General features: G+C 35.4%; 1 pseudogene; it reads left to right on the forward strand.

Annotated features, from left to right (window-relative positions):
• Positions 1-29,250: 29,250 nt before the first annotated feature.
• On the forward strand, positions 29,251-41,718 carry LOC105809919 (annotated as a pseudogene).
• The last annotated feature ends 30,371 nt before the right edge of the window (positions 41,719-72,089 follow it).

A 72,089-nucleotide genomic window follows, 5' to 3' on the forward strand; every position in this document is an offset into this window, starting at 1 on the left:
AAGAAAAACAGAGAGAACAAATTAGTAATACCAAATATGATTAGAGGAGCCATTATTACTGATCCCACGACTATTAAGGATAATAAGAAAACACTGCAAACAACTCTAGTCCTGTAAATTTGATAATCTAGATGAAATAGACAAATTTCTTGAAAAACACAAACTATCAAAACACACCCCCAAATAAATAAATGACTAGTATAACCCTATATCTATCAAGTAAATTGAGTCAATAATTAAAACTTACCAAAAAAGAAAGAATCATACTCGGATGGTTTTATTGGTGAATGTTACCAAACACAGAGAAATAATACCAATCCTCTACAATCTCTCCAGATTGTAGAAATGGAAGGAACACTTCTCATCTCATTTTATTAGACCAATATTACCTTAATATCAAAATAAGGCATTGCAAAAAAATAAACCTGCAAATATTTCTTAGAAACAAAGATGCCAAAATCATTAACCAAATGTTAGCAAATTGAATCCAGCAATATGCAAAAGACTTAATATGCCACAACCAAGTGGTTCATTCCAAGAATGCAATGTTGGTTCCAACTTTCACAAATTGATAAATATAATTTATCATATTAACATAATAAATAAGAAAAACCATGTGATAATATCAATACAGATAACAAAATTCAGGACATTGGTACTTTAAGAGGGGAGTCTGCCAACCTCCTCATTTGCTGGCAAATTAATAAACTTCTCTTTCCTTCTCCTCAAAAAACAACAACAAAATTCAACACCTGTATATGATAAAACTGTCAAAATCATAGGGATAGAAGAGAAATTCCTTAACCTAATAAAGGGAATACATGAAAAACCTAACATGAACATCATACTTAATGGTGAGAGACTGAATTCATCCTCTCTAAGATTAGGAAACAGACAAGGATGCCCTTACTCATCATCTCTATTTATCATCATTTTGTGAGTCTCAGCAAGTATAATAAGACAAAAAACAAAAAGAAATAAAATATATAAATATTGTAAAGGAAAAAAAATCCTGTGCTTATTTGCAAATGACATGATTATCAGGGTAGAAAACTCTAAATACAAATGTTTAAAACAACTTACTTAAGGCTGTAGGGAAAAGGATGCTAACCTAAGCAAGTCTGGAAATAAATGATGACTGCAAGACCAAGAGCAAAAGGAGATGAACAGAAGAACTGTACTCTATTTGGTAAAGTTGTCTCCCAGATTAACAATTCCCAAACCCCTACACATGTATAATAAACTGGAACAAGTAACAATGGTGGGAGGCTGGTGGGAACCAGATTTCTCACTGTTGGAATGGGAGATTATGGACAAGCAAGCGGAAAGTCTAGGATAATTCATGCAGTACTAAATTATGGTTGGAGCCGTTAGTATGAACTCATGTGTAGCTTTCTGTACACAGAAGATACATATATAAATATTTATAGATAGGTGTATACATGTGAGTTAGTGCATACACGTGTTCTCTCAGCTGAGAAGGTTCAGAAGCAAAGCCATTTCAGTGACAATGACTATACCCCATTCACAAATAGATTTTTAAATACCATTCTCCAGTGAAAGAAACCAGAGCTCCCTGGTTGATTCTAGGGTTGGAAAGAAATACACAAATGAGTCTGGATCATCTCGTAGCAAAGAAAATAAGGGAGTACTCAAAAACACTCGAATGGAGTGTGTCAAAGGGACACAGGGGTCATTTGAAAGAGCGTTCAATGGTCACAGCTGGAACATATTTAGGCAACAAAATAAATAAAGTAGCATTGGATTATAACCCAAATATGAAATAAATATCCATGGGTCCATACTGATATAAACCATATATTGAATAAGTAAATAATGGAAGAGAATAGACAGACACATTTCCTGGGTAGGAGACTTCCAGATATATCATGTGGATATTCCTCCCTCAAAGAGGTGGCACATAACTCTCCACTCCTTAAATGTGGGCTGGACTGTTTTCCAAATAGAATAAGAGGAGGAAAGAGTAACTTTACGGTGGAGAGACATATTAAACACCAGGCGATTAATACTGATAAGTCACGCAGATAACAAGTACCCTTGATGTGATGTGATGAGAACAGCACTTTGCTGTGGTCCTATTCCCCAAATCCCACAACCCCCGAAAAACATCAGAAAAATTCAATCTAGATTGGATCCTGGAACAGGAAAAGAACATTAGGTAGAAAACTAAACAAATCTGAATAAAGTATAAACTTTAGTTAATAATAATAGTGTATCAATATTGGTTTATTATTTGCGACCCACACGCCATACTCATATAAGACGTTAACAACAAAGGAAGCTGCATGTGAGCTACATGGGAACTCTCTACTATCTTTGCAACTTTTCTGTAAACCTAAAATTTCCAAAATACAAAATTTATCTATTATTATTTTATGTATAATATATACAAAATCATTCTATAATTATTTCTATTGCTGCTATAAGCAAATTACTACAAAATTTGGAGCTTAAACAACACAGATTTTATATTTTCTGACATAGGTCTCACTGTGTTAAAATCAAGACATCAGCAGGACTGTGTTCTTTTCTGTAGATGCAAGGGTAGAATTTGTCTCCTTGTTCTTCTAAGTTGTTGGCAGAATTCAGTTCCTTTTAACTGTAGGACTGAGATTCTTGTTTCTTTGGCTAATGTCAGCTGAGCGCTATTCCCGGCCTTTGAGGCTTCCCACATTCCTTGGCTCATGTGTCTTCTCTCATCTTCAAAGCCAGTAATTGTGGGTCCCGTCACACTCACTCTTCAAAACTTTTCTTTGTTCTCCTCTCCCATCTGTGACTTTAGCCAGGAAGCTGTCCTTGGATTTTAAGGGCTCCTATGATTAGATTGGACCCAGCTAGATAATCCAAGGTAATCTCCCTGTCTTCCAAATATGTAACTTTAATCACATCTGAAAAGTACCATAACATACTGGAAGATTCTGGAGATTAGGACAGGCACACAATTGGGGGCCAATATTTTGCCTATCATGTTTATTTTTAAAAACCTACTTATGGCCAGAACCAATTCCAAATTAATTAGAACCTCATCTCTTGGAGTGAGACCCAGACCTTGGTAATTTCTAAAAAGAACTAGAAAAGTTCTAATATGCACATGGGATTGAGAACCTCTATTCTAGAAGTCAGCCCAAGTGTCTTTCTCGTGGGCACTAGCAATGGACCTAACCACTCAAGTATTTTTACCTCTTCCCTCTCTTCAATTGTAAAACCGGTTTAAGTAGCACAGTCTCTGCATAGATAGTGAACATTCTAAGTCATCAATAAATATTTCTGATTACTGAATGTAAGGATATCTTTGGCGAAAAGCCAGCTAGAAATATTATCTCTACAATTCTTACCTTAAAATGTTATAATCATTTTTGTTTCTAAAAGGGTAAAGGGGGCCCTGTGTATATTACAGTCATAATATAGTAGTGTTTTTGAAAAACTTGTATACACAGGAGCTAAAAGCTTCTACAACCACAGACTCATTAAACCTCAGCCATCCTCTGGGGAGAGAGCTGGCTCATTTCTTCTGGTTTCTTGCATACAAAATAATGGAGATTCTGAAATACTGTTCTGGGCCGGTGCACTGAGACCCATGGATATGGCTGTTTTGACAAACTCTTTTACTATAGTGGTGCTCGAGAGACTGAAATTTGAAGCCATAATGCTTTTTCTCTCTCACAGGATCTCTTAGAGGTGAAAGGAGCCATTTTTCTCTGGTATAACCTATTGCTTCCAGACACAAGCCAGATTTAATTAAAGGGTGCAATTAAATGCAGTTGAGTCTTACATTCAAAAACTGCTCCCCCTTTTTTCTTGGTTGAGTATAAAAAAAAGGGAATTATAACACACAGTGAATTTTCAGAGTGAGAAGAAAAGAAATTAACTTTATATCCTAAATTTTCACTGCTCCTTTCTTAGTCTTTAGTCACCCAAAATTTAAAAATCCTCTGAAAATGACTAAATTCTATCACCATGACAGACCTCTTCACTATGAGACTCTAAAGAAAAAATACCTCCTCCAAATAAGAATTATAATTTCATATAATATGAATGAAAGGTAACTAACATTTGTTTAGCATCTACTAATGCTACGTGCATATCTTATTCATCACCACATCCTGCTGTGTCTGCCTTCAAAATATATAAAAATATCTGACTACATCTCATCACTATCACACTAGTCTAAGCTACCATCATCTCTCTCCTATACTACTGCATAAGCCTCCTAACTTTTTCACTGCCTGTATTCTTGTGGTCCAGCAGTAAATTCTCTAGAGTAGCAGGAGTAATCCTTTTAAAAATTAAAGTTAATTATTATCACCCTCTTGCTCAAAATATTTTAATGACTTCCCATTGTTCTAATATAAAATCTAATGTCCTTACCTTGGTTTGGTGGGCAAAATACTAGGATGGTTTTCAAGATACCCACCCCTGTTGTACTCACATAATTCCCTCCCCTTAAAAGTGGTAGGATCCATGAATATGGTATGATGGGCTGTCACTCTTTTGATTGTTATGTTATATTGCAAAGGTGACAAGATTTTACAAATATATTTAGGATCCCAGATAAGTTGATTTTGAGTTAATCAAAGGGAAATTACCCCAGGGTGCCTGACTTAATCAGGTGAAATCCATTAGGAGAGAGACCAAATGCTTCCTGGAGATAGATTCTTGTGCCAGCCTTAAAGAAAGAGACATTTTGTAAATTGGTTATTAAGGAAGCAGCCTGGAAAAGGCCTGAGAGCAACCTCTAGGAGCTAAGAACTAACAAGAAAATGCACCTTCAGGGAAATGAATTCTGCCAATAACTTGAATGAACTTGGAATTGGACACTCCACCAATCAAGTCTCCAGATGAGAATGCAGCCCGGCCAATGCCTTCATTGCAGCCTCCTGAGGTCCTGAGTGGAGGACTCAGTTAAGCTGTGCCTAGACTTCTCATGCATGGATATTGTAAGATGATAAATCTTTGTCATTTTAAACCACTCAGTCTGAGATAACTTGTTACATAATAATAGAACTCTATTAATATGATACACTTGGCCTGCATATGCCCCACAATCCTATCTACATTATCAGTCTCCACCACTCAGTATGCTTCAACCACATTGGCTTTCTTATCGATGCATGAACAAACCAACATGATTCTACCTCAGGGACTTGGCAGTAGCTCCTCCCTCTGCCTCACCCCCTTAGGGAAGTTCTTCTCGACCACCTTATCTGAAATAATGCTTCAATCACTCTCTATCCCTCTTCTTTGACTTTATTTTTCTTCCTAGATCTTATTACTACTGAGTATTAAACATTAATTTGTCTGTTGAATTCTGTATTCATGCACCAGAATGTAAGCCCCATGAGGACAGGAACTTTGTCTCTTTATAACCAAATTTTATCTTAGAACAGGCCCAGAACTAGGCCTAGAACAGTGGCCGGTGCAGAGAAGGCACTCAAAAATAATGGTTGAATGAATAATTTTAAAGGCCAAGCAATTTGTCCAAAGTCAATTATCAGAACATGGTAGGGCAGTATGTGGTAGCAATTTGAACAATGACCTCTCTCACTTGAAAACCTACAACAATAAAATTCAGGAGCTCAAGAAATAAAATGGGGTCTTATACTTATTGCAGCACTATTCACAATAGCCAAGATTGGGAATCAACCTAAATGTGTATTGATGGATAAATGAATAAGGAAAATGTGGTACATATACACAATAGAATATCATTCAGTCATAGATAAATGAAATGCTGTCATTTGCAACCTTATATATTTTTCTCGATGATTCCAACATCAAAATGCTGATGCATTTCCTAGATTTATCATTTCGATTTGACATTTATTTGAAAATATATTAATTTAGCTGAGAGAGTCCTTAAAATCCTCTTCTCTTATTCTAAATTCTTAACGAATAAATAAATGAAAATCTAGAAGTATTTAGTTACTTGCCCAATATTATATTGTTGGATAGAGGAATCATGGAAATTAGAGAGATGTCTATCTTAAAAACAATCTGTGCTATAAAACAAACTATTCACAAAAAATTAGTATATTTTGCTCACTGGTACAATGATACAAGATTCATGTACTTTAGGCCCCAAAGTCAAGCAGTTGGGGAGTGAGGAGGAGGAGTCTTCAATGTGATTAAATCATATTCTCCAGATCATGTAGTTTTACTTTGCCTTTTTGGGATAACTTAAAAGCAAAATAATACTCTACTTCCTTTTTCAGAAAAAAAAGAATTTTATCACATCTAGTAAAATACAACTGCAAATCAGAGTAATATTTATTTGCAACATTGATTAAAATAAGATATTTCTTCCAGTTGAGAGAATTGCAGGCAGATTCTGTTCCAAAATTTCTTTGCCATGAAAAAGATAAAGGCTCCATGCCCTATGCAGCTCCCTGGAAACAGAGCCCACTCAACAGAAATCCAGAACTCGCCAAATGAAGCATGGCACCTTTGTTTAAGCCCCAAGCTGTAATTAAAAAAAAAAAAAACTATCAAACAAAACTTCTGTCTCTGCATGGGTGCTTACATGTAAGCAGAACACCTGGAGATTTGTCAGCACCATGGATAGCAGCCGGCGATTGAAGGGTGGGTGGTTTTTGCCGTTGATTGCCCTGACCTTGGCAATGACAGTCAGAGTAGAAAAATAATAACTGAATCATGGCCATACAGAACACATGGTCTTTTTTTAATGACCAGGAGATGTTATAAAGTAAATGCCAAGACCCTCGAGAGTGCAATAATTTGAATGTGTCCCCCAAAAAGCATGTGTTGGAAACAATCCCTAAGAAAGCAGGGTTAGAGGGGTGGGCCTAATGGGAGGTGTTTAGGCCACGAGGGTTCCATCCTCAGGAATGGATTAATGTTGATTGTAGAAGGGCTTGAAGCTACAAGCTCAACCTCTTGTGCTTGCTTTCTCTCACTTTCTCTTTTTCTTTCTGGCATATACTCTCTTACACTTCTGCCTGACTCCATGTGATGACGCAGCAAGAAGACCCTCACCAGAAGTGGCCCTTCCACCTTGGACTTCCCAGTCTCCAGAACTGTGAGCCAAATAAATTTCTGTTCGTTGTAAATTACTCAGTCTCAGGCACAAAACAGGGAGTGTCTGAGGGTTTGCCTGATGTGGTGACCCCACCTAATAATTAATTTTCTTCAGAGCCGGCATTCAGCAAGCATTTGTTAGATGGACTAAATTCCTCAACTAAAAACCTTTAAGAATTCAAAATATAAATTTTTTTCTGAAAGATGGTGTGTTTTAATGCTTCATTATAATTGTGAAATCATACCAAAAATAGGTCACAAAGATTTTTTTCATAAAATCTACTTAATCTACTATATTGCTTCTGTAAGTATGGTGTGCACTCAATTAATATGGATAGTAAAATGGATATATGATGGAAGGAATTTTCGCGTGTTTCATCATGATTATGGTATTATCCTCCATCCAGTTTGGAAAAATTCAATGAAGTAATCCATTTTCCTGTTAATGTAAATTTTCTAAAGCTCATTAATATTGATTATGTTTCCATAATTTTCAATGCAAAATTTTGGTAGTATTGTCACATTAATTATAGAAAGACATACTCTCTAATTTCAGAATTCTTTCGTTGTTTCCCTGATCTAGAGTAAAGGGCTACCATATAAAAAAGTCCAAGTTTAAGCAATGGAAGCCTTCCCCAACTTGTATATGTACTGTGATGGTTAATTTTATGTGTTAACTTGGGTAGGCTATGATTCTCAGTTGCTTGGTTAAGCACCAGTCTAGATATTGCTGTGAAGGTGTTTTTTAGATGTGAACAAAATTTAAATCAGTAGCCTTCAAATAAAACAGATTACTTTCCACCACATTGGTGAGCCTCATCCAATCAGTTGAAGGCCTTAAGAGAAAAGACTGAGGGCCCCCCAAGAGGAAGGAATTCTGCCTTCCAGACTACTTTCGGACTTAAGACTGCAACATCAGCTCTTGCTGGAATTTTCAGCCTGTCAGGTTGCCCCGTGAATTTTGGACTTGCCAGTCTCCACCATTATATAAGCCAATTCTTTAAAATAAATCTTTAACTCTGTGTACATCCTGTTGGCTCTGTTTCTCTGGACATCCCTAATATAACCTCCAACTCTTACAACATAAAAATGAAAAGCAATTCTGCATTATTGCTTTTCCCTCTGTTTCTTATGATTCTAAAAGTCTTATTGGTCACACTTCCAGCCCCTCTGACCATAGGTGTAGGCCTGTGACCTCGGTGAGATAATCACGCTTTCTTTCAGGGGAATCTGAGTTGCGAGTTTCAGGACTGAAGCGGTGGAAACAGTCATTTTCCAACAGCAGCTACCTACAAAGACTGACATTCTTTTAGCTGGGCTTTTGGAAACTGTTCTCTGTCTTGTCCTTCCTAAGGCTAGCTATTAAGTTTTTCTTTTTTCATTCTGTGAAATATTCAGGATTTCATATGAAATGAAATCTTTTTACTTTTACTTTTATTCCAGTTAGCCAGAAGTTGGCTTCTATAGATTACAAACAAAAAAGTTTATATGGAAATTGATATGAGGATGTTTGGAAGCCAGACCATCATAATCAGACTGTTCTAAATTTTCATCTCATGGTCAGTAGGACTCTAAGCATTGTATTATTCTTCGATTGCTGCATAACAAATTATCACAAACTTAGTGACTTAAGACAGCACCCACTTATTATCTCACAGTGTCTAGATGTCATTTGTGCAGGTGCTGGTTAGCTGAGTCCTAATCTTAGAGTCTTACTGGGGTGAAATCAAGGTGGTTTCTGGGGCCTCCATTCCCAGCTAGGGCTTGGGGTTTTCTTCCAAGCCCACTGGTTGTAGGCAGAATTCATTTCCTTGCAATTGTATGACTGAGGTCCCTTCTGCTTTTCAAGCTGCCAGACGGAACTGATTCTTATTTGCTAGAGGCAGCTCTCAGGTCCTTGGTGTGTGGCCCTCACCCATGGGCCCTCCCATAGTTTCAGACTCTCTGTGTTTAGGAAATGGCCAGACCCAGACTCAGGGCTCATTGAGTAGGTCAAGCCCACCCCGACATTCTTCCTTTTCATTAACTCAAAACCAGCTAACTGGTAACCTAATCCCAGGAGTGATTCACGTTCACAGGTTCTGCCCACGCGTAAGGGGAGGGGAATTGTGCACACCATAAGGGGCAGAAAGTGTGCATATAACAGGGTAGGATCCTTAGGGTCCCCTTAAGATTCTACCTACTACAAGCACATTTCTCTGGGTGTCTGCTTTTTTGTGTGTGTGTGTGAAATGAGGAAAATAATTTCCACTTTTACTGGCGTTATTATATAAATATCAAATAAAATAATGTATGTAAACTGATGAGTAAGACCTCAGTCCATAGTAAGCATTCAGTAAATAGAAAGTACAATTAATCAATGATGTTCATTGAATTGAATAAAATATCTATATTGTATGTTAAAATTTCTCCATTCTATTGAAAGTTCAAATGAGTTCTGGGAAAATAAATTTTAAAAAACATTTTATATATTACAATTTTTTGTGAAAATTCCTTCCTAATACATGAAAATTCCAGTTAGTCTGTAAATTGTGTTTCCTTCTATGATTAGATCACCAGTATAGTCTTTTTAAAAAGTGTACAAGTATGATTTATTCCTTTACTCTCATTTCCTAACACATTGACTGTTAGATTGTAATAGATCATAATATAATAAAAAAACAGTGAATTATTTTCTCATAAAAAATAATTTTTCTTGCTTGATATTTTTGTTTGGCTACAAATGTCATTCTCCTCTGTATGTTGAATTTATGATCAAAAATCTCATAAAACTGTGTTTTGCAATTTTTCTCAATACCTATTAACTTCTCTCCTGATTTTTTTCAAGTTACACTGATTTTCCCCCATTCATTGTCATTGTCAAGACCGTATTATTTCAATCTGTTTTATATTTCTGTTGCTAAGAAACAAAGTTGCCTCATTATGTAGGGTCCCCATATGTCAGCTTTGCTAATCAGTTAGAAATATGTTTTCTTAGGGGATTATTTTCTAGAGAATAACATTTTCTCCTTATTTTGGTCGACCATTGATATGATGACAGCGTTTTTGTTATTTGTTACTAAGCTACAATACAATGAGCTACAAATTTACCAGGTTAGCTTTAGCAAAGAAAACCAATGACTTCACTGCTCCGCTAAGCCCAACCATTTACATAGGATTTATACTTTAAAAATTTTCCAAGTAATGACTATTTTGATAGATTCTTTCGTCAAAGCATTTCATTTAATTCAACACAAAGAAATGAAATAAGCATTGCCTTTTCATTGAAGATGTGAATGTGGTCCTGGGGGTATTCTCTTTCCTGGAAATGTTTATTCCTTTCAGGCAATACAAAGATTCTCTGACAATAGAGAATTTACAATAAATGAACATTTCCCCCAGGGTCAGAGGTGTTTTCCATTCCACCCATGTTAGTGAGGTCGAGTGGAATTAGGCTGGAATGTGGAGAATGACTCTGAAACTATTCCTGATTCCACATCATACCTGTCACGTTCCTTCGCCTCTAGGAGTACTGGTTTCTTCTAAATGAAAATAAAAACAGATTTCTATGAAATAATATACTTGAAATCCCTTTGCAAATAGATGTCCCATGCAAATATAAACAAAATTATGACAGTAGTACTTGGGCTGGAGGAGGAAATAATTCCAAGATTACTCTTAGTTTTCCTTTCTAAGGAAAATAACAAAACACATGCCTTGATGGAAAGTAAGCAGCTAGTGATTTAAATGTTTGGAAACATATCTCTGTAACTCTATTTGTGCTAGCAGGCACTGAGTAATTAGAAGTGCATCTGCTAGGAGTTGTGAGATTTGTGCTTGTGAAATATGTTGGGGTCTCTACAGTGTCTGTAAAGGTTGATCATAAGGCCTCAATTCTGTCACTGGAATTTTATATTCTCAGGTGACTAAACCTCCAAAACCTTCTGGTATTTCTTGTTTTCCCAAGCATATAGAGTTAAGAACATGCAGCTTATATATCCTAGGTATTAGGAATCACACAGGTATTAGGTAACCTAATGTGTTCATGTTTGCAAAGTACTGGAGCTTTGGGGATAAAAGGTAGTTTAAGGGCAATGCTTCATTGCCCTTGTGGCCTGAAAACAAGCAAGATTAATTAATCTATTGAAATTTGCTTTAAGCAATTATTTCCTACATCCTTATTAAAGCCAGAAATTCTGTTTGAAAATGGCTCATTTAAAAGAACATTTTAGTGTCCATAAGAATTCATTGTGCATGACAGGTGATGTTAAATGTTTATTGAATAAAAGAACAATTAAATATAGATACCTGATTTGGAATTCAACTGAGAGAAGGAAAAAAATAGCAGTTTTGTATGATTAAAAAAGTGAACACAATCAGACTCTGAGAAAAAGATACCAGGGCAATTAGTTTGTTTGAGTCGTGATTCCCTCTGGAAGCCAGAGGGGAGCAGACACGGGAGACAAGGGAGGAAGACACCCAGTGTGCAGGGGGCCACCTGGGGCTCAGTTCTGCTGGGGGATTCTGGGAGACGAAGGGACGAAGATGCTGGGCTACTTATCTAACAACTCCATGTTATTATTTGCTGCTCCCAGGAACATGAACTCCCTGGCACTTCTAGACACTTCTGCACATAGGTTACATGGTGGCACAGGCTCCTGTGACCAGAGCAAGCAAGCCCTCAAGCACAGACTTGCAGGTGCTTACAGTACAAAGCCTTGGAGGGTAAGGACATAGCATGTGCTGAGGGGTCTGGGCAGGGCACTGACAATATCTATACATCTGTTCATATCATCACCTAATGAAATTTGTCTATAACTGGAGTATCCCTTTTTGTTGTTGTTAATTAAATTAGAACAAAATTATTGAATTTTTTTTGATCAAGATCTCCATGTTTATTTATCAAAACTTACTCCTATGACTTAGCAACATTATTTATTAAAATAAATGTTTATTGAGTATCTTTTGAAAAGACAGCATTGCTAATAAGTCATCTAACACAAAAAAGGGAGAGGGATCACTGCATACAACTGCCCCTTTGTTTGCTTAACCACTTGTGGCTTAACTTGCTTTTTTAAGAGCTTGCTTTACAGAATTGAGCAGACAGATTCCACCTGTTATCATTTTGCAACAATAATTAGTTTATCCTTTATCCCGAAACCACCCATCCTTGGGGCCAGCACTTTCTTTTGTGCGATGCTCTTTCCTCTCTTGGAAAGGAAAATAAACTTCTTGCTTCAAGCCTATCCTAATCTGTGAGTTGAAAATTCTTTCTTATCCCACAGTGCAAGGGCCCACCCTAACGCCTTTTATATAAAAATCATTAAGCCATTATTGGGGAGATAAAAATAAATAAGATAGTGTACCACCTTTCAAGTGGGATATTACACGTAAAAAGGCGTAGTTGCTAAGGAAGTATTGAAGGTCCATGTAATAGTTTGTGTCGGGTACTGTTGGAGATGCTATCCTTGATTTCCTTTATCCCTCTGTAAGGAAGATGTTTTTACCAAAGTATTGCTATTTCAGATGCCACTTTATAAGAAGCTGGTAGCAGTGTCATCAACTGATCCATCTGTCGTAAGAAATAAAGCATTAAAATTAGTATCCTATCTTTTAAAAATAGTGATTTTCAATATAATAATTTTAAGAAGTACTGCCAGTGCAAAAAAAAAAACTCATAATTATTTCTTTATATTATTGAGACATTATTCTGTTCTCCAGATTCATTGTATATATGCAATAATTGTCAATTTAGTAGAGGAAACTGAGACATATTTTAAAAGTTTGAAGGACTATATTTATTCTTCAGCAAACTCTTTTTTGGAGAGTTCAGTCTTAAGGTAAAAGATTTTGTGTCTAAGCACAGGTAACTTTGTTCATTTTTTTGAAAATGAGAAAATGCTATGTGTTTGTATTTGGACATGGGGATAGATATTCAAAGCCTGGTTACTGCCTAGGTAGTTACTTCGCACTATTAGAGACAAAGAAAATCAATGTGACCTGAGGAGTTTTGTCACCCATCTATATGCTAACTTCTGATAAGATCTAAGGGCTAACTGTTTTGGCCACAAGCACACCTGACACTAGTAACGGGGCAGTTAGGCACCAGCATCTCCAAAGCCAGACAAGCCAGGAGACTTGTGACAGCTCTCCTGAGGCATGAGGGTCTGAGACTAAAGACTGACCCAGAAGAATCAAATGGGACATTTGAGTCCGATAGGCTAACAAAGTCATTTTTATTTTAGACTTGCTCATTGCATCAACAGAGAAGTAAAAATGGAGTGCATATTTTGCTTTTGGATATATTGTCTTTTTATCTCTCTTTTTGTACTTAAGTAGTTGCAATGTTCAAAAATGTTAGCAACAATCAAATTCCAGTCAACACAGGTAACAAATATCGTTTCCTACTCACTCACTGAATTGTTACCTTTATTCCACTAACTAAAGGCTTAAAAAAGTAAGTTAGTCACCTAACTAATGCTAAGTTTAGATAAAGCAAATACTGAGAAGAAACCCACCAATATCTGGACTGAATGGATTGTATAGTGTATTTATGAATTCTCTGTTATTTCTCCACAGTTCATTAAAAGGTGATCCCTGCACACTACCCACATAATATATTTTCTAATGTTAACAAATGGAATAAAAGGAACTGAAGAGATTAACTCGAGCTCCCATGAGATTCCTTTTCATGACAAGTTTGAAATGTAATTAAATAAAACATTCATTTTTATTTATTAACTGTTTCCTTATACTTTGCAAAACTAAAATTTTGAATATTTAAAAAATACAAACATTTTTAGTAAAACGGTAGAATACATTTATGTCAGACTGCATTTTATTTATGATTTTTCTGATGTATTGCCATGGTAACATTGTATTTTCTCATATAGAAACGTTTCCTCTGAGCAAACAAATTATATCAAATTCTTTTTTTTCTAAGCAATGGAAAAACCCTCTCTACTGACTTGGGAAATGCTGAAAGAATTTGGAAACAAATACTATTCATCCATTTTCCATGTTTTTGGAGAGATAAGGTTTATAAGTGTGTAGAACAAAATGAATTGTTACTTTTAGAAAATTCGTAGCCATTGGGTAAACATGTTTCTATATATAATATATATTTACATATATTTTCATTAAACGTGCCTTAAAATTTTGTAACTTCTTAAAGAGCAAGTCAAAGTTAAAAATCGTATAGTTTATCAAGTTTTAAAACCAAGATATGGTAAATTATTTGCTTATATTCTTAATTGCAATATTTTAATTTACTTCAGACATTTAATTTAACTTAACATACTATGTGAAATATTCAACCTATTGTTACACATAAACTATATTTTATACTTTTCATATCTTCATAATTTTTAACATGAAGATAATGGTAAAAAGGAGGAGGAGAATATATACCGTTAAGCTCTTTAATTTGGATATAGGACAAGATAATCTCATAGATAATAGGCTTCAGTAGGCAGCTTAAAGAAAGGATCAAATATTTATAGTTCTTAGAAAATACCTAAGACTGTGTCTTTATTTTTCCAAATACACATTATATCTCTTTGTCAGCATTTGCATGTAACAGCCATTCATCCATTCATTCACCAAATCTTTCTTGATCATTTACTTTATATCAGACACTGTCCTATAAAAAATATGAGGTAAAAAAGAAGAGCAAATCTCCCCACCTTAGTGAATCTTTAATTGAAATGATGTACACAAATTCTTAGGAATAGGATAAATATATTTAAAGTAAAGATAAATGACAAACTATTTAGTATTTTCAAAATCTAATTTTAATCTAAAATAAAATTTTAAAACAATATTCTATGTCTCTCTCTCTCTATCTCCATCTCTGTCCTTGTCTCTCTTTCTCTCTCAGAGCCATTAAAAAATTCTTATGGAAAAAGCTTTAGTGTCAGACTTAGCTTGGGTGAAAATACTCCACTTGAAACCTGGACTGGCCTTATGACTTACTTATATCCAAGAAAAGGTGGTGGAAATGATGGATTCAAAGACAAGGTTGGAAAATTTGGGTTTGGGTTCAAAGACAAGGTTGGAAAATTTCATGCAACTCTGCCTGCTTGTCTTGGGACAATCGCTTTGGGGAAATCTAGCTGCCATGTAAACAGTGTAATTCCCCTGAGATTGCCATGATTTAGAGACTACGTTTAGGCACTCTGGTTGACAGTCCCAACTGAGCCCAGCTTTTTATGCATCCCAGAAATAGAAATGTGAGTGGAGTTGTTTTCGACTCTCAAAACCAAACCATGCACCAATGGAGCACCAATAACCGACCTCAGTTAACAGTGCAAAGAGCAGAAAGATCACCCAGCCCAGTCCTGTCCAAATTTCTGTTCCACAGAACCTATGAGATATAATAAAATGGTTTTTTTATACCACTAAGTTTTGGGGTAATTTGTTATACAGCAATTGTAACTGAAACACTATCTTTAATAATTGGTGTACATTACTTGTTGCAATATATAGAGAAACAAAATTATCTAGGATAGAAAAACTTTAAAGTCAAAAGCATTTTGGTTATTCCTTTGAGGGATATTACTCATTCATTGGAAGAATAGCAGACTAATTTTAACACGTAGACAACAATACTTCACATCTTTTATTACATAGACATTGCTGGGAATGAAGATAAAAATATGTATTATATCTGACCTGGAGGATAAGTTTGCATTTTTATTGGCTCAATAAAATATTTCAAAATATTTTTCCAGTTCCTAATGTGTCTATTGTACAGGCAAGAGTTTTTTACATATAAAAAAATGTGATGGTTTTATATTTCTTCCTTAAAATCCATTGCTCTGTGATAGCTTAAGTCATCCATTCTTCTCCTAATGAGAGAAAACACTACTGTCTGAGCCTCACAGCTGCCAGGATAGAATGAGGGAAACAAAAGGCCAATCTTAGAACATATTCCCTAAATTAAAAAGAGATTTCAGTAATTGCCTCCCTTGTGGATTCAGTACTCTCCAAAATACATATAGTGAATTTTCACTTTAGTAAACATTATTTGTGACTAAAGAGAAAATATATTTGATGTGAAGCTGAAATTTTAATAATAATCCCCTTTTAACTTTTTAGACATAATTTTCACATTTATTTTTCATCTTTGTTTACATTCTTACGAAGGAAACCAGATTATTAAATAAAAATTAGGTCAGATTTCAACATTTTTTTTAAATTTGTGTTTTATTTTTTTTCTAATATTTTGCAGTTTTACTAAGTTCTCTTTTACATTAGAGTAAATTTTAGGCAACTCTTAGATATTCCTGGAATGATGAACTATTAATAGATTGGGAATTAACTATGGAAAATCTTCATCTTGAATACTTAACATTGCTGTTCACTCTTTTTGGTTACTCTTTTCACTAACTTATGTAGCAATTGTATTTCTACTGCTTCCAGGGTTATTTTTATTCTCTCTCCCAGAATCTATGCTCATTTTTGGCCATTCTTCACATTATGAGGCATAACAGAGCTTCTACACCAATTTCTCCTATTTCATTACAATGTTAACATTGCTTTTATTCTAAGAGGGGGTTTAAGTGGATCATTCACATTTTTCTTCAATTTTGTTTTACCAATAAAATATCTACTAAATATTTGTTGAAATTGAAAGTAGTTGAAGGACAATTTGCACAAGTTTTAGGGATGATACATATGTTCAATTTTTGTTTTTCTTTCAGCGTTTGAGTCTATTTCTGTTAAGAATTAGATGTATTACAATTTAGGAATATTTAGAGACACTTTAGAAGGAGTTTAAAATGAAGGAGACCTTTGAATCTTAGTAATTGATTCCTGTTAAACATTTCCATCTTTCATGTGATTTTCAACTAAGCAGAGCTCCAGTGCTTCAGACAATAATATTAAAAGTTATTTCATGTCATAGAAATTTTAAGGAGGCATACGTAAAGTACACATAAACAATGTTATTACAAAAATGACTGTGAATAAGAACAAGTCCCGCAGTGTGACTACACAGCTGTCTCAATTCTCTCCATTAACCAGGTAAAATGTTATCTAATGCTTCTTTGAAAGGATTAGCAGGCAGAATCTTTTATTTCTCTTTTTTTCAAAGCTTCAAAGTGAATAGCACAAAGAATGTATACTAAGTAAGTTAAAATGCAAACAGCAGGGAGGCTTAGTATAAGCACCTAGTGAACAGCACCTTCTCAGTAACGGAAGGCAGTGTTCAATGTTGGCAGGGTTTTTCTTATAGATGCTAAAGTCCATTTATGTTTTATGAAAAGTATAGCGGTAGAAAGAAAGAATTCCTAAGGTGTCTTTAAGGACGAAGCAGAAGAAAATTATAAGCTTGTGATGCATCCATGTGGATGTAATTGGGGATAGTAAAGATGGGCTATGTCAATTCATGAGTGGATTATTAAAATTTGGTATATATATACAATGGAATATTACTCAATTATAAGAAACGACAGTGATCTAGCATCGCTTATATTTTCCTGGGTTGAACTAAGCCCATTATCCGAAGTGAGGTATCACAAGATCGGAAGAATGGGCTCCACTTGTACTCGCCATCAAATTGGTACTGAATGATTAACACTATGGTGCTCACATGGCAGTAATACTCTCCAGGGATTAGGGGGATGGAGGGGTTTAACTCACAACTAAAGGACACGGTGAGCATAGTGAGGGGAAGGGCAAGCCTCTAACCCTCGCTTGGGTGAGAAAAAGACATATGATTAGCTATCATATTTTGGAAATATATTTATTGCAAAATAGAACACAAACTTAAAATAAGAGAATCAACTTTGCAAATCAATAAAGACTGAAATGCTAAGTAAATATTTGATGGTAGGTATTTTTATTAATAAATTGAAAGGAAACCCCTATATCAATTCCTTCTTAGAAGGTTTATGATTTTGGCATTGCCTTTGATAAATAGATGAATATAAAATTATCATTGCAGTATTTTTGTCCATCTTTATAACCAAATCGGGCCAATGACATGGACAATCATATTTGTTGTAGTGTTTATTGTCAAGATCACTAATAATTAGTTGGCTCAAAAGCAGATAACTTTGTCAGATCAGTAAAGCAATGGGTAAGAAATAAATAACCTACTTATGATATTTTAATATTTGGGAAAATATATGAAAGCATGACTTACACTCTTAGAGCTGGTCAAATTTTCTGATCACCTTGATTAAATTTTTTTAAGTGGCTTATATTAGCAAGCTTGTTGGCATGCATCCCTTCAGAATACCTGACACTAATTGTTTTTTCACTAAAAGCATGGCTAAACACTTTGTCAAAAGAATCTATGTAAAACACATGTTAATTTGTTTCATTTTGTCATTTAGAATATGACAGAATGTTGGGTTGTTACATGTAGAAAAAAGTACATATATTCTGGGCTTCAGTTTTAGCTGAAAATAATAATAATAATACATATGATTAGCAATCATTTTCATTTTTAAAAAGTTTCCTTTCCAGGAAAAAGGGATAGACATACATTTCCCTTTTCCGTCCTCTAAGTACAAATTTAAACTCTACATATTATATATTTTTTAAAAAGCATAAGAAAACTTTGAAAGGTAGAGAGAAGAAGGCAGACCAGCCAAATACCTGAGGATGGGAGGAAACACACAGTGGTAAGTTCCGTGGGTTCTCCTTTGGCCTTGTATGTCCCAGATTTGGAGCATAAGAAGTTAGCAACCTGGAAATGCCAATGGGTATAGACCAAAAGATCTCCAATAAAGGCTTCACTTCTGCACACCATGGACCAGTAAAGGGACAGGCTAACAAGACAGAAGACTTTTAGACAATAACTGTTTTACTTATTCCAGGCAGAGAACACACCCCTTTCTACTCCATCAAAGGCTGAATGAGGAGCCTAAGTTTATACCCTTACCAGGCTGTGACGAAGTGCTCCAGCTACTAGGTGGTATCAGAGAAGGCCAAGTAGAGAGCCAGGACTTTCATCCTCAGTGACCAGTAAAGAGGTGACACTACTCTCGTGGAGTCAGTGGAGACCACATGAAAAGCATGGACTTCCACTTCCACTTGGCTGTAAAAGGACACCCCTCTGTCTCCCTGAGAAGGTGGTGTCAGAGGAGACCTACTGGAGAGTCTGAACTATCACCCAGCAGTAACAGGGCCACCCCCAGTGCTGTCCGTGGAGATCATGTGGGAAACTGGAAATACCCACTCTGGAGTCACGAGGAGTCTTCTTCACTTGGTGTCCATGAGGCCAAGGGGAAGAAAATTCCCAAAAAGAAAATCTTTCAGCATAGATTCTTTCACTGGAAAATTCTACCAAATGTTTAAAAAAAGAAGCATTAACACCCATTCTACACAATCTTTTTCAGAAAATAGAAAAGAAAGAAACATAAAATCAATGAGACATGTTCTTTCCTCTTCCATTCTGATTCAACATGAAATCTGAGATCTAGGTTTGGGCAAGGAGCTGTTAGACTTGACACCAAAAGCATATTGGACACAATCCATAGGTACTTCAGTGTGTGAATGCTGAACAGACAGTGGTACAGCCAAACCATGGATGCTATTACTTAGCAATAAAAAGGAACAGACTACTGATCAACACAACAACCTGGACAAATCTGCAGAGAGTTTATGCTGGGTGAAAAAAGCCAATTCCAAAAGATTGCAAACTGTATGATTCCACTGATATAACATTTTTTAAAATGACAAAATTACAGAAATGGAGAACATATCGTTAGTTACTGTGGATTAAGGAGGAGGTGGGGGAAGGAGGGAAGAGGATATGTCTATAAAAGGGCAACATGAGGGACTTTGTAGTGAGGGGGATGTCCTATATATTGGCTGTATCAATGTCAGCATCCTGGTTGTGACATCATACTATAGTTTTGCAAGATGTTACCATTGGAAGATTTTGTGCAAAGGGTACATGGGATTGTTCTGTAAACTTCCCTACAACTGCATGCAAATAAACAATTATCTCAAAAAAGTTTAATGAAAAAAAATGACATGTTACCTGCTTTATCCAGTTAATTTGTGTTCTAAAGTTTTTCAAATTATTTTCGCTTTTTCCTTTTACTCTACGCTGGCTAGATAAGCATACATTTAGAAGCATAAATAAACTTTTTTCATAGACAAAACATGACAAAGGTTTGAAAAAGTCCTTGATAAATTTAATGACACTAAAATACCAAGCCATATAATTACAAAATATGTAGAAATGAAATGATAAGATATTTGATATTTTTCTTTAAAATACTCCAGCAAAAAAAAGCAAAGAATAAGACAAAGTGGTAAAATCTCGATAATTATAAAATGTGGATTGTGGATATATGGAATTTATCATATAATTCTTTCTGCTTCTGAGTATGCATGAGAATTTTGACAAAAAATGATAAATGGTAAAATATGAAGGATTCAGCTCACTTCAAATGCTTGGTAATTATGTAAATAACTATACATTTATGCGTAAGTTTTGTTTAATGTCAAAGTCATTTTGTGCTACATGTTTCACAGATAGACTGTATTTGGAATATTGCATGGGCATGGTGATTACGACCATGGTTGCTTATATTTTTGGAATTTAAGGGTGAGGGGAGAGATGTTAGAGCTCAAGATCTATTCTCTCTTTCATGTGTTCAGCTTCTTGAAAAATGAAAAGGTGACAAAAGTTTAAGTACTTAGACATTAAAATTCTTGATGTTTTCATTAGCATTATGGTTTGATAATGTATTAATAGCTTATTGAAATCATATCTTAATTACTCATATTGTCATATAAGCAGTAAGGGGTATTTTAGAAATAGCATTGCCTGTTATTTCCACTTCTAAATATTCATCTCATTCCTCTTTCCCCTGATTTCCTGCTGATTTACACAGCTGCCAACCAAAGGATTTTCAATGCCATATGAATGCTGAAATATGTTAAACTATTCAATCTGTTCTTTTATTTAATTAGTTATAAACTCTAACTACAATAGGATGATGAATTTAATTTTCTCCCTTCTGGAGTTTAAAAGAAAGCCTCGTCTTGGGACTCTGCAAACATAGAAGTCACTGACATTCTACTTTGCAAACTATTATATACTTTGGGGACAATCTGGCCTATATGTGAAGTGCACATGTTTGATCAGCTCTCTGAATAAAATTTACAATTTTGTGGAACATCAGGAGGCACTGAACGTTCCTATTAGTAGCAATTGTGCATTATTTGGAATTTGAACTCTAGCTAAATATTCAAGTTCATTTATCTTGCTTTCAAATATCTCTTCCTGCACCTCACCTTAACACATCAAAAATTGTGTCACTCTCAGAATTTCAGTTTCAATCATCACATTCTCATACTACTAATTTCTGGGTTTTTATCTCATGAACTATACTAAGTTCCCCCAAGCTCACCCACACTTACACAATTTATTGTCTGTCAGGATCTTCAATATATTCATCCCACTGCTTTTTCATTTCCTTTAACCCTCTTAGACAGCTAAGGTTTTATGACTCTTATTATCCTTATTCTCTCTGTTTTAATCACTAGAAAACTCCTACCTTTGTTAAACCCAACTCTTTGTGTACTCTGTTCCTCTGATGCTGTGTATGAATGCGGCTGGAGATAAGATAACCACATTGAGTAGACTCCCTTTAAATTGTAACACAAATACGAGCTCCTAGTCTTGTCTAGCAATTTGGCACTTGACTGGTCAGTTGACTTCCCCACTTGACAGAACATTATTTCATAACTTCACTCTCCTGAAATCTCTGACATTCATTTCCCCCTCCTCTACTCTTAAGTTATAGCCTTTTATCAATCAACAAAATTCAGAAATATTTTTGACACATTGACTAGATACTGCTTTTTGCTTTTCTTTATCTTTCTTTCTTTTTTTTGGAGACAGTCTCGCTCTGTTGCCCTGGGTAGAGTGTAGTGGCATCATAGTAGTTCACTGCAACCTCAAACTCAACTTCAAATTTTTCAGCATATTACTGGAGTACAGATGTTTAGGTTATGTATATTACCTTTGCCCCACCTGAGTCAGAGCTTCAAGCATGGCCATCCCCCAGACAGTGCATACGGCACCCATTAGGTGTGTATATACCCATACCCTTTTCCCCCCTCCCATCTGCCCATATAGTAATGTTATTACTATATGTGCATTTAAGTATTGATCGGTTAATACCAATTTGATGGTGAGTACCTGTGGTGCTTATTTTTCCATTCTTGTGATATTTCACTTAGTAGAATGGGTCCCAGCTCTATCCAGGATAATACAAGAGGTGCTGTATCATCATTGGTTTTTGTGGTTCAGTAGAACGCCGTGGTATACATATACCACATTTTATTAATCCACTCATGTATTGATGAGCACTTGGGTTGTTTGCACATCTTTGCAATTGTGAATTGTGCTGCTATAAACATTCGAGTGCAGATGTCTTTTTTATAGAATGTCTTTTGTTCTTTTGGGTAGATGCCCAGTAACAGGATTGCTGGATCAAATGGTAGTTCTACTTGTATCTCTTTGAGGTATCTCCATATTGCTTTCCACAGAGGTTGTACTAGTTTGCAGTCGCACCAGCAGTGTATGAGTGTTCCTATCTCTCCACATCCACACCAATGTTTATTGTTTGGGGACTTTTTGATAAAGGCCAGTCTCACTGGGGATAAGTGGTATCTCATTGTGGTTTTGATTTGCATTTCCCTGATGATTAGAGATGTTGAGCATTTTTTCATATGTTTGTTGGCCATTATTCTGTCTTCTTTTGAAAAGTTTCTGTTTATGTCCTTTGCCCACTTTTTGATAGGATTGTTTGATTTTTTCTTGCTGATTTTCCTGAGTTCCATATAGATTCTAGTTAACAGCCCTTTATTGGATGTGTGACATGTGAATATTTTCTCCCATTCTGTAGATGTCTGTTTGCTCTCATGATAGTTTCCTTGGCTGTGCAGAACCTTTTAAATTTGATCAGGTCCCATTTATTTACTTTGGTTGTTGCTGGGACTGCCTTTGGGGTCTTCTTCATAAATTCTTTGCCTACGCCAATGTCTATAAGAGTTTTTCCAACATTTTTGTCTAGAATTCTTACAGTTTCATGCCTTAGATTTAAGTCTGTTATCCACCATGAGTTGGTTTTTGTGAGTGGTGAAAGGTGCAGATCCTGTTTCAGTCTTCTACATGTGGCTATCCAATTTTCCCAGCAACATTTATTGAATAAGGATTCTTTTCCGCAGTGTATGTTTTTGTCTGCTTTGACAAAGATGAGATAGCTATATGAGGATGGTTTTATATGTGGGTTCTCAGTTCTGTTCCATTGATCTGTGTCTCTGTTGTTGTGCTAATACAATGCTGTCTTAGTTACTATAGCCTGAGCTCAAGGGATCCTCCCGCCTTGGCCTCCCAGAGTGTGAGGATTATAGGCATGAGCCACCCTGTTTGGCCAACACTCACACTTTATTTGTGGAAATAAAATGGTGCAACCTTTTTGAGAAATAGTTCGGTACATAAATATAAATACTATATATTTATAAATATAAATATTAAATATAGGTATATACACTTTTGAAATTTCATTTTCACTTCAAAAATATAAATATATACCTATAATGTGCCCCAACCACTTAACCCAGAGGTAATTTTACTCAACAGATAGAAAAATATATGTCTATATAAAGTATTGTACATGAATGCTTATAACAGTTTTATCCTTAATTATCAAAACCTGGGGGGAGGAATGTCTATCAACTGAAATGTGGATAAACATAATATAGTACATCCATATAGTGAGTACTACTCAGCAATAAGCAAGGATGATCTACTTATGTATGTACCAAAATTGATTAATTTCAAAAGCATCATGTGAGTAAAAGAAGCAAACACGAAAGTATACACACTATATGGTTTAATTTATATAAAATATAAAATTCTAAATATTAAAACTAATTATAATGATAGAAAGCAGATCAGTAGTTGACTGGACTCAAGGGTGGAAGGAGCAGTGAATTGTGAAGATGCATGAGAAAACTTTTCAGTGCGAAGTAAATGTTTTATGCCTTGGTGGTGGTGGTGGTTTTCACAAATGTACATATCTTTCAAGACACATCAGATTTTATATTGAATATATGTGCAGTTTTTTGGACATGAATTTTAGCTCAATAAAGTTATTAACAAAAGATCCTCACTATTCCGTGAGCAAGTAGGGTACATACCAAGAACTAAAAACTGTGGTTCAATATTATGATATATATTTATATAATTCAAAAGTATACGATACTCAAAGAGAAATTAGTTCCATATGCTGGAAAGTCATTTAGCAAAATGCCATGTTCAATCTTAGTTTTAGACATTCATAATATAAAGGAATAGATGTGTACTTAATATTGCTATGTAAATATAAACCCATTTACATACATACACACACACATACATGTACACAGAAAGACACACAAGAGAGGTAGGGAGGGAGAAAAATATGACAGAGAAACATAGAGATATTTATTGGGAAAACTCCTTAAGTCAGCATAATTCCTAAAATGAAAACAGAAGCATTCCCATTAAAGTCAGATATATGAGAAATATACTTTTATCATCACTATAGTTTAACACTTTCCTAGAATTATTACCCAAGAAAATAAAATAAGAAATATAAATGTTGAGAGGAGAATATAAAATTATTTCTATTTGAGGTTGATATAATACAATTGCAAAATTCTAGAGAATTAACTGTAAAAAATCATAAAGGATAACAGAATGCAGCAGGTTAGCTGGCTACATTATTCAAATGCAAACTTAATAGCATTTCTTTATATAAGCCCCAATGGTTTAAAAAGTAGATTGGAAGGAAAAAAATTGATATTGAATATTCTCTAAGACACAGTAAATAAAAAATAAAGTGCAGAACACTCTCAGATACTAATCTCTGTCTTTAAAAACTCTTTAATATTTTGTATACATAATTTATCTCTGGAAGAATACATAAGGAACCGTTTAATAGAGGTGATATGTCCTAGAACTTCTAGAGTCTTCCTACCTACAATATGCATATATTATCCTGAAAGGTAAGTTCTTGGAGTCATTTGTCTTGTAAGTTCTAGCTACCTGCCATGTTGGCATCACCTGTGGGGTTGTTAAAAATGTAGACTCCCAGGCCTCACCCCTGTCCTATTGAATTAGAATCTACATCTTAATAAAACCACTTGGTTGCTGACATGAACATTAAAACTGGTGAGGCTCTGCTCTGAGTTATCAATTTATATTTGGTTGAGAGTCAGAAAGGATTTTTTTAAACAACCAGAAAGAAAGAAAACAATCCTTTTCTATGAATTAATACAAACCAAAGAAAAGTCAGTCATCAGCAGAGAATGTTAAAAAAATAGATAAAAGAAAATGAGAAACACCAAGCTTTTATGTTGACTATGTATTTCAGCCAATTATTATGTTTTCTCGCCTGTAGACAACTATTCCATCTTTCACAGTGATGCTTTGAAAAGAACACGCCCTTTTAAAATAACCACTTTATTTATTTGTTTAAAGAAATTTTTCCCCGAGAGAATTTTACTTTCCATTAATTTAATCAACATAAAATAAAACACAGCATGTTCTATTTTTTTCTTTTAAAATGTCCAGAATCATGAATTTCAATTACCTATTTGCATAATAAAGGGTGGATTATTATTTTTAGCTATATCAGCAATCTTTATAACTATTTAGAGATGGTAAACAATTAACCACGCTAATCAAAAGAAGTAAATTTACTTTCATTATGTGAGTAAAGATGTCCTAGATTTCTCCAGTTTACAAACTATATTTTCATTTCCTCTAGAAACAATTTTAGAACCAACAGACATACTTTTGAAATTTGATGTTTTTCAGAGATGGCCATTATGAGAAATATACAGAAAAATCATGTAGTGCCAAATCTTTTTAGGATATGAAGATAGGCTCAGAAAATCACTGTCTAGTTAAATATAAACTACAGAAAAGCTATAAAATGGCATAAAAGAAGTGGTCTAGAATATCTTAGAAGAGGATTTGAACTTTTAAAAGCCATAACGTGTCTGGCAGCACAATTCCTGTTTGATAAAGTAAGAGCTTAGTGGGGAACAATAAGGTATGAAAGCGACTTAATATAAATAATACAGGATAGATCAATTGTCTAAAAATCAGCCTTGACTCTTTGGAAACTCTAACGTAAATCCCAGCAGGATTGACACACTGTGTTTTCCACTGAAGACAGGCAGTGAAATGAGTAGTCTGTTCAAATAAAACTTAAGAACTAACAAGACTCTTTCACTGAATGATAGATGTTTAAATATATTGTCTATTGTGTATGAAATGAATTTAAATGGTCTGGAAGAAATTATAGGGAAATGCAAGAGACCTAGAATAGCTAAACTAATCTTGAAAAAGAAAGATTGGAGAACTCACACTTCCCAATTTCAAACCTTACTGTGACACTACAATAATCAAGACAGTGTGACACTGGCATAAGAATAGACATATAAATCAGTGGAATAGAACAGAGTCCCAAAAAAATCCCTTACATTTATGGTCAATTGATTTTTGACAGGAGTGCCAAACTAATTCAGTGGGGAAAGAATAATCTTTTTACTAAACAGTGCAGGGACAACTGCATTTCCACATGCAAAAGAATGAAGTTGGGCTCCTTCCTCATATCCTACACAAAAAATTAACTCAAAATGGATTAGAGACCCAAATGTAAAAGCTTAAATTATAAAGCTCATATAAGAAAATATAGGACTAAATCTTTGTGGCCTTGGGTTAGGCAAAGCCTTCCTAGATAGGACACCAAAAGTATAAGCAACAAAGAAAAATAGATAAATTGGGCTTTATCAAAACGAAAAGCTTTCATGCTTCAAAAATTACCATTTAGGAGGAAAAAAATGGACAGAAGGGAAACAAAATATGAATATTGGAAAATCATGTATCTGATTGTATCTAAATTTGTATAAAGAACATTTAAAGAATTCTTAGAGCTCTATAATAAAAAAATCACCCAATTAAAAAATGGGTAAAAGATCTGAGGAGACATTTCTGCAAAGTTGTACAAGTGGCTGATAAGTGCATGATATCATTATTAGTCATTAGGGAAATGCAAATCAAAATCATAATAAGATACCACTTTACACCCACTAATCTGTTATAAATAATAAGATTGCTAATGATAAGTGTTGACAAGGATGTGGATAAATTGGAACTCTAGTACATTGCTGATGGGAATGCAAAATATTGTAGCCACTTTGGAAAACAGTCTGCCAGTATCTTAAAAGCTTAAACACAGAGTTATCATATGACCCAGCATTTCCACAGCTAGGTAATACACACAAGATAAATGAAAACATGCCACACAAAAACCTTTATAGGAATGTTCACAGCAGCATTTTTAATAATAGCCAAGATACTAAAACAACTCAAATGTCCATCAACTGATAGGGTATCATTAGACAATTAAAATCAGTCAAGTACTGATACGTGTACCTATACTGATGAACCTTGAAAACATTCATGCTAAGTGAAAGAAGCCAGTCACAAAAGACTATGCATTGTAGGGTCCCACTTACATGAAATGTCCAGAACAGGCACATCTATATAGAGAGAAAAAGTAGATTAATGATTTCCTAGAACTAAAGGTGTTGTGGGCAACTGAGGAATGACTGCTAATGGGTTCCAGGGTTTCTTTTTGGAGTGATCGAAATGTTCCAAAATTGATTTTGGTGAAGTCTGTACAGGTCTGTGAATATAATAAAAAGCATTATATTATATACTTTAAATTTATAAATTGCATGGTATGTGAATTATATCACAATAAAGTTGATAAAAATGTTTGGGGGAGCTCATATTAAATCCTTTATGCTTATTTTATATAAAATGTAAAGAAAAAAGAATCTTTTGAAAACAAGGGGGAAAATAGTCCCCAAACTTAAAGCTTCCAAGAATTTTTAAATGTACGCTCTAAAAGTAAAATAAACACACATGTGATCAATACATTTACTATGAAAAATAACCTTTACCCCATATAATTTAATTTTTACATATTCACATATTTTTTACAATGCAAGACAGTTGAACCAGTGTGTTGAAATACTTTAAAGTCTTTAGAGCATTGCTATCATATAAATATTATATAATATACAGTCTCAAGTAACCACTTCAGAAAATAATCTTTGAAAAGTGTTTCTGTTAGGATAATTTCTAGTAAAATATAAATTTCTATCCCTTTGAGTTTATGGTGTTTACATAATGAAAATATAGTTGATGATTGCTCTAAGAGACTATTACATTTTGGAGATTTGAGTAAGGAGATAATAAGAAATGTGACATTATTTGACATTAATGTTTTTAACTGAGTATCAAGTGAAAATGTATTAATTTACTGGAAATGTGTTAATTAGTCACTGATGCTATAGTGCCAAAAAGAAGAATTTGACTCTTAACTAAAAACATACTTATATTTGGAAGATAGTTTCAGTTGAAATTGAAACATTAAGTGAAAAATAGGAATACGTACACTGTAAAGTCAAATACCTGGCAGTTGTTTAAATGGTCACTGCCAGATTCAGGGGTTGATTCCCAGGCCTTGGTTGCTGTTGTACATGGTAGTGAGCCTGTCCTTTTGCATAATTCTCTATACTCAGAATATCTGTTGTCAGACAGAGACAGGGGCGATGATGCAGGAAGACCACTGGAGATTTTAACTCTTCACTAAAAATTTGAGGCATGTATTCAAGACAGCATTTAAGGAAGCACGGTTAAGCACTGTTTACCAGATATTGTGTAAAATGCTGGCAATACAAAGAGGAGGAGGGTAGTTTTGACTTCTAGGAACTCTTAGGCTACTTCAACGAGAGGTCAGATTTGTAACAGGGCTATGTTAGATAGGTCCTTGTAGGCTCCTACAAGGATTTACTCCGAGGAAAATGGAGAGCCATTTTAGGGATTTAAGCAGATAAGTAACATTATCTGACTTTCATATGCAAAGGATAGCCCTGGCTGCTCTGTTGAAGATATTAATACATTGTAAGGGGGCAAGGGTAGAACAGGAGCATGTTAGGAGGCTATGACAGTTGTCTAAGTGAGAAATGGTGTGGCTTTGACGGACATGATAGCTCTGGAGGTGATGAGAGAAGTGGGCAGATTGCACATACATGGATTTGTATATCCAGGATCCATGATATCTTCAGAGTCTGATTTGGCTCTGGATACAAACAGAGATGGAAAGAACAGGAATGGCAACTGCCAGGCAGAAAAGAAGGTTGAGGAGTCATTGCAGTACTTCAATTTCAGAATGTGGTGGCAAGAAGCGAACCAAGAGACAGCAAGCACAGGGCTTTGTTGAAAATGTGCTGGGAGTACAAATAACAACCTCCTCGCATGCAGAAACTTTGGGAGGGGAAGTTGGGGTAATGAAGCAGCTGTGGCCAAGAAATCGCAGGGCATCTCAACTTCTGGTTTCCATGGGAACATTAAATCACCATTCACCAGTCTGAGAAAACAAGAGGCCATGTGGATTATAAAGAATAAAAGAAGCTTATGACACATCTCAAAAATAATGCTTACCTACCCTGTTCCCTTCCCCATCCTCTCTAGGAACCACAGAAAAGTGGTTTGACAGAGATTAGCATTTCAGGGAACCTGCTGATGCACTAAGGCATAAAATAACAGGTTTATTATTTTTCTGCTTCCTAATGATTTCTCAGGCTATTGCACTTTTTAATTGAGAATCCCTGAAACTTTAAATTTGGAAATCACATCTCTAGATATACAACAATCCAGGAGAACAGATTATGTTGTCCAATCATTTATACAGTCAGCCTTTTTGAGCATATAGCTTGTGCCTGACATTGTGGTACACATAGAGAAAGAGAAGAATAATCACAAAAACTCATTCCATCTCTGCCCTTGAGGAGTTCACAATTAAACTACAAAGAAACATTTAATGGCATACACTCAGTGTGGTAAATAAATTTCCCAGTCTGTGTGGGAGTTCAATCATACTTGATTTAATATTTGATCTATATAAAATTACAGTTTGTGGTAGGATAGGAAGATGGCCCCCCCAAAAAAATTAAAACACAATAATTTTTAAAATAATGTGATCACGGATGAGAAGTATCACTATTTAAATGAAAGAATAACAAGTGTTTTCCCCTGAACTTAGAAAAATACTTTATAAATGAAGGAAGAATTTTGAAAAATTAGTCTAAGAAACTAAAAATAAGAAAATACTTAAAACCTTAAAATCTTTTTTAAAGAAAAATAAAAATTATTTAACCTTAGTTACCTCAGCCACAAATTTTAGACATTATGACTAGTATCTTGAGCAAAAAGACATGGGAGATTGAACGACTATGCCTATATTATTTGAGGAAGATTTGTTCTGAAAACACATTATTTATACCATACTTCTAGGAGAGTGAGGTAGGCAGAATAATGCCCTCTACCCTTCTCCAAAATATGTTCACATCCTAATCCCTGGAACCTGCAATACATTATGTTACATGATAGAAGCTAACTAGAGTTGCCGATGGAATTAAGGTTGCTAACCGGATGAACTTAAAAATAGGAGGATTATCCTGGATTATACAGGTGAAACCAATGTAATCACAGGGTCCTTAAAAGATGGATGATAGAGGCAGAAGATTCAGTGTTGAAGTAATGTGATATAAAAAAGAGAGAACCCTCAAAAGAATTGATAAAAACCTTAAGGAACTAATAAGCTATTATAAGCAAGGTGCAGGATATGAGATTGATACACAAAAGTCAATCATTTCACTATATACCAAAAATGAACAAGTGAAATTTGAAATTAAAAACATAATACCATTTATGTTAGCACCAAAAAATGTAATATTTATGTATAAACCTAACAAAATATGTACAAGATTTATATGAGAAAAACTACAAAACTCTGATGAAAGAAATCAAAGAACTAAATAACATTTCTAAATATATGTGCATCCAACACCAGAAACCCAGATTCATAAAACAAATATTACTAGACCTAAAGAAAGATATAGACAATAATACAATAATAATGAAAGACTTTAACACCCCACTCACAGCACTGGACAGATCATCAAGACAGAAAATCAATAAAGAAACACTAAATTTAAATTGAACTTTAGACCAAATGGACCAAACAGACATTTACAGAACATCTGAAAAACTGTAGAATATACATTCTTCTCATACAGCACATGGGCCATTCTCCAAGATAGTCCATATGTTAGGCCACAAAACAAGCATCAATAAATTTTAAAAATTTGAAATCATATCAAGTATTTTCTAAACTCCAGCAGAATGCAATGAGAAATTATTAGTAAGAATAACTCTCAAAACTATACAAATACATGGAAGTTAAAAAACATGCTTCTGAGTGATCTTTGGGTCAATGAGATGGGTATTTGTATACACAAGGAGTGCAAGGCGCACCACCCAAAGGATGGACATATTTGAAACTCGGACTTGGGGGAGGGGGCAAGGGCAACATACATAACCTAAACATCTGTACCCCCATAATATGCTGAAATAAAAGAAAAAAATTAAAATTTTTTTTTGAAGTGACTGAAAATGTGGACACAACATACCCAAACCTCTGGAATATAGCACAAGGAGTGCTAAGGAGGGAAGTTGATACCACTAAATGCCTGCATCAGAAAAATAGATCACAAATTAACAATCTAACATGATACCTCAAGGAACTAGAAAAGCAATAACAAATCAAACCCAAAGCTAGCAGAAGAAAAGGTATAACAAAGATCAGAGCAGAACTAAATGAAATTAAGAACAACAACAACAACACAAAGGATCAATAAAATGAAAAGTTGGTTCCTTGAAAAGTTAAACAGAACTGATATAACTTTAGCCAGCCTAACCACAAAAAAAGAGAAAAGATTCAAATATAATCAGAAATGAAAAAGGAGACATTGAAACTGATACCAGAGAAACATAAAAGATCATCAGAAACTATCATGAACAACTATACTCCCACAAACTAGAAGACCTAGAGGAAATAAATAAATTCCTGAAAACATACAATCTCTCAAGGTTGAACCAGGAAGAAATAGAAACCCTGAACAGACCAACAATGAGTAGTGGGATTGAATCATTAATAAAAAATCTCCCCTCTAATCCCTCTGGCCTAGAACCAGAAGGATTCACAGCCAAATTCTACCAAACATACAAAGAACAGGTACCAAATCTCCTGAAAGTGTTCCAAAAAAGTGATAAGGAAGAAATCTTCCCCAACTCACTTTATGAAGCTGATATTACCCTGATACCAAAGTCAGACAAGGACACAACAAAAAAAGAAAACTATAGATAAATATTCCTGATGAACATAGATGCAAAAATCCTCAACAAAATACTAGCAAACTGAGTCAAACAGCACATCAAAAAGATAATACACCATGATCAGGTGGGTTTTATTACAACAATGCAAGGATGACTTAACACTGTTGTCCCCAACCCCTGGGCCACAGACCAGTACCAGTCTGTGGCCTGTTAGGGGCTGGGCCACAAAGCTCTGTCACCACCCCCCCATCCCCACTCTGTGGAAAAATTGTCTTCCATGAAATATAGTAACTGGTGGTGGTGGGGATAAACAGCAAGAGCTCAGTGGTGGGCAAGTGAGCGAAGCTTCATCTGTATTTACAGCTGCTCCCAATCACTCACATCACCACATGAGCTCTACCTCCCCCATCCTCCAGCCCCCTGTCTGTAGAAAAATTGTCTCCCATGAAACAGGTCCCTGGTGCCTAAAAGGTTGGGGCCATAGGTTAACATACCAAATCTATAAATGTGATTCATCACATAAACATTAAGGACAAAAAACATATGATTATCTGAATAGATGCGGAAAAAGCATTTGATAAAATTCATCAACGTTTCAGGAGAAAAAACTTCAACAAACCAGGCACAGAGGGAACCATATAGGCCATAAATGACAAGCTCACAGGTAATATCATATTGAATGGGGAAAAGTTGAAAGCAATCCCCCTTAGAACTGAACAAGACATTTTCACCACTCCTATTCAACATAGTACTAGAAGTCTTAGCCATAGCAATCAGACAAGAGAAAGAAAAATTGTAAATACATACAAATACATATGAATTGTAAAACAGGAAGTCAAATGATCTCTGCTCAGCGACGATATGATCCTATACCTAGATAACCCTAAGGACTCCTCCAAAATACTCTTCAATTGGTAAATAAATCCAGTAAAGTTTCAGGATACAAAATAATTGTGCTATAGTCGGTAGCATTTCTATACAACAATAATAATCAAGCTGAGAATCAAATCAAGGAGGCAATTCCATTTATAATAGCTACTGAAAAATACCTAGGAATATATTTAATGAAGGAGGTAAAAGATCTCTACAAGGAAAACTACAAAACACTGATGAAAGAAGTTGTAGATGACACAAACAAATGGAAAAACATCCCATGCTTATGGATTGGAAAAATTAATATTGTTAAAATGACCATACCGCCCAAAGCAATCTATAGATTCAATGCAATTCCTATCAAACTACCAATGTCATTTTTCACAGAATTAGAAAAAACAATCCCCAAATTAATACAGATCCAAAAAAGAGCCTAAGTAATCCTAAGCAAAAAGAACAAAGCTGGAGGCATCACATTACCTGACCTCAAGTTATACTACAAGTCATAGTAACCAAAATAGCATGGTACAGATATAAAAGTAGACATGTAGCTCAATGGAATACAATAGAGAACAAAGAAATAAAGCTACCTGTCTATAGTCAACTGATTTTTGACAAAGTCAACAAAAAGAAACACTGGGGAAATGTCACCCTTTTCGATAAATAGTGCTGGGAACATTGACTTGCCATACGCAGAAGAATGAAACTGGACCCCCATATCTTACCATATACAAAAATCAGCTCAAGATGGATTTAAATGCAAGACCTGAAAATATGAAAACACTAGAGGGAGGAAAACATAGAGACAACTCTTTAGGATATTGGTCTCTAGGCAAAGAATTCAATGACTAAGACTTCAAAGGCACAGGCAACAAAAACAAAAACAGAAAAATGGGACTTAAATTAAAAAGCTTCTGTGCAGCAAAATAAACAATCAACAAAGTGAACAGACAACTTGCAGAATGGGAGAAAACATCTGCAAACTATACATTTGACAGGGGACTAATATCCAGGATTTACAAGGAACTCAAACAACAAGAAACAACAAATAATAATCCAATTAAAAACGGGCAAAGGACATGAATAGACATTTTTAAAAATAAAAAATCCAAATGGCCAACAAGCATATGAAAAAATTTTCAACATCACTAATCATCAGGGAAATGAAAATTAAAACCACAATGAGATATCATCTTATACAAGTTAAAATGGCTATTATTAAAAAGTTTAAAAATAGCAGATGTTGGAGAGGATGTGGAGAAAAGGGAACTGTTATACACTGCTGGTGGGAATGTAAATTAGTATAATTTCTATGGAAAACAGGATGGGGATTTCCAAAAGAACTAAAAATAGGACTACCATTCAATCCTGCAATCCCACTACAGGGTATCTACTCAAAGGAAAAGAAATCATTATATCAAAAAGACACCCACACTGGTATGTTTATCCAGCACTTTTCACAATGAGAAAGATATGAAATCAACCTAAGTATCCATGAATTGATGATTGGATAAAGAAAATGTGGTATATATACACAATGGAATGCTATTCAGACATTGAAAAAAATGAAAACATGTCTTTTGCAGCAACATGGATGGACCTAAAAGACATTAAGTGGAACATCTCAGAAACAAAAAGTCAAATACTCCATTCTTTCTTATAAGTGGGAGCTAAATAATGTCTACGCATGGACGCAGAGTATGGAATGATAGACACTGAAGACTCTGAAGGGTGGGAGGGGGAGGGAGGTAAGGGATGAAAAATTACTTGATGGGTACTATGCACATTATTTGGGTGATGGTTACACAAAAAGCTCAGACTTCACCACTACCTAATATATCCATGTAACAAATCTACACTTGTATCAGCTAAATTAATACCAAAAAATAAATGGAGGAAAAGTAAATGCATATTGCTAAATGAGGGAAGCCAATCTGAAAAGGGTACATACTGTATTAGTCCAACTACATGGCATTCCAAAAAAGGTAAAAACATCCATGGTTTCCAGGGGGTGAGGGAAGGAAGGGATGAATAGGCAGAGCACACAGGATTTTTAGGGCAGTGAAACCACCCTGTGTGACATGACAACAATGCATACGTGTCATTATATATTTGTCCAAACCCATAGAATGTACATCAGGAGTGAACCCTAGTGTAAACTGTGGACTCTGGGTGATAATGATGTGTCAGTGTGGGTTCACCAATTGTAACAAGTGTGTCACTCTGGTGGGGGATGTTGATGATGGGGTATACTACCCCATGGGTTGGGTTTGGGGTTATAATGTGGGAAATCTCCGTACCTTTTGCTCAGATTTGCTGTGAACCTAAAACTGCTTTAAAATAAAATGTTATAAATATTTTAAAGAATATTTGAACTTTTTAGGATTAAAAAAATGATTCAACTGGCAAGAAATTCAGGTAGCCTTTAGAGGCTGGAAAAGGTAAGAAAACTGGTTGAGCCTCAGACCGTCCACAAGGGATGAAGCCCTGCGTACATCTTTGTTTTAGCCCAGTGAGACCCGTTTTGGACTTCTGACTTCCAGAACCACAAGAGAACATGTTTATGTTCTTTTAAGCACTAGGTTTGTGGAAATTTGTTACTGCAGCAATTGGAAATTAATATAGACACCATATGATAAGGCCTGTTTATATATTGCCCACTTCCACTCCCTTCACCTCACCCTGAAAACATAATTATTTCTGACCAAACTTGCATTTTTAGTTTTTGTAATCCCAGGATCTAGCATGGTTTTTGGCCCATAGTAGGCACTTGGTAAATATCTGTTGCATCAATAAATAAATGAGAGACTCTTCTAGATTTACATTGCAGGTTTATCATTTTCTAATATATAATTTTTATGGCCTCATGCTTTGGAATTGATGGTGCTGACAGACACAATAGAACAGCAAATTCAGAAATTTAATATTTCTAATTAGATATTGAAGTAGATTATGAATATCCATTAGAAGTTCACTTCCGCTGCTGCCTTGCTTTTATTAATCTTACATTTGAGTACAAAGTTTGGCTTTTGTGAATCACTCCAGTTGCCATTTTAAAACGCTCTCTGAATGAACACATCCTGGAACATAAGCCCTGCAAATATCATCTGAAACAAAAGCATGCGAAAACCTGCAGAAAGCCAGAGGGGCTCTAGTCTGGAGCTATAAATCTCTACGCTTTTTTTCTTTCCTCCACCAAACTGCTCAGCTCCCACTTAATGGTTTCCATTTATTACTACTTGCAATCATACATCTGCAGGGGCCTCTCCCTCCAACAGTTACAGTGAAACACCCTGTCTCACACAGGTAGGGGATTGTGGAAACTGGTATTTCATTCAATTTAGCTGTTTATCATTCAAAATTATTCATATACTGAAAACCTCACTTTGTTTCCTAATCAGTATCATGGAATTATTCATATAATTCTGAGCACTTCGAACATTTAACACCTTATTCAAAGCATTTCACACCCTTAAAAACAATCTTTTCAATTAGAAAATCGAGAAAAACCCCAGAAAAAGAAGATAAAATCTCATAATCCCACTATATTATCTTAAATATGTAAGTAACCATTTTAAAGTTCCGGTACTTATCCTTTCAAACCATCTTCCCATTTCAGAATTCCAGTCAATTATCTTCAAAGTGTGCTTTGAGTTCACATGTAATTTGAAATTATTACATTTAGTTAACTATTGAACACATTTTAAGGCTGAAAGTCAAGATCGAAACACTGAATATTAGATTAATTTTGAGAGAGACCAAAGTGGCTCTCAACAATCGGAAACTTGCTTGTCACTGCCAGCCATGTCCTGGTGTTGCAAGGATCTGGCCCAGCACCCCAAGAGAAGATATTCCTTGGTATCCTCCTGTTAAAAATACACAATTTTCAGAACACCAGCATCAGAGAAAGCAATGCTATAATCATGATGGATCAAGACGAGAAAAGACCACTCCATATTGATATCAGAACACAGAAGAAATTTTTTTCCAAGTGACAAAAATGGCCAAACATTATCCTATCTTGTCTAATATGAGTGACTGCTCATATTATTTGTTTAATAGCTTCTTCACTAAATACAGTTTTATCATCACTCTAGTCCACCCTCCTTCTAGACAAGATTTATTGAGATACTCAATTATAGAATCATCCCTGATTCCTGACAATGTTCAATCCGGACCAAAGCCCTGCTTCCTTGAATCCTCCATAAGGTCACCTAACCAAAGGCCTAAGTCCTTTTTACTAACTTCTTTTTGGGATACTCCACTGTTCTCCACGGTGTGTATTCTTTGTCATTGCAATCAGCAGGCAACCCAATCCATTCCACTATGGGGGTGTTTCTGATGGTCTTTGGCCAGGGAGCATTGACATTTTAGAGAATCACATCAAATTGATGTTTGTCCAGATTGTGTATTCTATTTATACATTCAATGAGTTTTTTTTGAGGACTTACTATATGTCAAGCTTAATTCTAGAAGGTGAGGATTCAGCAGTGACTATGACAAACATCTATAACTTATGGACTGCTATGGTCTGAATATTTCTCTCCAAAAAATTCTTATGTTAATGCATCTCTGACAGATCTGAAACAGTACTGTCTGCTGCTGGGGTTTCCACTACAGATGCAAGAAAAACGTGGCCTCCTTCTTTCTGTCTGACTGTGGCACCCAAGGTTGAATAGAGTAACACAGGGTGGGGGGAGAATCATATGTTTAAACCTAACGCCCAAGGTGATGGGATTAAGAGCTGGGGCAATGGGAGGATGATTAGATCAATAGGGCCCTGCCCTCATGAATGGGATTAGTGCCCTTATGAAGTAGGTCTGATGGAGTTGGTCCACCCCTTTCACCACGTAAGTACGCAGCAAAAAGGCACCATCTATAAGAAAGAAGGGTCCTCACCAGACACTGAAACAGCCAGTGCCTTGATCCAGTACTCCCCCCTCCAGAACTGTGAGCAGTAAGTTTCTGTTGTTGATAAATTACTCAGTCTAAGATATTTTGTTATATTAGCCTGAACTGACTAAGACATGAACTTAAGAGTATATTGGGATTTGACAGTCCTGTTGGACAGTAAATGTTTCCTCAAGGTTTGAATAAGAATCTGTTTAATGTAACAAGTTGTTTCTCTGGAATACTTGTTGCACATAATTGTCTCTGTATAGCTCTGTTCCTAGGTTTTCATAACAAAGAAATGTACACTGGAAAGAAATTATGTTACAGCATACGCACATTTGTAAAATGAAGTTATAAACCAGATGAACATTAAAGAAAGTATCTACATGTGTTGTATATATGGCAATGTGCTTATTTACATCTAATGTACTGTCATTGCTTTTGCTATTTAGAAAGAGGTTTTCTGGTAAATTCTCCAAGATTTTCATTATCTAAGCATCAAAATATTTGTAATTCAGTCATCTTAATTATCCAAACTCTGCAGCCTTTAGATATAGACTTTTTTAAAAAAATGTTTAATGTTCTCATATTTTTCTAATTTTATTATGGGTCCTTTCAAATTGTGTGTGAGGCTCCTTAGGAGTGTGAACTAGGCCTATTGCTTAGAGAAAACAGGATTTTGCTGGCTGTTTCCTCCTAAGTGTTCCATGTTAGACAGGCAGGCTCCTTTTGCCACAGTTACTTTTCATGGTGAAATTGCTATATTTCTCTATATAATTTTATCTAAGAATAAATATTTGTTATAAAATGTGGGACAATGACAATATGTACAGTTTCAAAAGAGTGCTCTTTAATCAAGAAAGATTAGTGTGAAAAAACATAATTAATCACACAAAGACCCCCTTTTCCGCGTTTATATTAGCAAATAGACTACTTTCTGGAGCAATTTGTTACTTTATTTTAAGTTATACATCCAGCTGATATTTGAGTCATAGGAGTCTTGCTGGAATACAATGGTACTGAATTTACAGAGTGGGTCAACAAAATGGATGCATTGTCGAATACCCTTTACCCTGTAATCTGTTACTTTTGTCAGTCCATCACAATTTTACATATGAGCAGACGGGATGTAAAGAAACATTTCTTAGTTAGGAAGGTAGAGTCTGTGAAATAAAAAATAAGCTGCAGTTTGCAACACTCAATCTTTCATAAAATAGCCCTGATCTGACTCAGAGCAAAATAGGATTTTTTAAACCATTTTAGTTTTAAAATTCCATTTAGAATTTGAGGTACTTCTAAATAATGTGGAATTAGTTCTTCATTTATCAGTGATAAAAACAGTGAACAAATTAATTACTAAAATGAAAGGGCTATAATCTCTCATAATTACACTGATTTTAAAAGTCCATGTGGGTGGACTGTTATTAAGTATTGGCACAATTTGTTCCTGAGTAGGTGGCAGTGCTGTGCCTGATGTGTCAGGAAACAAGACTAGATCCAAACTAATGCAAGAAGAATTTTCTTTATAAAAACGAATTTAAAAATTCAGGAGAATTAGCTGCATTGCCAGACTTGCTTGTAGGATAAAATCCAAACTCCTCAGCACACACAGGAATATAGCCTCTTATGATCTCAAATTTATCTACCTCTCCAATCTCAGCTCCCACTGCTTCTCAGTTTTCACACAGTGCTGCAGACATATTAACTACTCACCATTTCCTGAATCTATTAATATTTTCCTAGCCTTCATGGTTTTTTAGATGCTTTCTTCTTAGCCAGGAAATCTCCTTCCCCTATTTTCTTAATCTCTCAAGCGAATATTCCACTCATGTTTCCAAATTTTCCAAATTTAGTTCCAGTATCATCTTTCCTAGGAAGCCTTCCTAAGTTTATTCGGAGTTAAGTGCCCTTCTCTCTGTCACCACAGCACACTGTATAGAAGGCCACTTTAATAATTATCGCATTGCTTTGAGTACTCATTTCCTTGTCTGGCCCCACAACTGGACTGCAAGAACCTTAAGTGCAAGAACATTATCTCATTGATATTTGTATATCTGAATCTCTCAATAATTTGAATGCATAATTTGATTAATGAATCAACATGAATGTATCAATATATTAATACATGGTTTAATTTATTAACATATGTAACACCAAAGCCTATTTTCAAATAAAATAACTCAGTACCATCTGCCTAATTTTAGTGAATCTAGTCATGTATATTGACAGACTTGTTTTTTCCTGGTAAAACTAGCATAGGAGCAGATATTTATATACCCATGTTCATGGCAGCATTATTCACAATAACCAAAAGGTGGAAACCACCCAAATGTCCATCAACAGATTGACAGATAAGCAAACTATGTAACATACATCCAATGGAATATTATTTATTTATAAAAAGAAATGGAATTCTGCCCTTTGCCCTGGTGACTCCTCCTCACCTGCTACACTTCCCAGGTGCCCTGTGCAGCCTGGGCATGCCAGTGCGGGTGCAGCGGCCCCAACCCTCAGGGCACCTGGGCTGAACGGGTGGCTGGGTGTGCCTGCTGTGGGCGAACGGCCGGGACAGAGTCATGGAAGCAGAGCTGTGGATCCTTCATAATGAGAGATTTGGGGGTGCTTATCTCTCTTCTGTGTAGTTGACAGTTTCGGTGGTAAAAGGGTGGCCAACAGTGTCAAATCCTTCCAAAGACTCCATCTGGGGTATTTGTACCCTCCCAAAGCTATATACTCAAATCCAGCAAGAGAGGGAGGAGCAGGGTCAAAGAAGGGCAAGGAGTGTCGTGGCACAGAGAACACAGAGCATAGAGCAGAAGCAGGAGAGTGAGCCATATATTGTTAGTGGAAATTTCCAGAGTTACACTTGCAATGGTGGAGTATTCTGTTCAACCTCCTCTTATTTTATTGAGTGTTTATTCTGATGCTTCAGTCAGTAACAGCCTAAATTGTCGGTGACCCATCACTACCAGAGATGTTTGGTCATGGCTGGAATTCTTCTTCACATTAATGTCCAGTGCTTCCCCATTTGGGCGTAGCAAAGTTATGAATGCCATTTGGTTTCAAGATAGAACTGACCGAGCATGTGAGGTATCAGGGAGGAAGCCTCACCCATTCCCTAGTGTCAGCAAAATAACTGCTGACATGATCTTCAGTCTACTGTTGCCCGCTTTTTTCCTTATCCAGGGAATGTTTGTGAGTCTCCTTTCCATACACCTTGTTGGTCAGCTGGATAGTCTCCTGCATATGTCCCTTCTCTACTAACTGTAATGTTTTGAATGCCATTGGTTCAATAAACAAATTGAAATATACCAGAAGTTGTCAAATACAGAAAGTAATGGGCTTTATTAAGTTGGAGTTGGTTTAGTCTTGGCTTTTCTCACAGCAATGCAGTCCTTATACATTATTAGTGGCTACCTCTTCTCTATCCTCTTTCCTTTATTCATTGTCAGCACCAATGAACAAAAACCCCTAGCAAAGCATACCTCGTCCAGTTGCCCCTCTTCTCCTTGGTGATATTCTTAAGCAATGGATTCTTCCACAAGACAGTCTACCTGCAATCTGCCCTGAACAGCTCAACCTCTGCAGAGAAGGTCCCTTTACCACATTCGTCTCCCCCGCAGAAATATACATAGTCTAATTCTGAAATGAAAAAGTCATGTAGGGAACTTCAAAATACTGCAGAAAGTTTTAACAACAGACTAGACCAACCAGAAGAAAGAATTTCAGAGATTGAAAATAAGGCTTTCAAATTAACCTAGTCAGTCCAAAATGTGGAAAAAATAGTCAAGAAGAATGAACAATCTCTCTGAGAAATATGGGACTAAATAAAGCATCTGTTCACCAATGATATGATCTTACTTATATATCTAGAAAATCCTAAATAATCTACCAAAAGACTCCTACAACTAATAAATTCAGTAAAGTCTCAGAGTATAAAATTAATATACACAAATCAATAGCATGTCTATACACTAATAACAGTTGAGCTGAGAGTCAAATCAAGTCATTTACAATAGCTGCAAAGACAATAAAATACCTAGGAATATACTTAACCAAGGAGGTAAAAGACCTCCACAAAGACAACTACAAAACACTGATGGAAGAAATCATAGGTGACAAAACAAATGGAAAAACATACCATGCTCGTGGATTGGAAGAATAAACATTTTTAAAATGTCCATACTACCCAAAGTGATTTACACATTCAATGTAATTACCATCAGCATACCAACATCATTTTTCACAGATCTAGAAAAAATAATCCTACACTTCATATGGAACCAAAAAAGAGCCCAAATAGCCAAAACAATCCTAAACAAAAAGAATGAATGTGGAGGCAATACATAAACTTATTTCAAATTATACTACAAGGCTATAGGAACCAAAACAGCATGTACTGATATAAAGGTAGACACATAGACCAGTGGAACAGAATAGAGAACTCAGAAATAAAGTCATATGGCTATAATCAACTGATTTTCAACACAGCAGACAAAAACATACACTGGGGAAAGGACACCCTATTCAATAAATGGTGCTGGGAAAATTGGATAGCCACATACAGAAGAATGAAATATTATCTCTATATCTTACCATATACAAAAATTAAATAAGATGGGTTAGAGACATAAAGGTAAAACCTGAAACCATAAAAATTCTGGAAGAAACCATAGGGAAAACTCTTCTAGACATCAGCCTAGGCAAAGATTTTCTGAGTAAGACCACAAAGGCAAATACAGCAACAACAGACATAAATTAACAGGACATAATTAAATTAAAAAGTTTCTCTGATTAATGCTTAAAATATTAATTATTTCTATGCCATCTACCTCCAACCTCTAGGTACAAGAACCCCACAAAGAAGATTTGCACTACCCGAAGGATGGACATATTTGAAACACGGACTTGGGGGGGGGAACCAAGGGCAACACACATAACCTAAACATCTGTACCCCCATAATATGCTGAAATAAAAAAAAATTTAAAAAAAGAGTTAATACCATGCTGCAAGTGTAAAAAATGTATCTTCAAATTTGAACCACAGATTTTGAAACATCTCTTTGAATTACCATCATCATCTACTTCAGAATGAATCTTACTCCTGAGTTAAAAGTGTGCAGTATAAACCCAGCAAGGAGCAAGAATGTGGAAAAGGCTTTTCTTCCATGTAACAGGCTTTAGTGCAGCCCCCAGCCTATTTCTTGGGGTGATTATTCAGCAATTCCTTATTCTCTTGTAATTGTCTATTCTTTGTGATTGATCAGTCTGGCGATACACATCTAATCCAAGTGAGCCAAGCAGATGCTTTCTTCCCCGATTGAAACCTGGACCAGAGAGTGATGGACACTACCAGGTCACTGAAGCTAAGGCTGGTGAACGACCATATTCTAGCAACAAAAGTGCCTGTTACTCCTGTGCTGAAGTCCCCATGGCAGGCCTGACCCTTACCCTTCCTAAGTCTCGGTTATTCGGAATTTTATGTTTTTATGAGATACTCTAATATCCTTCAAATAAATTCCTTTTCCCCTCTTCCTCTTCCTCCTTCTTCTCTTCCTTTTTAATGTAAGATTGCCTGAGTTGACTATGTAGTTTACAATCGAAAGAACCTTAATAAATGTGTTATTTATGGCATAAAATCCTTGAAATGTGGAGCAACCCAGTAAAAATTCTCAGTGAGCCCTAACGGAGACAGAATTCTTTCAAAAAACATCAGTCTGGAGTCAGGAAGAGGTTGATGATGCTAGAACAGAAGAACGCATCAGGGACCCAGAGCCACATTAAAACTCAGACCTGCAGTGCCCAACAGCTATAGAACTCTCCCCTTTGAACTGGCTCTTTGTGACCAAATCAACTGTTCAGTAAATCTTCATTTTACACAAGTCCCAAACAGCATCAAGTGCGATTGAGCTAGTAATCTCTAAATCTGAATGGACCCAAATAACTTTCATAATAGTCAGATATTTCTTACAGTTCATTTTTTAAAGGCAGGGGGGAGGATACTTTACTGATGAGAAACCCCTCTGATTAATCATCTGTTATTTAAACTGGTTACAGAGTTGGAACCAGGGAAAAACCCTTCCTGTACAAAAATTACCAGTAAAAAATAGTTATAAAAGTGAACAAAAAGGTTTTAGGGGTTGGAGAATAGTAAAAAGTGAGTACGGTGAGTGAAATTAAATATATGTCACCAGTGTTAGTAGCTAATGTGCTCATACAGTTAATATCCATTGTATTAAGAGTCATAGGAGCTACAAGACACAATAAATTATATTCCTGGAATGGGGAGACTAGATTCAGAAATATCACCTGCTGAAAATGAAATCCAAAATAAAAAGAAAGTTATATCAAATCTGTTGAACATTCACATATATTGTACATAATCCCATGAAAAGTTTTATTCCATTCCCTTTTTACAAATGAAGAAACTAAGTCTCACAGAAGTTAATTAACCTACCTAGGGATACCAGGCTAGTAAGTAATAGGGTTGGGATTCAACCAGATCTGTTCAAATCCAAATTCTATGCTAATCACATGGGTTGCAAGAGTTTAGTCATAAGCAAGAATAAGTAACCAGAGCTAAATGTTGATTGCACATATTTAGATGATGAGACTAAAATACTTAACATGTGTTGATCTTGAAAATAAGACACATCCTCATAAAAATGGGACTGGAATGTAAATGAGATTTTCTTAAAAGCTATTAATAGAAATAGATTTTGATTTTTTTGAGGTAACATCATAAGAACCTTAAAGAGAGACTGGGAGAAACAGCACTATTTAGGATAGAGCCATGTTTCTTATTCTAGCTATTGGAACTACACATAAAAATTACTTAATGCTAATATTACCTCAAATGTATGGGGCATAAGAAGTAAGCAATAATTTCTGAGTGACTAGAATCAAGGAATATAAAGTCTGCATGTGGATGAATGTCAAGGATCAATGATGTTTTCCTTTGCTGCCAGTAATATTAAGGGTGAAGGAATAGCGTATGTTCATTTGTGTATCTTCTCTGTAGTCTCAAACAGAGACTTTTAAATTGCTGCCAGTCAACAATGAAAGTTTGTGACACAAGTGCAAACAGAATTGTGATCATTATTTTAACTCATAATTTCGACAACATAAAGTCCTCGAGAAGTGGCAATAATTTCCATTTTGGGACAAACTTAGGCTTTATGTTGTTATTGCATCTTGTACAACATGGGCTCTATTTTAAAAGCTTCATCATGGAGTCTCAGTCAGCAGTTTCTTCAAAAGCCAAGGTCATAAAATGAAAACGTTCTTGACTTAAAAGCACTTTATTTGATTTTTCACAGTTTTCAAATGACTAATTTATACTGATAGCATTTCTCATTGATTATGCATAAAGCAACAAAATGTGTAAAAATATTCTAAGCCAGTTCAGGTTCTTATATGACTATAGCATCAATTTTGTGGTAACAAAATAATTTTAATTTGAGTGTTTAAAGCTGCATTTGCACTTTGTTGTGAAATATAAAATAATATTATGTTTCATAATTTAAATGTCATCAAATATAAACAACAGAATGTATATTCATACATTTATTTTAAGTAATCTATAAAATTGTACACTTTATGGTTGAATGTGCAATATTTTGATGAAGAAAATATAGTAGTAAATATGTTTTTTTAGAATAAAAAACTGCACTAAATTATTCAGCCTAATGTCAGATCTTTGCAGTCAAACTGTTTCTCTAATGCGATACAACTATCCTGCAACAAACAAGAAGATCATTCAAATTACCTACCAGCTTTGAACATATAATTGGGTAAAAAGTAAAGTAAAAAAAGAAGTCGTTTCTCCTGTGATGTTCACAGATCTTTGTGACTCCATAAAAAAAGACACTCCTTATGTCTACTCTTGTAATACATTAACGACTCCCTATTTTTATATAAGCAGTATAATATTATGCACTCTCTAAAACATATTTGCTTTCTCTAAACTTTATTTTGATATGAATAATCCACTACATTTTAAATCTTTAGTATTGTAATTTAATTCTGGTTCTAAGTGCAGCCTGATTCATGAGTTATTCTTTGTTCAAATAAACTGTTAAATTTAATTTGTCTAAAGTTTTTCTTTTAACAGTAAGGAAATAAATTATTAAGTTACAAGATCTAACATGTGAAAGGAATGAAAACAACAATAAAATTAATAAACATTTGAGGAAATCTAAGCATATACTGACTATATATGTAATAGTAATATCTACTCTGTGCAAAAAAATTAAGGTGGAATTAAAATACTACTATTATTCAGAAATAAAAAGAAATTAACAAGGATGAATTTCTAAGTCATTATGTTTAGTAAAAGAGGCCAGACACAAAATATTGTGTGAGTCCATTTATTTTAAATTCTAAAAACACCAAATAATTGTTAGAGAAAGTAGATTAGTAGTCTCCAGTGGCCAGGATTGGTAGGAGTAAACTCACTACAAAGACGTACAATGAAACTTAGGATGGTGGAAATGTTCTATATCTTGATAGCAGTGTGAGTTATATGTCTGTATTATGAATTACAGATTTTCCTCATTATACCATATAACCTTACTTCTCAACATCACCTTTTTTATAAGGTGGACTGTTCCTGGTATAATAAAAGTGCATTTTCCTCATAATCACAGAAATTATTACAAGGATAAATAACTGTGGCTAACTCTATGCAAAGAAGTATGTGTATATACTCGGTCAATTTTAGTTTTTAAAATGCTATTTTTCCTTTTGCTCTTTCCAGAAGACTGAGGATGACAGAACAATGACAATGCCATTGTGTTTGTAACATTTTCTTGAACTGCTTTATAACTTGTCCAGTAAAATGGGTTCCTCTGTCACTGGGGAATTTCTCCAGGAATGTCCCATAAAGAAGATACATTTTGTAGTAACTTCTTAGCTACCATCATAGCATTAGCTTTTCTACATGGGCAAGCTTCTCTCCAACCAGAAAACATGCAAACTATTACAGGAGCATACTGATGTCTCATTAAAGGTGACAATTCAATAAAGTCCATCTGTAAATGTTCAAGTGACCTGAAGTGTTGATTGTCTTCTCAGGATTATGGGTTTGACAAACCAAATGCTGGTTATAAACCATTTTAACAATTTTAGAACAGTCATCCCACCAATATTTTTTCATAATTTGGATCTATTCCATGATGAGTTGTGGCATGCAGAGATTTTAACAATGGAAGCCTCAGGGACTCAGGAAGGACCAGGTGGTTGTCCAGGACCTCTGTGAGTTCATGTTGAACAGTGAATTTGTCTACTTTCAGACACCAATTTTGTTTTTTCAAACCAGGTGCATAGCACTGTTTATTAAATAGGTCATCGCAGGGGAATTGAGTTGGATCGATCTTATAAAATTCATTCAAATTGCACATATTAACAGTTTCAGCACTAGCTGATTTAACACAAATAACTGCCAGGACATTCCCTTGATATTCAGGTTCAATTTTACAGGTATGGGTTTTAATCTTAATAATGACAATTTTCAATGGTGACAGGATAGCAGAAAGGGTCTATTGGGGTCTATTTTTATGGGGGTCCCACTAAAGTGAGAAACACTCTGCATAACATACTAAAATTGTGAACTATTCCAAAAGCATATCTACTATCTATACAAATGGTTAGTGATTTATCTTTAGTTGTATGGCAAGTTCATGTAATAGCAAAAAGCTCTTCAGGTTGAGCTGACTTGAATTAAGGACGAGTTAGGTCCCTTTTCTATTAACTCATTTTGGGTTATAGCAGCATACTCTGCTTAATATTGTCCTTTTGGCATAAGATCCATTAAAATAAATATTAACTCAATTATTCAGTGAAGTATCTTATAAATCCATCCAACGGCCACTGTTTCTGATTCTATACTTACACAGTTGAGTTCTTCACCATCGTCAGGCAGAGGCAGTAGAGGAGCAGGGTTAAGTAGGTTGTAACATTTTAGAAGGATATTTGGAGGAGACAGGAGAAGAATTTCATGTTAGTCTACTTGTTGAAAAATGATGAATTTTACCAGCACTTAATAAATTTTCCACAGCATGTGGAACTTCCAAATAAAGTCCATTTTTTAAAACCATTTCAGATAAAACTTTTACCAATTTGGCTGCTGCTTCTACTGCTTTTAAACAATTATGATATACCTTAGCTATTGGGTCTAATAACAAACTATAACAAGTGATGGGCCTATGTTTTTCTCCATGTTCTTGGATAAGAAATCTTAATGCCCGATTGTTACACTTAAGAATGAACAAGGTGAAAAGGTTAGTATAATTTGGAAGTCCTAAAGCTGGAGGATGTTGTACAGCTAATTTAATTTGGTCAAAAGCCTACTCATGACTGTCTTCCCAAGACAAAAGTCTCTGGCAGGGCATTCCTAGTGAGCTCATACAATGGTGAAGACATTGAGCAAAAATTGGGACCTAGGATCTGTAGTTCCTGCAAGTCCAAGAAATCTTCCTAATTGTCTTTTGGTTGTAGGCTAGGACAAATAAAGCTCATTTACAAATAAAGCAATTAATACCATTTTATTCCCTTTAGGAAATACCTCTTTTTTGCATTTTGAGTCCACAATATTTTGCAAAAAGTATTTCTGAACAAGCGCTGTAATCTGAAATTGGCTCATCTTTTTATTTCCTACAAGATTGTTTGATGGACCAATCGATTTTCTATGGAAAAACCTTAGAGATTGAATTTGAAAGGTTTTCGACAATTCTGCTAGCTTCTCTTGACCCCTTCTCTTAAGGAGGTTTTAGAGGGGTCTTTAATATCCTCAGGTTCTCTCCATTCTGCTGTTCCATTCATTGCTGAGCTTTGCCAGGTTCCAATAACATATGAATGAATTGGTAAAGATTATGGAGTGGATCATAAACTCCTATGAGGATTCTAAATTTCTCAGTAAAGTTTTAAGTATTTTCCCTTGGATTAGGGAAGTCTTTTACCATGGCTGTATGCTTGGTTTTAGAGACCATGCAGTAAAAGTGATTATGGCCGGCAGGCATTTGATCTAACTTCCTTTTTTTCATTATCTTCGGGGTCAGTAAGTAATTGGCAAAAGGTTACTGGCCTAAGGGTATCTAGGTAAAGACAAAAGAGTGAAGGAACAGTCAGGGTTAATTCAGTCAAGGTACAGTCCTGTTTTTCTACTGTCCTCACTTTCTTGCTTAAGCTTTTCATTTGCCTTCTGTAAGGATCTTATGCGGAAGCAATTTTTGATTCATTCAATCTTTTAGATGTCTCTGTGTACCAATTAAAAAAATGCATCCTATTGCTTTTGTGGAGTGTTTTATCCTTCCTTTTCTAGTATGCACTGCAGGTGAACACATTTATCTAAATTAAACTTCCTCATTGTGGCCATTTTAATTTTAAGGTGTCTCTAGTAAGGTTAACTCATTCTTTCAAAAATCGGCAAGTTCTGCGCCCATAATTCTTGAGACAGAGTCTCGGCTCTGTTGCCTGGGCTAGAGTGCGGTGACGTCATCCCAGCTCACAGCAACCTCAAACTCCTGGGCTCAAATGATCCTTCTGCCTCAGCCTCCCTAGTAGCTGGGACTACAGGCATGCGCCACCATGCCCGGTTAATTTTTTCTATATATATTTTTAGTTGTCCAGCTAATTTCTTTCTATTTTTAGTAGAGACGGGGGGGGGGTCTTACCTTTGCTCAGGCTGATCTGGAACTCCTGACCTCCAGCAATCCTCCCGCTTCGGCCTCCCAGAGTGCTAGGATTACAGGCGCCACCACGCCCGGCCCTGTGTCCATAATTCTTATACATAAAGTTAGCTGGAGTCCCAGACTCCTTGGATTTGGATAAACCTATTATCAAAAATATACCTACTAGAGGCCTCTAACTGGATACAATCCAGTTAATTATCTGTTTCAGGCTGCTCCTGGATTCAGTCCCATCTTAGAATTGCTCACATAAACTCAGAGATATCAAAACGCCAATTCATGGAGCTCAAATTCAGGAGAAAACTCCCCTATGACCTCCGGTTGCTGTGAAAAATCACTGGCCACAATGGGCTCAGCAGATCCCTTTGCTTGGTCACTGGGTGCTCGTGGGGGTTGCTGGAGGTCTACCTCGGATCCCACTGCTACTGCCAAACTGTAGAAAGAAAAATCTTAGACAAATTAAATTTAACATAACTGAGCAAAAAAATGATTCAGGCAACACTCAGGACCGAAAGAGGTTCAGAGAGCTCCCTTTCACATGTGCAGGGAATATTAATTGCCATAAAACAGAAATAAAGCACAGACATAGCTTGTCTGCAACAGCTCTGCATTTCGTGTTTAGACGTGGTCTGAGCAGTCAGCAGCCTATGATTGACTGAAGTTCGGCTGCTATGATTGGCTGAGACTTGGCCACTTATTACAAATTAGATTGCATTTTGTTTACATACTATGTTAGGTTAAGGATTCAAAGTACTAAGGCAGCTTTAGACCGGATTTATTCTAATTTAACACCGTTATCCAGTGGTATAGAAAGAAAAATGTGACATTAGAGTTTTTAAATAAAAAAGTTCAAATATCGTAATAGAGGGCACTGTGGCCAAAGTATATTCCAAAAACACTCAAGTAGTAATAAGATTTAAGTGAGTAAAATTTTAATGACAGTTTTTTTATTCCATTGTCTTAATAATAAATCATTCAAACCACAGTAAAATAGTTGACAATGATTGTCGGCTGTTACTGCTCAGAAATAAAATACAGTTCTAATTATCTCTGAGAAAGTCTTATATTTTTTTTCAAAGAATTCAGAAATATCACCTAGGTGCCTGTTAGTTACTGAGTCTTAGAGTGGTTTTTAGAAATCTCTAGTCAAGTTCTTCCAGTGTTTTCCACAAAGATCTTCTTGTAATCAGGGTGATTGATGCCTCTTCAATCAGGGCAATAGTTTGTGTAAGAAAAATAGAATATGTTGAAGCAGGTCTTTTAGTCATTGTCAAAGGAGCAACTTGGCCACTCTGAAGTTAGGGAAAAGAAAAAGAGCTTCTAGCTAGAAAAAAGAATGACTTAGGAAATCTAGTGTAGCGCCTACCGTGATATAGTGCCAGTATGCCAAAAAAGAATCCATGCCCCAGGCAATTTTTGTAGACTCCTATTAGGATGATGAGTTTTCGCAATAAAGATAGATGACTGAAAAAGGACAGTACCTTCCTCTTTCTAACACAGAACATGTGGGACAAAAGAGAATAATACGTACACTCTGTCAAAATATTTGTTCTGACAGTTTTACTATTAAATAATTTTACATCTCTACTTGTTACAAGAAAGAGAAAATGCTGGCCAGTTTGGTATTAGGTAAAGAATATCTAACCAAAAATAAACACACAAAAGCTTCTCAATGTTTTTTTTTTTTTTTTAAATTACATTTTTTAGAGCACTTTCAGGTTCATAGCAAAATTGAAAGGAAGGTACAGAGATTTGCCATATACTCCTTTCCTCCACATATGTATAGCCTCCTCCATTGTCAACGTCTTGCACCAGAGTGGTACATTTGTTGTAACTGATGACCCTACACTGACACACCATTCTCACCAGAGTTCACAGTTTACACTAGGGTTCACTCTCGTATTGTATATTCTGTGGGTTTGGACAAATGTACAATGACATGTAACTGGCATCATAGCATCATACAGAATAGTTTCACTGCCCTGAAAATCTCTCGTGTTCTGTCTTTTCTTCCCTCTCTTCCCCCAAACTCCAGCATTCACTAATTTTTTTTTCCCCTGTCACCATAGTTTTGCCTTTTCCAGAAGGCCATATAGTTGGAATCATATGGTATGTAGCCTTTTCAGATTGGCTTCTGCCACTTAGTAATATGCATTAAGTTTTCTCCATGTCTTTTCATGGCTTGATAGCTCTTTTTTTTCCTTTCTTTTTTTTTTTTTGCAGTAAATCATATTCCATGCACCTGTTCATTCATCTTTCAGTGTTATTTTAACATTAAGTGTCCTAACATTTAAAATTTTACTTTTGTTGTCAATTATTGCTCATCGAATAACTATCAGGAGTAGAAACAAACTTTAAGATCATGCATGAAACCATTTCACAGAGTCAATGGCATTACCATACATCCTGCTGACTCATCGTTGAGTTTGCTACGATGTTTGTTCACTTCTCCTACTTGATGCATTTGCTCATTTGTTGCTCCTCCCCCACCAATGAGAAAAAAGGTTAAAATAATCACTTAGTATCTGAGAGGCTTCTTAAGTGGAAAAACATTATAACTTTAGAAAAGGACATACCAAGTAAAAATCATCACACATGTTCACAATTTAAATCAATCTTATGAAATTATTAGGCAAAATGTGTCTGGGGAATGATGTGATGGATCAGTAATACCTACCACATATAAAGTTTTAAAGAGAAAGACCCTCCCCACAAGGAGTTTACCGTACATAATAGCTTAATTTCATTGAGTATTTAATATGTGCCAGTCAATGTGCTGAGCATTTTTTTGGCATTATCTCATTTAATTCTCACAGTAATATAATACAATGAGATCCGCACGATAATTTTCCCAAAATCTATAATTTAATATGATTAAAAGAAAACAAAGTCATTAAAACCATTTGCAGGCAAAGGCACATGCATGGGATAAAAATTAAACTGATGAGAAGATTAAAAGATAGAACAGAGTAAAATTAAGGGATTGCATTAAGTCTGCAACAGAAGAATTGAACGGTTTGTTACAGATGGAAGAGCACACTATTTCTCAGGGAGTCAGTAATTATAGACTAACTATATTATTACCAGGTATCAGACTTTAAAACACAAGAATTACAGTATGTCAGCCTGTTCGGGAAAGACAGAATTTTATTTCTGAGATGTTGTGACTACTAATCTGGGATACTGAGGCTTCTCAACTCATCGGTTAGTGAGTTGTTGGACTACTTTCACTTCACGGTATAAAATTAACTCAGTGAGCAAAAGCTAATTGGCAGTTTTATGATAAGATAAAACTCTCATTTCTGTTGGGGTAAACTGAAGAATTTTCTTTCTTTTAGAAAAAGAATAGATGGCTAAGGTCATTTTCAATTTAAATAAATTTACTGGAATCAGGGCGATTATCCTGGACCCATAAAGACCAATAAATCCTTTCTTCATTTTCTTTAGTAAAACATGTCAAGCACTCTATATCCAGTGCTGACACTGCTCCTGGGCAGAATGACCTAAGATCACAGAAAAAGAACTAAATGAAAATCCTCATTCTCCCTGATGGCCATATTGATGGTTATCTTTATTGGAAACTCTACCTTTGGATAAATTATGTCTTTTGAAGTATGTGTGTCAGAGTAACTGTTTTTCCCTGAATAATGAAAAAAACACAAATGGATATTTTCCATAATCTTTCTAATGATTTTTTATACAACATAATTTTAGATGAAAGAGTATATAATTATTTTTATTAAATAGGTTCACAAAGTGAATACTTTAAGATACTGGATTCAAACCCATTAGCGAGCGAGCTGCAGCCTTAGCCAGGAAAAACTGGTAGTTTACAAAGATTACTCCAGGATCTAGCAGGGAAATGTAATTGTTTTTTCTTTCTTAAAGTCATTTAGGGAGAAGGAAAGCCAAAAATTCTGCCTCTGAAGTCCCCAGTAGAAGTAAATCAGAGCAGTGTTTTCTGATTCTCCCCAAGTGTGTCACGGTTGGTGCAGGTTTCCCTGCTGAAAAGCACAGGTATGAGGGATGGAATGGTATAAAGGCCTCACCTGCGTTTTCTTATAGAAAAGATGACAAACTCCACGTACAGAAGCAGAAACAGGGGTCATAAGATTGAGAGTCTTATGGTTTTGGGACTGCACTAAGGACACCCACAAACAGCATGCCAGGGCTTAAAGTTACACAGCACACTTAACACATGCAACCTTCACAGTCCTCACTACTTTTTTTCAGACATTTGTGTAAAAATAGCTACCAGTTACTGAGCTAAGCACTTTGAGGGATATATGTTGCATACATTATCTCATTTAGTCTTTCTACAACCACAACGTGTAAGGTAGTACCTTCCAGAGCAACAAGATGAGTTTCCAGAAATTGGTGTGTGGCATAGCTGAGATTGAACCCCGTAGGGTAACCACTACATCAGTTGTGTAATAACTAAATTTCTGTGTACATACAATTAATATTATTTGAAGTATAATTTATATACATTTAAAGCACCCATTTTAAGTGTAGGGCTCAATGGGTTTTGAGATATATATATATATATATATATATATATATATATATGCAACCCAAACCATTATTTATATACACTAAAACGTATGACCTTATATACACACACACACACACACACACACACACACACACACACATACATATATGATTTTTTTTCCCCTCCAACACCACAGGAAGTTCTCTTGTTTCCTGGTTCTTTTGGAGTTGAACCCCTCACCAGGAGCTCAAAGACATCTTTTCTAAATATATCATAATAGCTCAGTTTTGCCTGTTTTGGAACTTCATATAAATGGAATCATTTAACATACTTCTTTTATTCCAAGCTTCTTTCATTCTGGATTATGTTTTCTGAGTTTCCTTTAAGTTGTTGCATGTATTTTTATTATTGCTGAACGTATTTGTATGAATATGCCACAATTTGTTCATTCACCTATTAATAGAAATTTGGATTGTTCCCAGTTTTGGTCAATCATGAAGAAATCTACAATGGACATACTTGTGCAATTATTTGTGATATATGTCTTTCATTTATCTTAGTAATATATGACACTGCCAAACTGTTTTCCACAGTGTATAATTTTATATTCCTGTTAGCAATGTAGGAGGGCTCCATTTGCTTTTCAACCTTGTCAACACCGGGCACTATCAGATCTTTTAATTTTAGTCCTGCCTGGTGTAACACGGCATTGCCTGGTGGTTTAATTTTAATTTCCTTGATAACTAATGATGCTGAACTTTTCTTATGTTTATTGTTCACTACTACATCTTTTCATTTGAAGATTCTGTTCATAACTTTTGCCTATTTATTACAAACTTGCAAGACATTATATAATATTTTTCCCCAAGCTGTGGCTTAAATTTTTATTTTCTTGATAGTATGTTTTGAAGAATAGAAATTCCAAATTTTGGTAAAGTAAATTTTATTGATTTTTTCTTTTATTATTAATTATTTGTGTCCTATATAAGAAATCTTTCCTTAAGCCAAGGTCACATAGATATTCTTCTATTTTCTCTAGAAGCTTTGCATTTAGCTTTTATATCTGGGTTTGTGATCCATGCCAAATTAATTTTTATGAGGTAGAATTGAGATTCATTTTTTTGTATGATTCTCCAGCTGTTCCAGCACCATTTACTGAAAAAATTATTCATTACACATTGAACTACTTCAGTGCTTTTGCTGAAAATCAATTTACTGGATATGTGTGGATGTATTTTCGGATTCCGTTGACCTCTTTGCCTATTATTATGCCAAGACCACATTGTCCTGATTGCAACAGCTTTATGATAAGTTGTGGAACCAGCTAATCAAAGACTTTCAATATAGTTGTTGTTTAAAATTGCTTTGGCTATTACAGATCCTCTGTATTTCCATATAAATATTAGAATTATATTTTAAATTTCTAAAAAATATCTGCTTGGAGTTTGATTGCAATCTCATCGAATGTATAAATCAATTTAGAAAGTACTGACATCTTAACAGCATTGAGTCTTTGAATCTGCAAACATATCTCCCTTTTTTTGTGCATGCATGTTTTTAAAATTCTCTTAGTAATAGTTTGTACTTTTAAAATATTTATACTTTTAAGTGTAGGGGTCTTGCACACATCTAATTAAATTTATTTTCAAGATTGTTATGTTTTTGATATTAATACTATTTTAAATACACTCTTATTTTAACTTAATTTTCCAATTGCTTGTTGCTAGTATTTAGAAATACAACTGATGGTTAAAATCATGATCTTAAGTCCTATGATTTTGTTAAATTCACTTATATGTTCTTTTATAGTAGATTTTTGTATATGCATTAGAATTTTCTTTTTGATAATCATAGTATCTGTGACTACAGACAGGTTTACTTCTTTCTTTCCAATGTCTATGCTTGTAGCTACTCATTTGTTTATTTACATCTGGTGTTTTGGATTTATTAGGACACCTAGTATAATGTTTAATAGTAGTGGTGATAGTGGGCATTCTTGAATTTTTCCTGATTTTTGGGAAGTATGAGTTCAACATTTAACCATTAAGAAAGGAGGGATAGGAAAAGATTTGTTAAAAGATACAAAATTAGAGCTAGCTGGATAGGAGGAATAAGTTCTAATGTTCTATACAATCGCAGGATAACTGTAGTTAACTATATGTAACTATATATGTATAAAATGTATAATATATTTTTTCAAATAGCTAGAAGGAGGTTGAATGTTCCCAACAAAAAGAAATGATAAATGTTTGAGATGATGGATCTGTTAATTATGCTGATCTGATCACTATAAATTATATGTATCAAAACATCACTACGTACCCCATAAATATGTACAATTATTGTGTGTCAATTAAAAAAAAGGAAAAAAGAATGATACTAACCTTAGTGGTGATGTTTTAATAGATATTCTCTGTCAGATTAAGGAAGATTCCTTCTAGTTTTCAGTTGTTGAGAGTTTAGATGGACATTGAATTTTTCCAAATGTTTTCTCTGCATGTGTTATAATAATTACACACATTTCTGCTGACCCATTTTCAACTTCACTGACTCTTTCTGCTGTCATTTCCCTTTTGCTATTGAGACCATCCAATGACTTTTTAATTTCACGGATTATATTTCCAGTTCTAAAATTTCCAATTTTTAAAAACAGTTTCTATTTCTCTGCTAAGAACTTTCATCTTTCATTCCCTTAATGTGTATTCAGCTTTACTTCATGAAACAGAGTTATATTAACTGCTTTAAACGCTTCATGAAATTCCAACATCTGGCTCTTTTCCCAGATTGCTGTTTCCCTTGAAAATTGGTTAGATTTCCTGGGTCTTTTTATGTCAAATAATTTTGGATTGGATCCTGGACATTTTGAATATTATTTTGCGTCAACTATGGGGTCTATTAAGATCTTCTGGAGAATGTCGCTGTTATTGCTGTTAATGTAGCAAGCAATCAGCCGAGTTAGGTTCACACCACAAGTTCTGGCTCGTCTTCTGTGGGTGGTGGTTCTAATCTCCATTTCGTTTTCAAAGCTTTTGCCATGCTGCTTTGGTCTGCCACACACATGTGCCATTCAGGAGTTAGTCTGAGACTTGGGGTCATGGTTTAAATCTTAGTTCAGTTCCCAACACCTTTGTTATGCTGTTTTGGGTCTGTCTCATTCATGCATAGCTATGGGGTGAGCCAGAGACTTGTGCAGTTTCATATTCAGAGCTGGGAAATTCCCTTTTTCCACTTTCTTCTCTCTGGAATTCCCACACACACTCTGCTCTGTGTGGTGCTCCTCTTTCCAATTGCTCTGGTCAGATATGTAGGATTGTTACACAAGTGTTAGCTTCCCCTACCCCTGCTGTACTATGCAACTGTGTAAAAAATCATAGAAAACTTACCACCACCACCACCCCCACACACAACATATGGGTTGCTTTTCTAAGTTTTGACTTCTCTCCACAAGCCACCTGCTTGTGTTCACATATCAGAATCCTCAGGTGGTTGATTTTGTATTTTATCTAGAGTTTTTAATTGTAATCAGGGGGAGAGAGAGGTTGTAGTGGGTGTTTCTTGCATAGCAAGAGGAGAACTTTGTAACCACACTTAATTGCCTGCAATGTCTTTATTTTCCTTTAATTTTGGAAGATATTTTTCTGGGTAGAGACTTGTAGTTAACAGGGTTTTTATTTGCTTGATTTTTTTTTGTTGTTTTGTTTTGTTTTTTAGCATGATAAAGGTGTTTCATTTTCTGAGGATCTACAACTATTATAATAAGATGGCAGCTGTCATTCTTACTGGAGTTCTCCTGTACGCAATATGTCTCTTCTACTGTTTTATAGATATTTTTCTTTATCATCCGTTTTTGTAGTTGACTGTGATATATCCAGATAATGGCTTCCTCATTGTCTTGCTTGGTCTTTACTGAGTTTCCTGGATCTATTAGTTAACTGTTTTTAAAGAAATGTTGAATATTATTTTTTTGGACAATATTTCTTTATGCATTTTTTCTGGGTTATTCTGTCTTCTTTCCTCCTGGAATTTCACTTACAGGGATGTGATTATCCCACAAATTATTAACACTTTGATTCGTCTTTTAAATCCTCTTTATTCTGTTCTTCAATCCATATGATGCTTGCTAACTTGTCTTCTGTAATAATCCCTTCTATTATTTTATCTAATATGTTATTAATCATATCACAGAATTTTATAATTGCAGTATCAAATTTTCAGCTCTAGAAGTTCCTTTTTCATCTTTCTTATACTTTCTAAATCACCCTACTTTTCTCCCATTATGTCCACCTTTTCCTGAAGAAGCTTTAACATATTTATCATAGTTATTTACAGTCTTTATCTATAAACCTTAATGTTTTAGCTATGTCTGGGTCTATTTCTATTGACTAATTTTTTTCTTAATTATACTTTATATTGTTATGGAGTTTTTTGCATGTCTATTAATTTTTGATTGTATACTCTACATTGTGTATGACACATTGCAGCAACTCTAGATTAATTTATACTTGCTAGAGATTGTTTTGTTTTATTCTGTAAGACAATTAAATGTTGGGTGAATCATCTTAAATGTGTAAAGACTTTGTTTCAGGTATTAGGGTGAGTCTATTCTGGCTTTGTCCTTACCCTAGGTGAATATTTTATTCTTTGGATCTAGTCTATATTTCTATGGCATATATCTCTAAGAGTTTCAATAGAAATCCCAAAATATTAATATTTACAAAAATCCTCTAACTTGGGAGGATTTGAATTCCAAACTCTATTTCCCTAACAATGGGTAAGAGGTTGCAGCTGAAATCTCTGTCAACCTCTTTCAATCCTTCTACAATTTTTGCCCCCACTGGGCTATTTGGAGTATCACTCATGTAGGCTTGAGATTTACAAAAACTTTGATAAGTATTTAAATGCATATATAAGGGCTGCCCCTTTGTGAGCTTCTTCTCTCTAGGATTTTTCTTCTTAACTTTTAGATGTTCTGGTAGTTCCAAATTCCATGATTTCACTGTTGATTTCTGCCTAATTTCTAGCTTCTATGCATCAGGATTGGAGAATGCCCTCAGGGGAAAATGTAACTAAAAGAGGTATCACTCATACATGCAGAAATAAATGATTCATGTTGTCAGTTCTTCTTTTTATTTTCTGGTTAATCATTGACAAATTTGATTTGTGTGTGTATGTGGGAATGCATGCTAAATTTGGTGAATATGATGAATTTGACTTTAACTTTATACCAAATAAAATATATATACATAAAGTTATATGGTATTTTAGATGATTGATACATAAAGACACAATTAGAAAAAAATTCATTATATTTTTAGGTGTTGCATAAAGAGCATAAAGATTGCAGTAGTAAACTGTGTTCTACTTTTGTATCTTTCAAAAACTAGCATCATTATTTTTGGGAAATAATCCATTTTTCAAATAAATGCATCCTCTTGTACTTTAAAAAATTATAACTTCTCTGTCTTAGCATCATTGCCTGCATAGGAAAAATTCAATTATTCATCTAAAAATATTTTCTGAATGCATACTATGTGTGCCAAGTACTGTGTAGGCACTAAAGATAAAAGAGTGAACAAAATGCTGGTAATTTTAGTCAGCAGGGAACCAAATTTAACTTTTAACCTTAAGTTCAATATGGTGGGAACATGAATTGATATACATTTTTGGAAAGGAGTCATGCATTATGTATCAAGGACCCTTTTTAAAAAATATATTTTTGACAGAGCAATGCTATTCTGGAGTCTAAGAAACTAAAATGCATTTAAAAACTTATTAGCAATAGTAAATGACAAGAAAGAACTCACATTTTCATAATAGAGTTATGATTAGTAAATAACATTATGGCTACAGTTTAATGGCTAATAAACTCTAGCCACTAAAAATATTGTTTACAAGGGATGTTTGATGATATGAAAAATGCTTATGATACAATGATGATTAGAAAAAAGCAAGATAGTATACATAGTTTGAACTCAGCAATGCAAAACAATATGTACAGAAGACAGAAAATATACCAAAATCATAACAATGCTTATTGCTTGGTGGTAGAATTAGTGATAATTTTATTCTCTATTTCTTATTTTCTTTGTTTTCTACAATTTTATTTAGTTATTGCCATTGTTCATACTTTTAATTATATGGTAATGTGATATTTCTTGTAGATTTTTCATTTTATTTTCCTTTTAAATCATTTTAATATATTATTCTATAATTTACTCCTTTAAATTAAGTAAAATAAATGTAACTACTTTAGTTATTATAACAAATGAAAATAGGAGAAACTTTCTCCTTAAGAGGCCAATACTGTCAGACTGTGTTTAAAAACCAAATTCAACTTTATATTTCTTATACAATAACTGCATTGAAATAGTAAAAGGTAAATAATGGGAAGAATTTTCATAAGCTATAGCAAAATAGAGTAGATGGAGCATGAATCATATGAAACAAAGCAAAAAATAAGTTAGGGCAAAGGGAGCCATTCTCCATTGACAGAATAAATAACACAGCATGATGGTTAATAACATAGCGTCAAAATGCATAAAGAACAAACTGTAAGAGCAAAAGGAAACTAGCAGAAGCAACGACTGTGAAAAACTTGAACACAACTATTTCAGATCTTGACACAAAAATAAACAACAGCAAAATAAATACAGCAAGCAGAATTTAAACAATATACTTCCTGAAGCCTAATATTTTACCTATGTATCCTGTGGAGAATGAATTTTCTTTTCAAGCTACCTTGAATCATTTTAAAAAGCCATTTTTATACTACACTTCAAGAAAAACTGCATTATATTTCAAGGAAGCAGAAATTATAAAAGTCATATTCTTCTAAATATTATGCAATTATATTAGAAGTTTGAGACTGCAGATGATTAAGGCTCCAACAGTGTTGCAGTTCCCAGGATGGGCATCCGAGTTGGCTCTTGCTCAGAAGCAAGTGCGTCCAGAAGCACATATATTAATACAACGAAAGAGTTGCAGATACCTGGGCATTTTATGTGGGACATGAATTATAATTGTCCTAAACAAAGGAGGAGAGAGCATAATGTTGAATCTGACCAACATTGTTGATATTAATACACTGACCAGAGACTCTAAATTCAACATATTAGTTCAAGAGGCCAGGAGAGACACCAAGAGTTTGAGCAAATGATTGACAGAAACCTGGCCTGACTCTGCTAAACGAAGTTGAGATGCTAGTGGAGAAAGGAATCTTAAGGCTTAGGGATATAGAGATTTTGGAGTGAACTGCTTATCAATTTCTAATCGGAAGGGCCTAGAGGAGACTTCCATCAATGAGGCATTGAGAAATACAACAGTGTGAAAAGTACTAGCACTGCTGGAAAGCTGGGTAGTAGTTGTTCTCTGCATAAGAAAGAGGCCAGCGGGAGACGTCTTCATAGACAGGGGTTTCTGATTTCACTGGGGGTGATGGGATCCCAGAGTGACAGAGGCTGAAGAGCAGAAATAAACCACCAGAGGGAAGCCCATGTGTTTATGTGACTGGGCAGCAACTCCAGACTAGTATCAGAATGATATGACCCACAAAGACCTCGGTGTTAGCTGACTGATCATGCTGTCCCATATGCTTAAAATAGATGGTAGAGTACTAAGGTCTCAGTTGATATATAAAAGAAAAAAAAAACAAACAAACAACTTTCTGTCAGGTGCAGATACTTGATTGAAGCTATCATAATTGAGAGTTCCACTTTCTAACCAAATTCCTAGACCTGCTGTAATAGGTATGCAACTGAACCTTCCTCCTACAACCACCTAACAGGGTAACTTGGTACAGAGGAAAGGAAAATATACAAATCTGTGGGAATTACTAGGCACTGGCTCTAAACTGACACTAATTTCTGAAGACCCAAAATGCCTTTGAAGTCTATCAGTCAGAGCGATAGCTTACGGAACACCAGAGTTTTGGCCTTTGTCTTTCTCACAGTGCATCCGCTGGATCCACAAACCCACTCTGAATATATGGTTGGAATATACATTCTCAGTAACTGGCCAGGTCTCCAAGCGGTTTTCAGAAACATGCCATGAGGGCTATTTTGCAGGAAAAGCCAAGAAGCCTCTGAGGAAACCTCTCTCTATAAAAATCTAAAGCCATCCTGTCCACATAAGGGGACTGCAAAGTATTGGAAGATGCAGGAGTGGTGATTCTTCTTAGATTCTCATTATCTTGCCTCTTTGTCTTCTGCAAAAGACAAATGAATCTTGGATAATGACAGTGACAATTGTAAATTTAATTAGGCAGTGACTCCAATAGCATCAACTGAGATTTTTTTATTGGAGAACATTAGCACAGCTCTTGCTATCTGGCATACAACTATTTTGAAAAATGACTTCTTTTTTCTATATTAATTAGAAAAACTACACCAGAAGTAGTTTGTTTACATCTGACAGACTCCTCATTACACTTTGTCATGGCTTTAACTCAGAACTATATCACTTCTCTCTGCCATATATAGTGCACAGGAATCTTTATTATTTTGTCATCTGACAGAACATCATCGTGGTCTGCCAGTCACTGTTGACATCATGCTGATTACACCTGGTGAGAAGGTTGTAGCAAATACTCTAGATGACTTGGTAAGACTCACACACACACACACACATGTATATACACCAAAGGATATAGCACAAATCCCATTAAAATTCCATCTGCCACCTCAGTGAGATTCCTAAGGGACCACAGCTTAGAATGTATATGCATGGCAGTCTTGGGGTCTAGCAGTCCAATCCATGTAGTCTAGGTTATATAGATCCAGTTCTCCTTTTAAGTGACGATCGAGTGATTATACTGTGTACAACCTGCCACCAAGAAGTGGCACAATGGTTGCTAGACCCCCTTGGATCCTGCAGATAAGACTTAATTGTGCTTCTCTGGCCCATTTACTCACTAGAAGGCTGCAACTTCTAAGCAGGTGCCAACATGAGAGAAGTCTCTGTAACAAGTCCAGGATGTGCTGTGCAAGCTATTCTGTCACTTGAGCCTCATGATCTAGGAGATCCAAAATTCTCAAAATACCTTCTCTTCACCCAGGCACATTTTGCTATCGCCACTGCTGAATGCCTAGTCAGATACCACCGTGAGCTGTCAGTATGGCACCACTATCTGGGGAGCCGGCAAACTACCTGCCAGCAGGTTGGGTGCAGAGAATCCCTTGGGGTGGGGAATAATTCATCTTCACTGGAATAAACACTCTAGATTCTATCCAAAATTATGCCTCCAGTTTTCTTATTTGTATCTTATCTGAATTCCTTATTCACCTTCATATTATTCCACATTCAACTGTTTTTGACTAAAAAACTCATCTTACAGCAAAAGAAGGAAATAGGCTCACTCCCAAGGGATTCATTGGTCATAGGATGTATCCCATCATTCAAAAATATCTGATCTGTTAGAATGGTGGAATGATCTATTGCAAACTCTACTTGGCCAGCTGGACCACCTGTTCCACAGCTGAGATCGTATCCTATATGATGTCTATGTGCTCTAAACCAGAAATGAATACATAGTACTATTTCTCCCATATCCAGAACAAATATGCCCAGGAATCAAGGTATAGAAGTAGAATGACTCCTTTCATCATTAATCCTAATACCTCAACTTAAAAAAATGATTCTTGCTCCTTCAACTTCCAGCTTGGCTAGTACAGAGGTCTTAATTCTCAAGAGAGGTATGCTTCCACCCAAGGACAAAATGAAGACTTCAGAGAACTGTTAGTTGTGATATACACCTGGATATTTTACGATCCTCATGCCTGTGACCCAACAAGTAAAAAAAGACCGGGGGGGGGAGGGGGATAGAGAGAAAGAGAAAGAGAGGAGAGAGAGAGAACTGTTATATAAGATCCAGTGATTGATTTCAAACATCAGTAGAAAATGGGTTCACTGTTACAGAATGAGAGAAGTGAGGGCTATATCAGGAGTGCCTGGTAGTAAATTAGCGCCCAAGAGTAAAATTAATGGAAGATTATAGCACACCAGAAAAGCCATTGCCTTTAAAGATGTAGGCACTTCAAAAATGAAGCTTTAACTCAATCTCTCAGGTAAAGAATTCTGATCAGCTAAGGAGGTCACTGAGAGACGAGGCAAATGGAATGGCAAGAAGAAATACATTAATAATAACTACAACTCTGTAGGCAGTTAGAAAAATGAAGACTGAGCCTCTATGCATATGTCCTCACTTACTGTGCCTACATTTGTATAAGTTTACTGATATTTTCACCCTTCCCTACTACTTTATTTAAGGTGCGTTGGTAGTGATTAATAATAGAATTTAATCTTGTTTTAGAATATCAAGGCAATTGATAAAATAAAAAAAGGAAGTATTACTCAGATAAGGATAGTGTGATTAGATGGACTTTTCTGTTATTTGTTTTTTGGGAAAGGATGAATTTTCTTTAATTTTATCAGGACTAGTTACATCATGATGCCACTGTAATTGTTGTTGTTTGGAAGCTAAATATGGGTAGACAGAAGTGTGTTTATGGATGCTGAGTAGACAAAGGGGTGGATTGTTCCACATTTGGTCTCTGACTATTCAGCTCCATTTTTCCTGTTTTCTTTTGTATTGCAAGAAGCTAGAGGCCTAAAAACAACAATACCAAGAGTTCCTAGGCAGCTAGATTATGACAGTTTCCACTAATGGGGGCAACAGATAAGGGATTAAAACATGAGGAAGTAAGATGTCACCCTGCTCCCTGAAGAGAAGTGGCATGAGTGGCAGAAGGCACAAGAAAACTCCAGCAACTTCAACGGGTGCAGTCATGGCTCCTGCCTGGGAGTGGTGGTGGCATCTCCAGCATCCTCAGCAGTTATAGTTTTAGTAACTCGAGCACCAGCAGCAGCAACAGTAGCAGCAGCTGCAGAGGTGGCTCCTGTTCTGCCTCGAGATGGAACCTCCAGCAGCTCAACAGGGAGTGTGGGCTCCCGAGCTTCAGCTTAGGGGCGAGCTCAGGAGCAACGCCCTGATCCCCAGGCAACACCTTCTCTCTTTTGTACATGAAGTCCCTCCTACATCTAACTTTCTGATTCCTGTTTCATCCCTTTCTCCTTTACTCATCTTCAAAGTATCACATCACCTTTGCTGCCAGTTCCCAGAACTAATCCCTTGAAGTATCTAGAGTGAATCCTTTCTTCTTGACTGAACATTTATTGATTTTAATATTTACAGTTTGTACCCACAAGGGAGGATGAGAGTGGTGCTGGGTAGGGAGGGAGGGATTGCAGCAGGGCAAGAAATAAGTTAGCTAACAGAGCTAACAGCCGAATTATTCAAAGAGCAAACTTTCTTTATACAGCAAAATACCCTGATAGGCCATTTAGTTGTGGACAGATAGTCCTAGGTACACAGCAGGGTGGGCTAAGAGTGTGAAAATATGGGTGCTCTTCAACTTATGATAGGGTTACAACCTGATAAATTGTAAATTGAAAAATATCATAAGTTGAAAATTCATTTAATACAGCTAACCTACTGAACATCATAGCTTAGCCTAGCTTAACTTAAACATGCTCGGAATACTTACATTAGCCTAAAGTTGGGCAAAGTCATCTAACACAAAAAGCCTATTTTATAATGATGGGTTGAATATCTCATATAATTTATTGAATAATTTACTAAAAGTGAAAAACAGAATGGTTGTATGGATGCCCGAAGTATGGTTTCTACTGAATGCATATTGTTTTTGTACTATCGTAAAATCAAAAAATCTTTAAGTTATACTATTGCAGGTCAGGGATCATCTGTAATAAATAAATTCTTGAGCATAGTAATGAATAAAAGCATTCTGGTATTGTCCCAGTATTGACAGAAGGAGGCTTTGAAGAAGCCAAGCGTCTGAAGAAGAGTTTCTTAGGCAAGAGAGTTCTGGATAAATGGTGGAAATCCAGGACCCAAGAAAGTAAAGCAACCAAGTGAGAAGTTAGCTCCCCAGGGTGAGCATGCAAAGAGACAAGCAGGCAAAAGGCAAAAGAGTTCTGTGTCCCCAATACGAAATATATCTAATACTCAAGCCTGAATTCTGTCTTGCTGCAACGTACCACCATCGCCCCACATTTACCACAGCATCCTTCCAGCATTCCCACCATCACACATTTTTAGGGAACCCAAAGCTAATACATAGCTACCTACTGCTTTGGGAAAATCAAGGAATCAATGCTCTTTTCCACACTTGTATTTATAGTTGGAGGAAAAAAGACCAGCCTTAAGGAGAAATCACATGAAAGGGATTAATTATGAGTTCAAAGGAAGCAGGAAATCAGAACAAGAGGTAACTGGAAGAATCAGACACACCACTGAAAAAATCATAGATACGAGGAGAGATCACGGGGTTTCCCTATGCCTGGGGAATGGAGATTCAAGTTCATTTCATTGGAATCTTAATTAATAAATATGAAAATGTTCTGACCTTTAGGTCACACTTTAAAATAATTATTTCAATAAAAAGAAAATAAAAATAAAAATTCTACTTTTCATGTTATAAATGATGAAAATGGCAATTATTCCTATCAACATTTATGAGTTGCCCTAGTCCTTAATTGTAGGCTGCACGTGGTGACTTCCTTCCAAAGAGTACAAAATGGAGAGGTGAATAAAAAAGTAACTTTACAGCAGAAAAACATGACATTATCTCAGTCAGGTGATCAAAGTGGACATCAACAATGATGAGCCGTGCTGATATGATAGTGCATACCCTGTATCTGATGTGATGACAATGACACTTCACTTCTGTGCTCTCCCCCCACAAAATACATAACCCTGGTCTAATCATGATAAAAACATCATTTAAGGAACATTCTACCAAGCACTGGCCAGTATTTCTCAAACCTGCCAAGGACATCAAAAACGGGGAAAGTCTGAGAAATGGTCACAGCCAAGAACTTAAGGAGATGTGATAAATAAAAGTAATGTAGGATCCTTGATGGAATCATGGACTAGAAAAAGACATCAGGTAAAAACTAAGCAAATCTAAATAAACTATGTACTTCAGTTAATAATGATGTATCAATATTGGTTCATTAATTGTAGCCGATGTCTCATATTAATGTAAGAGGATAGTAATAGGGGAAATTGGGTGTGGAGTATACGGGACTTTAGGAATTATCTTCTCAATTTTTCTATAAGCCTAAAACTGTTTTAAAATTTAAAATATTTTTTAAAACGTATGGATTGAACTGTTCTGCAGAGAAGTAGACACTAACATACCATCCTGTGCAGTAAGGGAGACATATTTTAGAGCACCTCTCCATGCCGGGCTCTTGGTAAAGCAGCTTCCTAATTGTCATCCATAAAGCAGCTTCTAATGGCTGCATAATATTAAGGAATCCTTAAAACAAATACGGTGCCATACTCCGATTTGCATGAGAACTGTGGGCCTCATGAGAAAGAATGTGAGTCTTGTGGAAATGCAGAGTTCAGATAAATATTGTCCAACTAATATCCAACCAACATAAGCTGCAACTGTACCCTGTCACTTGCTTTATGCCAACACACTGGCCGATTTGCTCTTCCTCAACCCTCCAAACAAACTGTGTTCACAAGCCCTGGCTAATTTGTTAACTGAGGTTTGTACTGACTACACGGATTTTACATGCAATCAGTTATCCTGGGGATTTCTGGAAATGATAGGACTTCCTATTAGTCACAGACCTGGGTTTCAGTGCATTGAGATTTGGTGAATTATTGTTGATAGTTAATTTGATCACCACAGTACTTAGATCTGACGGTTCCTTGGATACTTAACTAACATCCTTATAGGACCACAGCATACTTTAGCCGCCTCCAATTCTGCGCCTCATATTGTCACAAGTTCTTCTAATTTACTGTTTATTTTACTACATTAGTGTACAGTTTGGTATAGAGCAAAGAAAAATCTGCCTATTTTCCTCCTTTTCTCTGAATGAGTGCTCTTTTACATGAACTAAGCCAGATTTTAGAGTCAAATTTTAACCTGATTTTCTTTGAAGTTTTCATTTTCATTATCATCATGCATAATACATCATGATGCTTTTATCTCAAAGATGCTTTTAAGGCTAATAGTTTTTATCCATTTGTAGCACTACCTAAAAAACTATTTGTCTTTGAAACAACACAATATCAGCCTTCTACATGAGAAATAAGTAGTCTTTAAAATTTATTTGATCAAAATGTCTAATGCAAAAAGAGTTGTCATATATCAATATAAAAAGAAATGAATGTACATACCATCTGTGTGTTATGTGTATATATTAATATTGCATTTGATTTTGACTTTAAATAAATCAAATCTCAAACTAAAAACAAAAAAGAAGTAGCCTGAAATCCATTTCTTCTGCTGAAATTCTGTTGTTTCTAATGCTATTTGAAAAACCTGTGCCATTCACCAAAACTAGAATTTTTGTATTTTCTTTTCTTTCAATGAGAGACTAGATAGAGACTAAACAGAAGCATATAAAATCAACCTGAGTACACACACATATTCATTTAAAATATTTCTTCTATCTTATTTTTATTATGCTTTCTTAACAGGGCTTGAATAGTAAAAGTATCACCTCAAATATGACTACTTAGATAAATTAGATATACTGGATGCTCTATGGCTCTGTCCAAGTAGTGTGGCCACCTAATATTGTTGCATATATTCATGAGGTCCCCTTTTTAAAAGAGTTGTAACCACGATAAAATCATTACAGCTTAAAATTCCTTATTAAGTAGCTTCATGGATTTCTTGCTGAGAAAATTTAAACAAATAAAAGGTAGCGGGGTGACAAATGAAATGATAACTAGTAGATGACCCACCTCAAAGACACAGAGGTGCAGTAGGCATCAGCATGGCAAGCTCTTGCATGCTGGAAAAAAGTAGCCAGTAGATAGGTCCATGGTAGGAGCTTAATATGACAATTAATCTGACAATTGCTATAAAAAGGCAAGATTGAGTCTATATGATCCAAAAATATTAGATTAGAATTTTGAAAATCAATCCAATATCCAGATGTTTAATTTACTTGAAACTTTGGAATTTCTGGATGTTTGGTCTTATGTAGAGTTACAAATTGATCATCTGGATAAATCCTGCACTGCTTGTCTTTACATGAGCATAATTTGGTGCTATGCCAGAGATGTGGCAGTGCTATAAACATCATCTTTCTCTTCCAGATGGTGAACAATCACAACACAATTTCAAAGGAGGGAACTTTTCCCTTAAACAGCTATTCCATATTGTTGTGGTCGTAAAGTGCAGTCCAAGACCAGTACCATCAAGATCACCTTGAGATTTGTAAGAAAGACACACTTCAAGCCTCACCCCAGATCCACCGAATCAGAAACTCTGAAGGTGAGGCCCAGTCATCTGCATTTAACAAGCCCTCCAGGTGATTCTGATGCATCCTAAAATATGAGGCCCACTGCTGTAATAAAAAAGTCTAAACTCCAGGATCTGCTCTTCATCTTCAGATGACTTGTGCTTATAACTCTTTGAACCAAGAGAAATAATTAATTTATTTATTTTCTCTTTTTTGTCTCCAGATACTGACACTGAGACTTTTGACACATTTTAAACCTCTACCAATGTAATAAAGCATTTTTTTTCTTTTCCTTTCATCAAGCTTCTTATTTCCTTCAATACTTTTTGGTTTATTTTTCTACATCTTCTGGGTGTTTGGGAGATCCAGGCTTGAAAGCATAATTCCAGGTGTAGGCCATTTCTATATGAAAGTACTGAAATTCTGTCAAATACAATTCTATTTTCAGCCAATCACTGAGCAAATTTTTACACCAATGTTAACATCAATATTTTATCTATTTTTTTATTTCTGCATATTATGGGGGTACAAATGTCTAGGCTATGTTGCCCTTTCCCCCAATCCTCCCAGTCAGAGCTTCAAGCATGTCCATGCCCCAGACGGTGCGCATCGCACTCATTATGTATGTATATACCCATCCCCTCCTCCCCTCTCCCATCTGCCCGATGCCAGATAAATGTTATTCCTACATGTGCACTTAGGTGTTGATCAGTGAAACCAACTTGCTGGTGAGTACATGTGGTGCTTATTTTTCCATTCTTGGGATACTTCACTTAGTAGAATGGGTTCCAGCTCTGTCCAGGAAAATACAAGAGGTGCTATATCACCATTGTTTCTTATAGCTGAATAGTACTCCATGGTATACATATACCACATTTTATTAATCCACTCATGTATTGATGGGCACTTGGGTTGTTTGCACATCTTTGCAATTGTGAATTGTGCTGCTATAAACATTCGAGTGCAGATGTCTTTTTTATAGAACGTCTTTTGTTCTTTTGGGTAGATGCCCAGAAATGGAATTGTTGGATCAAATGGTAGATCTACTTGTATCTCTTTAAGGTATCTCCATATTGCTTTCCACAGTGGTTTTATCTATCTTAATGTAAAAATGCTCAAGAAATCAACTCTCCCTTAGAGAAATTTGAGAGTTCTAATGCTAAATTTTGAATCCCAATCTTGGCTAAATTATTCATATTTTCTAAGGTTGGTCTCAAAGGATGGCCATGCCAACCGCGAGATGTAAAATTTTCTTTTGCTTTAGAATAATAGACATATTCATTCTAGGTAGTCCCTCCAAATGGTATTCAGTTTTTGAAACTAAATGTCTCTTGATATAAAATCTTCCATGGGGTGGATGAAGAGACATGTATTTCACTACTGATCATTGATGTATTCATTTCTTTCTTTACAAAAAACAGAAACTGTAAGACTTTTCATAGTACTCAAGAAAATCATTTTGGACTTTAACTACATAGACAGAATCTTTGTACAGACTAATCTTTCATGATAGCAGAATCGTTAGTCATGTTTCCTCAAAGATTATATCTAAACAATCTGACAAAATGACAGCAAGCAGGAACAATCTCATGATAGACACTAATCACATATGTAAACAATGAAAGCAAAGCTACGTATCAACCCATTTTCTTTTTACTTACATGATAGCATGCTGCAATTAGACCATAACACAAAGAACAAGAAGGCCTTGGCTCTAGTCCTGATTTCCTCACTTACTGGACATAAGATACTAGGTGTAGCTGAGACCAGAAGTTGATCCATTATGTGGATTCAGTCCTGTTTTCAGAGTAATGTAATCCTCCACTTTCAGCTATATAGATGGCTGCCAAGAACAAAAGATTTCTCGGACCATTTTCCAGCCAGGTGTGGCCATGTAACCAAATGATCTTGTCAAAAGAAGGAGAACGTGATTTCCCAAAACAACTCTTCTTTCTTTATTTTTTCTTATAACTAAAGCATGATCATAATTGCTGGAGCTTCAGCAGCCCTCTTTGACCAAGAGGTGACCTTGGGAATGAAAGCTTACGCTGGAGAGCAGTAATATAAAAGGAGCTTGGATCTCTGACTAGTAAAACACTACAGCAGCCTTGAATTTGGGGAAGAAAGAAACATCAGGGCTTGGGAAAAAAAAAAATTCTATCTGGTTTAAGACAAAGTGTTCTGGGTTTCTCTTTCAGCCAATCCTAATCTCAACTAATAAACTAGATATAATTTTTAATCACACTGAGTCTCAGGACTCTTCAGTCTCACTTGTCAAATGCAAATATCTAATTCACAGGGCAATTATTGGTTTGTATTGAGATAATACATGTAAAGTACTCCAAAGTAATATACAAATGTAAGTTATTAATATAAATTACATAGTAATTCATAATAACAATCTGATTGCAATAGAAATCAGAACTGTTTTTCTTTTTTAATATGTTGACTTTTTATTCCTAAGTACAAACACATTTAAGATTTTGGGTCAATGATTGTTAGAACAGTTTAGCATAAACTACATTACAAT

This window comes from Propithecus coquereli, unplaced genomic scaffold (assembly GCF_000956105.1).
Source record: "Propithecus coquereli isolate 6110/MARCELLA unplaced genomic scaffold, Pcoq_1.0 Scaffold201, whole genome shotgun sequence".
In the NCBI taxonomy this organism is placed as follows: Eukaryota; Metazoa; Chordata; class Mammalia; order Primates; family Indriidae; genus Propithecus; species Propithecus coquereli.